Source organism: Akebia trifoliata, chromosome 8 (assembly GCF_017979445.1).
Source record: "Akebia trifoliata isolate Shusen 1 chromosome 8, ASM1797944v1, whole genome shotgun sequence".
Taxonomy (NCBI): Eukaryota; Viridiplantae; Streptophyta; class Magnoliopsida; order Ranunculales; family Lardizabalaceae; genus Akebia; species Akebia trifoliata.
The window spans coordinates 38,821,960-38,894,048 of record NC_141382.1 but is presented as its reverse complement, the minus strand read 5'-3'; the positions used below and the strand labels follow the sequence as shown (position 1 = coordinate 38,894,048).

Here is a 72,089-nt window from a genome sequence, read left to right as displayed (position 1 = left end):
AAAGACAGTTATATAGGAAAGTTAAAATAGTCAGGTCAAATAGAGGAGGTGAATACTATGGTAGATTTAATGAAGTGGGTTAGAATCTTGGTCCTTTTGCCAAACTCTTAAAAAAATTAGGTATTTGTGCATAATATATAATGATTAGGATGCTTCAACAGAATGGTGTAGTTGAAAGACTTAATCATACACTTATAAAAAATGGTTAAGAGTATGCTGAGTCACTTAATTGTTCTAGAATTTTTATGGGGAGAACCATTAAAGACTGTAATATATATCTTAAATAGGGTTCCTAGGAAATCAATTCCTAAGACTCCTTTCGAGTTATGGACTAGTAGAAAATCTAATTTAAGATACTTACACGTTTGAGACTGCCTAGTGGAAGCAAAGATTTACAACCCACATAAAAGGAAATTGCATCCCAAGACCATCTCTGTATACTTCATTGATTATCTAGAAAAGTCTAAAGGATACAAATTTTATTATCCTAACCATAATATGAGAATAATTGAAATTGAAAATGCCAAATTCTTGGAAAATGATAAGATTAGTAGGAATGTAGAATCATGTAAAAGTAAGAGCGAATACCTACCATTTCTTAATCTTCAAGAAACTGTTATTCTCAAGATGTTCAACAACTTGAAAAGAATGGACAAAAGTTAGAGTAAGTTGGTTCACCACTCAATCAGGACTCAACCATTGTAATTGAAGATTCACCACCAATAGTTCTAGGAAGATCTCTTAGAATAAGAAAATTTGTCATTTTAGATGATTATGTGGTATAGCTACAAAAATCTGATTTAGATATTGGGATAAATAAATATCCGATTACGTTTTCACAAATAATTGAAAGTAATGATTCTGCCAAATAGATGGATGTCATGAAAGAAGAGTTAAAATCTATGGACCTAAATTATATTTCAGATCTCGTCAAATTGACTCCTAAAAGTAAGAAAATCAATTATAAATGGGTTTTTAAGACCAAATGCAATGCAAAAGACAATATCAAACGATTTAAGATCAGACTTGTGGCCAAAAGTTTTACTTGGAAGAAATGTATCGATTATACTGAGACTTTCTTTCCAATTTCAAAGAAAGACTTACTAAGAATTATTATGGCATGGTGGCTCGTTATGATTTGGAGTTACACCAGATAGATGTGAAAATAACTTTCTTAAATAGGAGTTTGGATGAATAAATTTACATGAAGTAACCTAAAGGGTTTAAAGAAAAAGTTAGCTTTCAGACTTAAGAAATTCATTTACAGACTCAAACAAACTTTACAACAATGGTATAAAAAGTTTAATAATACAATTACTTCCTTTAAATTTAAGAAAAATATTGTTGATCAATGTATATATCTGAAAATCAGTGGAAGCAAATTTATTATGTTTGTCATATATGTGGATGATATTCTGTTAGTTAGTAGTGATCTTGGTCTACTACACAAAATCAAGAATTGTTTCACCAAGAACTTTAAGATGATTGATATGGGTGAGACAACATGTGTCATTGGCATAGAAATTATTAGGAATCAATCTCAAAGATAATTAGAGTTGTCTTAGAAATGTTATATCAATAGAGTTTTAGAGAGATATAATATACATCTTTATCATATTGATGACGCACCTATCGAGAGAGGAGACAAGTTCAACTTGATGCAATATCCGTAGAATAATTTACCAGATTGAATATCAATTTTGTAATTAGAATGTTAGATAGATATTAGAGTAACCTAAGAATAGATCATTGGAAAATTGCAAAGAATGTTATGAGGTATTTATAAGGGACGAATGACTATATACTCACTTACAAGAAATCAGATCATCTAGAGATGATCGGGCACTTGGATTCAGATTTTATCGGATGCTCTAATAGTAGAAAGTCTACATTAGGTATTGTATTTCTACTAGTAGAAAGAGCTATCTCATAGAGGAACGTGAAATAAAATATTACTGCTTCATCCATTATAAAGGTTGAATTCATGATATGCTTTGAGACCGAGAGTTATGCTTTATAGTTGTGAAATTTTATCTCAGGATTTGAGGTTGTCGACTCTACAACTAAGACATTGAAGATATATTGCCGCAACTGTATTATTCTCAAAAAATGGAAATGACTCGAACGATATGAAACACATAGAGGTTAAGTATTTGATGGTTAGAGAAACAGTTAAGAAATAATTAGTGTTAGTAGAGAACGTTAATACCACTTAATTAATAGTTGATCCATTGGCGAAGTGTAACAAAAGGCTTACAAATAAAATGTTATCAAGATGATTTTTTGGAAAAATCTTTTATGTATTTGGAATAGATTATTCTGAAATGATTATGTAATTGACATTAACATTAGTACTAAATAAAGTTTGTTTATTTTTATTTCTTATTTCCATTTATATTATACATATTTTGTTTAGATTTAAGTAATACAGTAAATGTCTTGACAAGATAAATGACAATGGTATAATTAAAAGCTACATTAGAAAGGGTATTGATAGTGTGGTACATAGAAGGAAGTGTGTCATAGATGACATACAACCACCATGACTCATATTAATATCTAATCAAAATATGATATTATAGAATCTAATTGAATGTGGGAATATTGACAAGTTTTTTTTTTTAAATTCATGATCACGTATAAAATATTTTTAGTTATAGAATCCAAAATTAAGTCTATTCAAAATATTTTGAAAATTAACTTTAGCAATCGGTTTAATAGGCCAAATGAGATAATGTTATAATTCAATAAATCATTTGCCCATTGACCTCATAGTTTGGTGTTTTAATTGCACAAAGATTCTATAATAATAATATATGTCAATATTGAAAAGGATTCCCAATATCGTTGGAATTAGTAAGTACTCTTTTAAGATTAGTAGGAAACTTTAATGGATATGAATCTTACTAAAAGGGAAACTCTAGGCCCTCAATCTCTATTTATAAGATAAGATCGACAACCCCTTAATAGTGAGAATGAAAAATACACATAAGAAATAGAGTTCTGAAATAGTGATATCCACCAATCACTAGAACCCTAGCCAATCCATATAGAGAGGAGGGAGAAAGTGAGTCTAGAACTAAAGGAATTAAATGACTAGGGTTCAAGCATTTCGTCAAACACGTGGATGGCAAAGGCATACCTTCAATGTTTGTTGAATCAACGTTTGACTATGACACAAGGTAAGTACTCTAACATAATTCTTAATTATATGAATAGTATTATTGAGATATGTGATTGATTTTAGATCCTATTGAGAATTATCATAGAAAGATTATGTTAAAGATTTGTATGCTTGAAATCTTACATATCGTATAATTGAATTTCATGATTTTAATGAGAAATTAAGGTATTTCATTTTATCTTATTCTCTATGTCATGCATGGTTAATGTTTAGTGCTAACACTTGTTTTTCACACACTCTTAATGCACAAAATAACTATAAGTTAAGTTTTAATGTTTAGAAATATCTTATGTGGAAAATCCTAACTTTAATTGTTTATTGAGTTCCATTTTTATATTTTTGGTAGAGAGAAATTATTAGTTGATTCTCTTCTTTTTTGTAATTTGCACCCTTAAGGAGCCAATAAGAAGGGATGGGTTCAATCTTAAATCCCCAACCTTCCATCTTTTGTTATCTCATTTTCATTTTTTGTATACCTTATATTTTCTCTAGCGCATTTATATTTTATAACACTTGTATCTCACATCATCTTTCTTTCTTCCTTTCTAATCGTCTATGTGTGGTAATCTAGATTTTTGGCATTAAACTCAATCATTGTATTCGACATTGGGGTTCACCCAAGTTTTATAACTTGCTACATCACTAGCCCTAATACACACGTCTCATTTTGTTACTTTGAATTTCAATGGTTAATTGCATCATATATATATATATATGTCTTGAAGAGCACATTCATGTGCTTCTTTGAATATTAAAATATGCATATTAAAATCGGAAACACCAATTTCCAAGAGTCAATGATGCACAAGCCTTAGTCGGAGGGAAGCATTGTCAACGGATTCAAAAGGAACACAATTGATCCTAGAGAGAGAAAGAGAAAGATAATCACACTAAAAAATTACAAAAATTAAAATTAAAATATAGAAAATATAAAAGAAGAGGTTCTGATCCATCCATTAATGGCGGACGCATATCGTTTGGATTGGAAGATAACCACAGGATTGGTTTTCGATCTCTCGACAGAGAACATCATTTGTTCCAAGTGTGGACTCATCTTAGATGCTCACTCTAGATGATACATCCGAGTGGAGAACTTTCACTAACGAATAGAGTGATAAAAATCTTGTTCGAGTCGGTGGTCCTTCAAATCCTCTCCTTACTGATGGAAGTTTCTTTATTGTGATTCCAAAACTAACAATGCTTTTAGAGATTTTCTCTCATCTTTTTCTCGATCGAATGCATAATTGTGGTTCTAATCTTGATCGATCTCTCATTCTCACTTTCAAAACCATCACCGCACCATGTTTGATAAGTTCAAAATTCTTTCTTTCTGTCTCTTCAAGTTTTATGTCTCGGATCTTTTATGTATTTGATATAGTTTTAGGAATTTGTGATAAGAGGAAAGGAGAGATATAGAAAGGTAGAGATAACCTTTTTTTAAAGAGTTGTCAACGATGAAAATGATTGTCAACTTTCACCCCCTAACGGTAAAAGTTGAAAATTCATTTTTTTAAGGAGTTGGTGGGTTGGCAACTCTTATGATTAATTATGCATTACAAACATAAAATCTCACCCAAAATAGCGTAAGTTACCAACTTTCACATTCAACCTCCGGTTTTCAAACGCACCCATAATAATTCCTAGAAAACTAATACTAATATCTAAGTAAATCTAAAACTTTTTCCTAAATAAATTAGGGTAAAATGGTTGGCATTAAATTATGTGGGTATCATGTTAAAGACATGGAGGGAGTAGGCATGCACAATTTGAGTTATGAGACTTGGTTGTAATGCTTTAAATAAATTCATCCACACAAATTGTTCTAAATTCTAGAAATACAATTATAACTCTCTTGTACTTTCATCAATCACACACTGAGAATGGTAAGGTTGTTAGTGAATGGGATCAAACTAGAAATTTGATCTATTCTGATTTGAACATATAGTCTAGAGAGATTGAGGAGTTGGATTTTGATAAAAATCGAATTTGATAAGGAGCTAATTTGATAACTCGTCGGATTAGTTTTGAATCAACCATATCCCATCTCAATAGAGACCCAACCTACTAGTATGTGAGAAAATATATAAACCATATACTTAGAGAACATATATATTTTGATATATAGCTTTTATTATGTCTTATGGTTATTACAATAATATCATATCAAATTGAATTAAGTCTGATTCAAAACTATTGATTTTTCGAATGAAGTTAAATTAGATTTGGAACGCCCAATATCTCTTCCTTCTGATGATGGTGAAGGCCCAACAATAGAAAATGTATTCCTTTTAATTCACCTAGAAAGCATCATATTAGATTTAGACAATGGGAACTTTGCCACATCCCAAGTAGGACTGTCACCTTGGCGGTTTGGCTCGGTCTCAACCCGATTGATGGGCGAGTATGGGCCTATATACTAATATACAAATATTTTTATAATAATTATATATTTTCTTTTTAACTTTTTTATTCCATCTTATTATTATGGCTTGTGGACAATTGGATATTATTAATGTAGGCTTTCATGAAGTATGGTTTGTCTAAGTATTTTCTCAGTGGTGGATTTGGAGGTTGTATGTGATTATATTTACTAGTGGTTTATTTTTTTATGTTATATTTTTAAAATATAAAATTTCTTTATTGATTGAAATCAAGGACATTCAACAAGCTAACCCGTCCAACCTTTCCAAAATTACCTAACTCGGGATAACCCAAACTTAACCCGATTTTAGAAGATCAAGCTTGGGTTGAGCCCGGGTTAGTAAGCTCAGGTCTGATGGTCAGATTGAGGGCTCTACCACTTGGGTAGAGCCTGAGTTTACCCTCCAATCCGCCCAGTTTGCAGTCTAGTCCCAAGTGCTCATGCAATTGTCCTTTTGGTGTTGCAATGAAACAAAAACAAGTAGCTATCCTCATTTTTTATCGGTGTTAATATCTCAATCAACTAAAAACCCTAATTTTCTGGTCCATCCCCAACTTTAAGAATCCTAAGTTTAAGTTTATAAGCATGCAATAGTAAAAAAAGCTATGTTTTCCCTCATTTTGTGGTCCATCCCCAAAATGCATGCAATAGTAAAAAAAAACTCTATTTTCCCTCATTTTGTGGTTCATCCCCAACTTTAAGAATCCTAAATTTAAGTTTATAAGCATGCAATAGTAAAAAAAAAAGCTCTATTTTGCAAGTTAAATAAAATAAAAGAGAGAAAGACAACAATCAAGAAATAAAAACCCTTTTCATTTCTTAATAATATTTTTACTATTGTCAACGACTCAACCATCATCAAAGGTTCACATTGGTTGCAAGAAAATAAATGGATTAGGGAGTTGAGGATGGTAAGAATCAACCAATATTGAGTCCGAACAAGGTTAAAACCAGTTGATCATACGTACCCAAAGTGTAGGATTGAAACCCTCCTCCCACACCTCAACACATGCCACGCACGTAAGCCACAATCCAAGGAAATTTTGAAAAACAGAGATTTTCGACATTAGTTCCTTGAATTGTAGGTTACGTGGCAAGTGTTGAGGTGGGGGGAGTGTGTTTCAATCATCCACCTTTGGTACATATGATCTGGACTCCTCTTCATGTATAATAGTAAAGTGCACGTGTGATGCACTTGGATTAATGTTTATTTTACATAAAATTATAAAATATTTAAAAAAAGTATGTTGAACTTCTAAAATTTTAAGAAAGAAGAAGCGCATATTTTGAGTCCAAGTCTTTCAAATTGGATAAAATAAGGAGCAAAACTAACCGAGTCTTGCAAAATGCTGTTGTGAACCCTTGTGACAAGATCCGTTGTTGTATGACACATTGGCACCAACGCATTATACAAACGTCACATCATTCTTCCCATCATCGTGAGGGAACTTGATTGCGAGTTGCCATTGAAATATGTTTCTGTATAACATTGAATCACAATCAGCTAGTTTCTAAATAAAGATATTGATTTCATGAATAAGTTTTAACTTTACAACAGAGGAAAGAAAATAAGATGTAGAAACAAATTCAAAATTTATTATAAATAGAAAAAAATGAATGTTTATAGACATACTTAGTAGTCAAATTATATTTTGTTATTTTCCAGCCAAGTACCCATATTCTCAAGTATAAAAATAGAAAAACCTCGTGCAAGGTACATGTGAAGATTTTCTAAGATCCATGAAAGAGTCGAGAAGAAAAACATTGCAAAAAAAGAATATGATTGGACCACCAACCAACTTTACCCTAGAAATCAAGTAATGATAAAAGAGATTTCTAACACTAAGGGTCTGTTCTTTACAGAAGCTAGCTTCAACTCCAGAAGCTGGTTTCTAGAAGAAGCAGAAGCCCAGAGTCTGAAAAGCCATATCCAGCAGAAGCTTGTTCGTTACATAAACACAGAAGCCAAAAAAGCATGTTCGTTTGATAGCTTTTTATTATTGGATTATGATAAAATGACCAAAATACCCTTAATGTTGATAATGCACCCAGAATGCATAAAAAATTATCAGAATACTTTAATACATATATAATTACACTAAATACATATATAAATATAATAATTTATATTAAAAAATTATAAAAATAATTATTTTTAATTAAAATAAATTTATAAAATTTATAATTCTATCGAAATTTCGGCAGCATCTCCTCTTAAAAATGGACATATGAAATTTTCCTAATAAAAAAAATACATGTATAATGCACTGCATAATACATAGTATATCATCCACGCAATATCTAATACACATGAACATTAAAAAAATACATAATACGTACATCAATATGTTTTAAGTCATTATAGTTCATTATTGTTTTAAGAGAAATGTTACTACATTAACATTATAATAAAAAATGACCAGAATGTCTTTATATATATATATATATATATTTTACTTTAACAAAATTTATAATTTTTATAATTCTATCGAAATTTTGGCAGCATCTCCTCTTAAAAATGGACATATGAGATTTTCCTGAAAAAAGAAAATACCTGCATAATACATAATCCAATATCCACATAACATCCCATACACAATCCAACTTCCACATAACATCTCATACACAATCCAACTTCTACATACCATCTCATACACAATCCAACCTCCACATAACATCATATACACATTCCAATATCCACATAACATCCCATACACAAATCACATTTTATCAAATAAAAAGTACTACAATATCATAGAAAAAGAGAAATGTAATTTTCATTAAGAACAAATCTAAAATAAATCAAAGTTCTTAAGTTCTATTATAAACAGCATATAATGCATTAGTTATTCCAGTCCTTGTCCTCTCCATGGTAACACGAGATCGACGATCTACAGGCTCACCATTATTATTATGTTCAGGTGTACCCCCTTCATCTTCCACAATTTGTTCTTCTTCGAAACATAAGAATTCTTCATCTGCAATTGCATGCTTCCTTATGAAGTTATGGAGTGTCATGTAAGCCAATGTAATATCTCGTTGTGTTTCGAATTTGTAACGTGGCATTTGCTTCAAAATTGGTCATTTTGCCTTTAAAACTCCAAAACATCGTTCTATGACATTCCTAAGTGAAGAATGCATATAATTAAAGAATTCTTTATCTGTTCTTGACCTCGACTCTCTTCTAAAATCTTGTAAATGATATGTTCACACCCCCGATAAGGTGCAAGGTAACCTTCCATCAATGGATATCCAGAGTCGACCAAATAATATTTGCCTTGAAAAAAGAAAATAACATATTAAGAACGAAGATGTGAAAATTGCATTTTAATATTGTATTTTATCTTAACTTTAAAATAACTAACCTGAAGGAGGATGTGGAAATTGTAATGATGACTTCGTAATAGTGTCGAGGAACACGCGAGAATCATTAGCTGATCCCTCCCATCCAGTTACGACATGTGTAAATGTCATATCAAAAGCACAAGTAGCCATAACATTTTGTGTTATGCCTTTGTGTCCTCGAAATCTATTCTGATGCACGAACGGGATATGTGCACTAATGTGTGTCCCATCAATCGCCCCAACACAGTCCTTATATTTACATATTTCAAATATAAATAACGATATTTGACGTTATTAAAAATAATGGTAAATAAAAGAAAATTATTAAAAAAATACCTTGAAATATGGCCAATATCTTTCATTGGTTCGTATATGCATCGAGACTTCGTTGAGATTAGGAGGAACGATCAAAAGATTTGAAATTTCAATTAAGCCTCGTAGAACTATGTGAAAATATTTGTTAATTGTATCTAATGAATGTCTAAAACTGGCCCTCAGTACCCTATGCCTTTCATTGTGACTCACGGTATAAACAAACATTGCAACTTGTTCTTTGACTGAGATCTTCTTTTCGTCTTTTAACAGACCCCTTCCTTCTAATATATCACACAAATTTAGGAAAACATGTCGTTCCATCCTAAATAAATCATTGCATATGTTACTCTCTTCATCAATGATATGACGCACATAATCTGCTCCAGTATAAACAGAACTCCTATGTGGTTCTCTATAGATAAAGGTGTCAGCGTATTGTTGTATTGCAACAATAGTACCTGTTACCAAAATATCTAACGATAGATCATCATCTATGGTATTCACATCATGAATTTCATCATTACTGGACATATCATCGTGCGTGGAAGTATCATCGTCGGAATCCATAAGTCTGTATAAATACATAATTACAAATTATATAAATTCAAGCCATAACACTCAAATAACATAGATAACACAATAAAACATGTTTAACATTCACTACATAATAGGCATACCACCCAATCCACATAAAACATAAAAAAATAAACAGACATTGTCAATAGCATACCATCATAGGGGTGGGATATAGTCATAACCATCAATGAAATGGCAATAAACATACATATCAAAAAGTATACAAATACTACTTCGAACGATTAATTCGAGCATCCTCCATCTCACCATCCAACCACCCAATACGGAGTTCATCGGTTCGTAAAATGCACCAAATTTGCATATACTCCTTCTTCATACTAAATAATTTTAGTGCAAACCGATAACGATCACTATTAGGGATGATTTCTGTTGTTGCATCTAACAGATCAATACACTCCTTAATGCTACCAGGTTGTGTAGGTGGTGGTGGAGGTGGTGCACTACTCCCGCTCGTCCTCGACGAAACTGCTTCAATCAAACGATCAATCTGTTGTCCCAACATAGTTGCATTCGTCATTTTTTGTCGTTTGGAATGGGATTGAAAATCTCCAGATTTCTTGTGTGATGGTGCAATAAATGTAGGGATATCATCACCATCAACATCAATATTAGGAGAACTATCAACAGGTGGTTGAGGACCTAATGGTTGAGACTCTGGTGGTTGCGTTTCTTGAACAGATGCAAGATCATCATCATCACCATCATTGTCATCATTATCATCTTGAAGCTCATACTCTCCAACTCTAGATGACCCAGCAGATGGACGTACACCAGGATTAGAAGAGCTTACGACATACTCTCCAGTAGCATAGGTCCCTCCAAATAGTATGTCCAACTCTTCAACATGTTCTAGTCCCTCATAACGCCATTGTGCATCAATTTTATTTTTCTACAAAATAAATAAATTTCTTTAATAGGTTTGAATAGGTAAACGTGACATTTCTATTTGGTAATTTAATCGGAAATTACCTCCAACCAAGAGTTCCACCAATCATCGCTTGCTAAGACCTTATTGTTAGCAACATCGTAGCCCACACCACTACATGCTTTTAGCTTAATCCATCTAGCCCACATAGCTTTACTTTTATCCTAGTGATTCTTATGTTGCTTCTTAGTGTAATTGAGCCCCGTCGTTGTCTGGAATTGTTTCATTAGAGATGAATATCCCGATGCATTCAATGAAGTACCGGGTCTTTTGTTGGAAAAATCTGCATTTCTATCCAGATTTTTGTGATCAAGTAGGGATATTTGAGCTACGATTCAAGTGGGTCCCATTACTTTTTTGTAGTTGGACCACTTGGAAACTTATTCATCTCATTGAAGAGAATAGTTTCATGTTTTAAGTTGTCAAAAATTCATCATTATGGGTGAATGACAAATCAGCTCCAAAGAACCCCTATTAGCCATGGTTTGTTGTATGTGGTTTATTAGATTATTGAGTTTATAAGAGAAACTCTTTAGTCCCACATCGGATAGGAATAAGAAAATTGTCTAGTTCTTATATAGAACTTCTATATCACTTAAGTGTATATGAGAGAGAGACTTGATAAGCCCACGCACGCGCACAAGGGGCCCATGGGCTCAAGAAGGATTTGATCCATTGGTCCAAAATATCCTTAATGCGTATGCGGGCACACGATGCGCGCGCAGGGGGGGTGCAAATCCCGTCAATTTGGCTTCACGTGGGTGCGCGCGACGGGCCCTTTTGCTAAATTTCGTATTGGGCTTGGGCTGGGCTCAAAATCCGTTTTCTTTTGAAGGGGCACACACACCCCTCACCGTCCATTTAATTTTAAGGGGCACACCCCTCACCGTCCATTAGAACACCATGGGTGCCTGCCTGTTCGGCCAGTAAGGACACCTCCTTTGATTCTTTGGGTATCTCTTAAGAGACACACATGCACCTGTCCTTTTCTAAGAGACACTTGCACATTCCTTTTCCTAAGAGACACCTTGTCTCTTAAATTTCTATAAATAGGTCATCTCGACCTCAGTTTTATTCACTCAAAAATTTTCTCTTCTTTGCTGTTTAAACGTGCAAGCATTCTGTTTTCCTTCTGCATTCTTTGAGAGTATAATCAGTAGCGTTCGGTTCGCTAGACGTGTAGATTGTAGTGCTGCCTCTACACGTGTGATCGTTGTATCCTGGGAGACAATTGTTCATTGATCCGTGTGCACCAAGTTGCGGGAACAAAATTGTCTTAAGGACATTGTGTTCAACACAAGCCTCGGTCAAACTTTCTTTTTGTTCATTCTCGGGTATCTACCGCTTCAAATATTCAACATCTTTTTCCCTTCTTAACTAATTCCACGCAGATATCAACCCAAATCTTATGAAGATAGGGTGTCCATCTTGCAGAATCAATTTTTGACTCTGTTTCTTTTGGTTCTGTTACTTTTTGTCTCGGCATCTGACAATTTAAATATTCATTTAAAAAAATAATAGATAAGGAATAATCAATAAATCGGAACAAGTCAAAAATTTATCTTTAAAAATGTCAAGAAATCTAATCCATCAATTCATAAAGCAAATAACTATATAAATTTGCATTTATCTATATAAATTCCGCATTTGAGGTGAGTTTAAACAAAAAATTGCATTATTCATAAATAAGCTTTTTAACCAAATGGTCTAAAAAATGAACAATTCTACATTTTTCATACAAAAACTGTTGTTTTCCTTTCTTCTACCTTTTTATCATTCTTACCCTTCACATTTATCAATACCCAACTCTTTTATATAATAAAGATAGGAGGTGTACAAATGTAATTTGAATATAAGTTAAAAGAAGGGTTATTAGTACTTTCAATATAAAGTTAAAAAACTGGTATTTTGAGTTCAAAAATTGTAAAAAGTGAGTATTGTTTACATAAAGGACTGTTTAAATAAAATAAAAATAAATCTGAACATATGGTTGGGTGAGTATTGTTTACATAAAGGAAAATACAATTTAAGCGTGGTTAAAATTGCTAAACTTACCCTGAAATCACAAAAATCAACAAAAAGAGAGAATCTAAAAAGAAATGTAGAATCAACATTAAAATTACACTATAGGAAGGCTTTTAGTTGTACCTTAGCTAAGATTGTAAGCTTGCATCCTCATAATAAAAAGAAAGAGATGAATCCCCAAAGTGGTAGATCCATAAAATTAATCACATTATCCTACACCTTACTTCAAATTTGATGGAAAGGAAACAGTTGTACAATTTCTACCTTGAGCGTAACCCAAGCATGGTTTTAAATCTCTTCCGAGATTGAGACAACTAGACAACTTGAGCATAACCCAAGCATGGTTTTAAATTTCTTCCGAGATCGAGACAACTAGACAACTTGAGCATAACGCAAGCATGGTTTTAAATGTTTTCCAACAAGGGTGAGTTTAAATCCAATTAAAATCAAACCCAACTTCAAAAATAAAATAAAAATGGTAAGAAGGGTCGAGACCTAGTGTTAGGAGACAATGACAGTTTTTACTTTAAAAAGTGATATTGTCATGTGAGGAATTCTATCTAAATATATGTAATTTAGCTAATAAAGTTATTAGCAAGTGTTAGGAGCTTATTTAGCCGAACCCAATTCTATATAAGTATTGAACAACCCATGTGCACAGATTTAACTTGTTTTGCTTTGTTGGACCTTAGGTTAAAACTCTTAAGGAGTTTGTTCATAAGCTTTGCACATACCACTACGAATTTTCTTTTCAATACATTTGGTTCACCTACTAGGGGTGCACATGGTTCGGATTGGGGTAATAAAAAAATTAAAAAAATTCTATATTTCATTTAAGAAATTTGATGTAGATGAGGTTCAATAAGTAGAAAATAGTATATTTTATAGAAGATGAGATAGAGGATGAGTTCAATAAGTTGAAAATGAAAAAAATTCTCAAAGAAAAAAAAGGGGTTTTGGCTTGAGGTTTAAAATAATGGCATTTAAGCTATTTTATGTTATTCTCCTAAACAAATAAGAAATATATTAAAGATCCATTCTATTATATCCTAATCCGGAACCGAACCAAATTAATCGGATTTTTTTTTCTTCAATCCGTACCCAAACCGTGGGTGTGTTTAATCCGAACCAATCCAATCCAAAGGCTTCGGATTGGTTCGGATCTCGAATTTATCCAATCCAATGTGCACCCCTATCACCTACCTCCCCATAAGTTCCAGATTGTCCAAAGATATACTTGGAGAAGAATAGCAAAAATCATAACTTAAAACCAACTTCAAATCTCAACGAGGAACTCAACAACCCAAAAATAGTAGAACAACCTATCTTTTTTATCAATCCCACACCAATCCAATCCAAGTTTTCAACTAAATCATTGAAGAAAATAACAAATTCAATCAGAAAATTAGCAAAAGCTTCAAACATCATGAAGAAACTCAACCACAAATCCTGAACATATAACAATCATCAATTTCCAGTTTTTTTTACCCATTCCACACCTATCCAATTATAATTTTAAATAAACACAAAAACAACTAGAAATCCCATAGAAATCAGAAAACTTGTCATCCAAAGCTGCAAACAATATAAATAAATTCACCCACAACGAAAATCCAATAGAATCAAAAGAGATTTCCATGCTTTTAGATTCAATCGCAATAACAAACCAATTCAAGTTTTCGACAGAAAACATTAAATAAAATAAAATTCGTGAAAATGTAAGGATACAAGTTGCAAGTTGTTCATTTTTTCTATCAAACCCAACCCCAACAAGACCCATAAATTAGTTGCAGGAGATCCCATAGTTTTTTGTTCAGATTTGGAGTGGAGAGGGTGAGAGAAGGGTATACACTGCGGCAACAAAATCGAGAGCAGAGAGTAGAGATTTTACCTTCGTGAGTGATGAGGAAACCCAAGATTCGCGATCTGTAGAGAGTGTTGAGCGATCGATTTGTGTGAGCCGAGAGAGATCGATTTGTGTGAGCCGAGACTGAACTAAGAAGAAGGAAGCCGAGAATGAGAGTAGAGAGTGACGACGAGGGGTTTACCCTTGAGAGATCGATTTGTGTGAGCCAAGATTGAGAGTGGAGAGTGACGAGGAGGTGTTTACAGTCGTTCAACGTTGACGAGGAGGTGTGAGCCGAGAGAGATCTTAGAAGAACGAAGCCGAGAGTGAGAGTAGAGAGTGACGAGGAGGGTTTACAGTCGTTCGGCGTTGATGAGGAGGTGTGAGCCGAGAGAAATCTAAGAAGAACGAAGTCGAAAGTGAGAGTAGAGAGTGACGAGAGGGTTTACAGTCGTTCGAAGCCTATAACGAAACAGGCGGTTTTTTCGTTGGAAATAGAGAAAAAGATGAAGGGCTTTTTGGTCATTATTCAATAGCCCGTTTTCGGTGTTCGGCTTTGTACAGAAGCAAATGAAAGAAGCCTCTCCGTAACGTCTCTGAATAAAAGCTGATTTATAACTTTTATTGATTTTCATTGGAGCTAAAAGAGCTCAAACGAACATTGTTTACGAAGCTTTTTTGGCTTAAAAGCTAAAAAAGTAAATTGAGCTGGCTTTTCTATTCCAAACGAACAGCCCCTAAGAATCTCAAAAAGAGTACTTTTATAAGCATATAGGTTAGTGGTTAGTAATTAGTAGTTAGGAGGTGAAGGCAAGTTTTAGCGTATAATCAAAATTAGATTTTATCAAGAAAACATTTCTTTTGCCTTCTTTGATTGTCTTTCCTTTGTCGTAAATCACGTAAGAAATCAACTAAGTATTGAAATTTGATGCTCTTAGTCAATTTCAAAGATTGTAATAGTTGGAAAGGCCTTGCCCCGGATGATTCCACGAGATTGTTGGGTAGTTGCAAGTGACATGAAATTTGACAAATAATCAAGAGTGCACCTAATAAACTAGTGCTTCTTTGAATTCTTCTAAATAAGGATAAACCTCACCAAGGGATAATCAACACATTTTCACCATACCAAAGTCTTTGTTATGCAAATCCTTGTAACATTTTTGCTCTAGGTACTTAGTAATATATCTATAGAGAAGTAACAAAACTAAGTAACATAAAAAGAAAAATTATAAGCATTTAATGCTCAATGTAGAATAAGCACACTAGAGAAGCATGGGCTCCCTAATCAATCAACATGTACCTTAAATGTTATACCATAATCAATTCAATTTTCAATAATAAAATGAATTAACTTTGTCAATATGACTCTCAAGACCAAAAGATTTCAATAATTGTTAATCAACTTGGAGCTTAGAAACTTTTCTTTTCATAATATATATATGGGTCAGGACAAAGCTTTTTATCCCGAGCAAAGATGTAAATCAAATTGTTTAGAAAGATGACAGGAACAATAATTCATCCAAGTGGCAAGGCAAAGATGGTCTGTTTCCTCTTTTGAATTAGGAAAAAAATAAAAATAAACAGCAAAGTGTAGTAGTCTAGCATGTGGTAGGAACTAAGTAAGAAAATAGCCTTCTTTCAACTTAGATGGAACATTCCTCTCAAACATCATTTAGTGCAGATGAGTGTGAAGCTGACATGATATCATATTAATTTCTTAGTGTAAAACAACTACACTTTAGCTACTATATTATCTTTTTTCCATCATTGGTTATTCTGGACATGAGCCATTTCTTTAAGTTTTGTTGACCATTACTGACCTTACAATCCCACCTATGTATTAAGTGAACCATGTGAAAATAGGTAGAACACATGTGGGAACAATGGTACTGCATATGACAAGAGTGATGTCCATACAGTCCCAATTTTTACAGAAAAATGAAAAAGAAAATTATGAATAATAAAATTATGTGGTTTTCCTTTCTCCTTTTATTTTATTTGATATATTAGATTGTAATTAATGAAATAATGATCAAATAGGACAATAATGGAACAACATTGGCTAACAACCTCACTTGCTGGCTATGGATATGGACAAAAGAAGAAAGTAAAAAAAAAAAAGAATTAAAGTTTACAAAGATGGGCACGGACCAATGCTTCAAGGATGTGGCTAATGTAGTAACACACCCACTTTTAATTACTATAAGACTTGTTGGCCTATTTAGACTATCGTGATAACGAAGTAATACTTCTATCCTCCAGAATTTATGGCCTAGATTAGATTTTTTATTTCAAACTTGTACAAAGGTTATTGAAAAATGGACGGTCACAAAACTCCTAAATTTAAAATTTAAATTAGTCCAATGGTAAAAGATTACCTTATGCTTTATATTTGGTTCAAGTTCTTAAAATTTATTACTTTACTTGCATGTGGAATCCGATCATGTTTTTGAATGCTACATAGAGGTGAGGTCGTGAAACTTTCTTGTCTAACTATGAAGCCTCGTGGAGTGTATAGTATTACGAGACTATTAATCAATCACTATGCTATTCCATCTCCCAAATAATTAGAGCTCAAAATACTCAAAGTGATTTTCGAAAGCAATCAAAAACATATATTAATTTCCCCTTACTTCCCAAACACAGCCAGCAAATGAAAAACTCTAACAAAGGAAAAGAATAATGACAAGAAGGCTTACAAATTGGATTTCGGTTTCCTAGAGATGCAAGCAAAATCTGTTAAATCAAATTAGAGAAAATCAATTAAAGTAAATATATATATATATATATTGAAGATCAACTTACCAAATACAAGTTAGGGAAAAAACTAAAATTCAGGTTTGACAATCCAAAAATAAAGATTGGGAAAAAAAAATCAGAGTTGACAATCCAAATTGCAAAGAATCAATTGTAGAAACACATTTGGCAGGAACCAAGTTTAAAGAAGCTTTAATCAAATTTTGTCTTTTAATTTGGACTGTTTTGTCACGTTGAAAAAATTAAAGAAACCCAATTAAAAACCAAGTTTAAAGCATAAATGAAAGTAGTTCATCTTCAAACCCACATTGCAAAAATTAGAAAAAAAAAACCCAATTAACAATAGCCAAGTTGGGAGCATAAATGAGGCACTCCAAAATATGAAATACGTTGATAGAAATTGCACAAAATAATAACTTGCTCTCTAAGACGATGGATAGAGAGAAGAATTAATGAACGCCCACACCTTGATAGAAATCGAAAGCAATGGAGAATGTCTTCAAGTTTAGTATTATGTATATATATCTATTCTAATCTAAGTAACAAAAGAGATAAGAATTTGGATTTGAGATTAATAGAGAATAGAATGAGCGGAGGAATGGACTTTTTAGTGTGTAGATGAAAGGATTTCATAGTATGATGATATAAGTAGGGTTTTATGAGCCACCATATTCAACAAATTGTAGAGGATCTCCAAGACTATCAAGATGTGAGAAATTAACAAGATTAAGTGGGTTGGTAGGTTAGTAGAGACGTTGAGGAGAAATGGAGCTCTTAAAGAAAAGGTATAAATCAGAGATGATTTGGTGATGAGAAATTTTTTTTTTTTATCTTAGTAAAGAATTGAACCTTATTAAGGGTCGTTTGCTTAAATGGATTATAACCTCAGCAATCCAACACCACAGCCCTCATAAGTTGCTTTGAAAAGACTCAAACCCTTCCAAAAAAATTAAATTCAAAAAACAATCTATTTACTCGATCCAAGGTTTTGAAAATGGACTGCTATCGAATTTTCACATAACTCCCAAACTTAAAATTGAAATTTAACTATGAAAAAATAATTCATTTTTGAGATTTTTTTTTTCAAAGTTAATAGAATTTTATCATCTACATCCTTGAAGCATTGGATCATATTTTTGGATGCAACAAGTTAAGTCAAAGGACCATCAGTGAGGGTGAAATGTATACTATCTTTAGTAAGTCTAGTCTAAGATTGCTGAGGTGGCATCACTAAAAGACAAAAATAAGATGAAAACTGGTCATGGTTTCACTTTGGAAAATGTTGGAATGACACAAACAGAGACACAAAGGTGACAAAAATGATGTGGTGGAGTGCACATAACCATAAATGCTTTTTACTCGTATCTCGTGGAAAAGCATTTACAATAATGTGCACGACACCACATCATTTTGTCACCTTTGTGTCACCCCATCACTACTTTTACTTTTTATATGGTATAAGATATATATTAGTGGCGTTGGACAGCCAATGTTAGGGATCCACTTTTGTCTCATATGGCTTAAAAGTTTCGAATTGAGCTGATTTTTTGCTAGGATGATTTCTAGGTTGAGGAGATCATCCTCACAAAAAAACAACACAATCTAAAACTTTTAAATCCATCAAAATTGGTTTACAAATTATCTGTAAAAAATCAACGGTACAATTCTAATCTCTTTTGATGGGATAAGAAGGCTCAAATTGGACTGATTTTTTTTATGAGGATGATCTCCTCATCATAGATATCATCCTGAAATTTTTAATTCATATAGGATAAAGCGTTGGCTCCCTGACATTGATTGTTAAACCTATATATATATATATATATAGGGAAATGTTCAGTAACAAACATTTTTCAAAACATAGGTTAGAGGTTTTGGAATGGGCTGATTTTTGGTGAGGAGATCATCATCACCAAAAATCAGCCCATTCCAAAACTTCTAACCCCATCAAAAATGTTTTACAAAAGGTGGACGGTCCACGATTTTTCAACTTGTAAACTGGGGCTAGAAGTTTTGGAATGGGCTGATTTTTGGTGGGGATGATCTCCTCACCATAGAGATCATTCTCACCAAAAATCAACCCATTCCAAAACCTCTAACCCATGTTTTGCCAAAATGTTTGTCAAAATGTTTGTTGCTGAACATGACCCATATATATACAAACCGTAGGTTTCTCCCAAACCCTAGCTTTTTTCTTCTCAAAATGTAATTTCTTTATACATAAAAATAAAAAAGAAAAGTTATTGGTGTCGGATGGGACAAGTTTTGGATTGAGCAAAATCTCAATTCAATCGAATTCAGTTCATAAGGTAAAGATTTTGGATAAGTAATGGTATGATACTAATCTGGTATCAAACTGATCCATTGCCAACCCTATGTCCACATAAGCATCATAATTTCAAGTACCTTTGACCACAAGGCTGGTATTGTGGTACATATATGTAGCCTAACACAAGGTATTTCTGATCCCAAGTTCGTCCATCTATAATTTTTCTTAAGAATACATAAAAGTTTAAAATTTCTGAAGGTTTGAAATTATCAATAAAAAATCCAACAAAGGACATGAAAACAATCATAAAACTTGTTTGACAAAACCCTCGTGAACAAAAATGAAAATTCACACAATATTTTTATTTTTGTTCTATTGAACCAACAACGGATTGATCATTTTTTTATCTCGGTACATGTCTTTACTCTAATTTCTTTTTGAGAAAGAGGAATGAAGAGATAAAGAACTTCTTGAAGTTAAGATGGCAAAAGTGGTTGAAAGAAATAAAATACTCAATTGATGTATATAAAAAGTTAAACTATAGAATCTCGTTTAACAATGAATTTGGGAGATCTTCAAAGTGGTCATTCCCTTCTTTTTCTTTGATATCGACTTTTTACATGTTACTTTGTTTTAATATGATTGGTCATACTAAATTTACTATTTTACCAGTTGTAGGTAATTAATGTACATGAATACATCATCCATGCATAATGATTTATAAACAACTATGATATACTCAGCTCCAATATTCATAATCTAAGCACCATCATCCTTCAGCTTCACCTCTTAAATTCTAATAATGAGTCAATGTACACACTCAATACATGTACTAAAGAAATATATCTTGATCAATTCTATGAAACAAAGTAGTTGAATGAAGGAAAAATAAAAAAAGGATTTACAGTGACCATCAACAACATTCAATTTATGACAAAAAAAACTTATGTTTTATTTTTGAGCCGTGATTTTCTGACACCCCATCTAACATACGCCATACTATGTTCTCTGACGTAGGATGGGCTAGAACCACAGATCTTTTTTCCTTCGGAAACACAAGTGCACATCCTATAAATTTAGTAGCAGTGTATCCCGATGAAAAAGATCTATGTTTCTAACACATGCCACATCAATGGGTGTATGTCAGAGGTGGTCATCAAAAAATCATTATTCTTTATATTTTTGAACCTTTATGATTTAAAAAAAAAAATCTTTTATATTTTTATATTTATATTTTTTTATTTTATTCACATGTTTCAATAACAAGCTAGTTGTCACAAAACCATCAACAACATAAATGGAATCCAAAGATAAAATAATATTAAGTAATGCGAAAATTAAAGTTTCTAAAAATATTAAATTGTACTTGTCCAAATACATGAACGAAGGAAAAAAAAAAAAATGAAAATGAAACTCCAAAATGTTGAACCCATACATAATCTACAAAGATGATGATGATAATAATAATAACAATAAATATAATTAGTCAAGTTCAGAAACATTAAGATAATAAGGAGTATAGAAATAAGTAAAGTCATGGCTATCAGTGTAATAAAATTCATAAATACTAGTCATTGCCTATAGTAGAACTCATGCTCCAAAATTCACTAATCATAAATGAAAAATTGGACAAAGTCTCTTTAATTTTTCTAACTACCAAAAATATACAAAACTTGTTTTTTTTTTTTTTTGATAACGAAGGGTATCCGGGCCAGTTTGCACGTACCAGACTAATCCCTACGCCCCGCACTCAGGCTATACCCCACTACATAGAACAGTGCGTGGCCACCAAGATTTTTTATGGGTAGTGGGATTTGAACTTGTTATAAACCATCTTTCCATAAAATACAATTTAATATAACCAAAATACATAAAAATAACTCCTGTGTCAATGTTTGTTGAAAATCCAAATTTCTAATTTTATCATTTTTGTATAATTTGCAAGTAAGATGTTCTTTTTCATTCCAGTTGATTCCTATGAGTTTCTTTAGGCATGAGTTATGTGCTTGTACTTGTTTGAGCCTAATTGGACTACTACACAAGAATTCATCCATAGAGAAGGCACATGTGAGCCTGAAAAATACTTAACTAATAGTCAAATTTTAACGAAATAGACTATGATATTTATTTAAATCTTGCGTGATCAAACAATTTCATCTACAATGAGTCGATAGTGACTACTCATCAATCCGCTCCGACACATTGGAGGGTCTTAATCGAAAAATCCTCCCAGATGTGAGACTTTTTGAAGGAGAAGGACGAAGATCGTCTTCGAGATAAGGATCAAGGGGTGAGGTAATTTTTTTCTATTTTTACCTAGGAAGTTTAAACTCAAGGTTTAATCTGTTGCACATAACATTCCATTCCATTTATATAATCACCCTTTACTTAATTAGAGAATATATCTAATTAAAATATATAAACCCTAGTATTCTCATTCTCCAAATTCCTCATTAAAGGGTTTTATAACTTATATAATATTATAAATTAATTGCACCAAATATTATTTTATTATATTTATTAATTTTACACCTACCAACATAGAGAAGAAGATACCCTCAACGCCTTGCTCATATCTGCATCTCAGAAGTTAGACAAAGAGTAGGCCATCAAAAAGAAAGAAAAATATAACCCACAGTACACAAAACCCTTTTCAGATACCCACAATCACAAAACCCTCCATCAACAAACAATCTTAACAATCTTTACCAACCCAAAAAAAAAAACCTCCACAAACCAGCTATGATTTGAGCAAAACCATCCTCAGATGGGTTTATCCAACAAACCCTTTTCTCTAATTTCATTAACTCTGGTGTTCCTAAGCTGTGTTGGGTTCCTCCCATCTTCTAAAACTGCTTCAGATACCAATTTAGTCTACAAAGGATGTGCAAACCAAACATTCTCAGACCCAACTGGGGTTTACTCACAAACCCTAGCATCTCTTTTTGATTCTCTAATTGCCCAATCTTCCAAATCCAAGTTCTTCAAAACCACTTCAGGTGGAGGCCAAACTTCCATTTCTGGACTCTACCAATGCAGGGGAGATCTCAGCGACACAGATTGCAGCAATTGTGTTAGAAAAATATCTGAAATGAGGAATCGTTTGTGTGGGAACACAATTGCTGGAAGAATTCAGCTTAATGGGTGTTTTAGTGTGTATGAGGTAGCTGGGTTTCCTCAGGTTTCTGGGTTTCAGATGCTTTACAAGACATGTAGTGGATCACAGGCAGCAGGGAATGGGTTTGAGGAGAGGAGAGACACTGCATTTACTCAGATGGAGAATGGGTTGGGTAATGGAAATGGGTTCTCTGCAACGAGTTATGAATCGGTTTATGTGTTGGGGCAATGTGAGGGGGATTTGAGTTCAGGGGATTGTGGAGATTGTGTGAAGGCAGCAGTGCAGAAAGCTCAGGTTGAGTGTGGAAGTTCAATCTCTGGACAGGTTTATTTGCAGAAGTGTTATATGAGTTTCTCTTATTATCCTAATGGGGTTTCCAAGAAATCTTCTTCAGGTAATCTCTGTGTGTGGTGTGTGTGAGAGAGAGAGAGAAGGATTCTTCTTTGATTTACTATTATTATTATTATTATTTGTTGTTGTTGTTGGGTCTTTCCTTCAATATTTGTTTTATCCAATTTAGATTTGTGTGTTCTTCTTTGATTTGGATTTATTATTATTATTATTGTTGTTGTTGTTGGTCATCTCCTTCAACTTCAATATTTGTTTTATCCAATATAGATGAGAGAGAAAGAGAGTTTCTTCTTTGATTTGGAATTGTTTTATTTTTATTTTACTTGGTGTTTGTTTCCCTTCTCTCTGAACATGTCTATCAGTGGATCTCTTTCTCAATAATGGTTTTTTCCAATTGATGTGTGTGTGAAAGAGAGACCTCAATATTGGTTTTATCCAACTAGTGTGTGTGTGTGAAAGGGAGACTTCAATATTGATTTCGTCCAACTTAGATGTGTGTGAAAGAGAGAGACTGCTGATCTTTCTTATTAGATTTTATATTTTATATTTTGTTTTGTTGTTTGTTTCCCTTCTATCATGTTTATTAGTGGGTCTGTCTCTATCAGAATATTGTTTTAATTTAGATCAATGCGTCTTTCAACTTTCTTTTTTGTTTCAATGTCAATCATTCTATGTGTCTATTATTGAAATTATCCTTATCTGTGAGTGTAATGTGTTTGATTGATTGTTAGGATCAGGGACAAATGCAGGGAAAACTGTTGCTATAGTTGTGGGAGGTGTTGCAGCTGTAGCTTTTGTACTTATTTGTTTGATGTTTCTAAGATCTGTGATGAAGAAGCATGATGGTAAGTACCTGAGAATTCAATTATCATGAAATGGGTCTCTCTCTGTCTCTCTCAAGATTTTTGATGTTGTGGTTGGAAATTTTGTGTTTTTGTGCAGATTATTGAAGGTGTAAGGTTTGATGCGTTTTGAAGGGAAAGCTCTTTCTTGGGAGGTGTTTTCTTTTTTGCCTATTTTTTTTTTTTCTTTTTAAATGAATGAAAAGGGGGAGATAAAGAAGGGGAAAGAGGCATTTTTTTTTTTTTTTTTTAATATTTCTTATTGTACTGGAGGGAGAAATTTTGTAGGGGGATTGAAGTATTAGGAGCCTTTTTTTTCATCTCTCCCTCTCTTCTTTTAGCTGTTGTGCAGTACTCTCTCTCTCTTTTTCTTTATTTCAAATCTTTCTTTATTAACATTTATTTGATCAAAATGCCATAATTTGTCCCTTGCTCATATTCACAAAAAATCAGATTAACTAGCAAATTGATATCTAGAATTAGAGAGAGATGTATGTATTTGCTTTATGATTTAAAAGTGAGGCTATTTTAGACTTTTACATACCATTAAGTATAATAAGTAGATTGGTACCATTGAAGTCCAAGAACAATCACTTTTTTAGTTTACTTTTTCTTTTCTTTCAACATTTATTTATTGGGATCTGGTAAAGTCCAAGACTTTATAGGGATGTTAGCATCAAGAGCGGATCCACTCCTTCTATAGTCCGTTGTTCTTTTGGAGCGGATCCGCTTCTCTGTAGTCTGTTGTTCTTGCAATTCCTTGTAGTAATATTTCAATAGTGGAGAGATCATGTTGAAAAATATAAATTAACACATCAATCATGTAATGATCATGATTAGGTCAGATTTTACACACACACAAAAAATTGTTAAAAAAATTCTCTTTCTCAAGCTTGATCTATGACTTTGAAAATGATCAATCTTTGAACTCCCAACATTTGAATGAAGGGATTTTACGCTCCCATTAGCATAATTCAGGGTTTTGTTTCTACATGAATACCCTTGGGATAAGTACTCATTATTTTGTCTGTTGGTGTTGAAAAAATTAAGATACTTATTTTTATTTATCTTACATACTTTTATAAATATTATATAATGTTAACAAATTATTTAAATATATATATATCATTGAACAATGACGATTTTAATATTGTAGGTGTTATTAGCTTAGTTGGTAAAGTCTTTGGGTGATGTTACCAAAGACATGGGTTCAAATCTTGCCGACACCAAGTTATTGAACTCATTAAAAACATGTTTACTAATTATAAATAATGGCAATAGTGATATTCTTACACTTTTAAACTTTTGTAAAAATGTTAATTATTTACAAAAAAGTCATTCCAAGGTGATAATGATATTTTTACATTTTAGACCATAAGAGAAAATTCATGTTGAAAAACTCAAGATAACTCAGACGAAATATGTTCTCTAACGTTGGGAGGATGAACCAGGCACACACTCATTGTTAAGAATCTCATAAACGAATAATCATGGCCTCGTAAAATCATAGGTCATGGACGTTTCCTAAATGGAAGAAACTATCAAGTCGGGATTAATTAAGGTTTGACTTATAAATAGATGATAGGTTTTAAATTTGGGGGAGCCGATTCTATTGATTTCACTGAAATATCTAATTCAAGCATTGAAGGTTGTTTAGTAGATACCACATTGGTACCTAATGGTGAATAAGATGATTAAGATCCAATGCAAAGCATTGGAGATTTCAAGGTGTCATTGCTAAAAGAAAAATCCTCCACATTTATAATGTCAACATTGGCAAACTTTTGTATTTCTATCTCTGTCGAGTGTATATTTTCCTCTACTCTCAGGTGTGCTATACTCCAGTTACGTCCCGTGACTCTCTTATATTCGTAATTCTCTCTTTTTCTAATAGATTGGTCTTTTGGAGTAATTGGTTGGTTAACATGATATCAGAGATCTAGGTTTGTATAGGTCATAAGTTCAAATCTTTCCACCCTTATGGGTGAGGAGTGTTTAGTGTATATTTCCTCCATTCTCGGGTGTGTTATATCCCAGTTAATCGATCGGTATAGTTGGTTGTTTAACAACCTCCATAGTGTTTCTTAAATTTATAGTTTAGCAAGTCACTTCTCTAATTCAATGTTATTTTGTAGTGTTTGAAAGTATTTTAGTGAAGGCTATTTAGATGTGTTTGTTTCAATTTGCTCTCTAAAAAGTATTAAAAAATTCATCAACTAATTTTCAAGATCAATTCTCACATTCTAAATTTCTTATATATATGGGTAACCTAAGAAGCTAGGCAATCGGTTTCTTTCTTTTATCTTTCCTTTCTCTATAAAGGGAATTTGATTCCTTACGTATTCTATAAGTCTCTTCTCTCGTCATTATTTCACTTCGTTGTCCAACCCAAAAGAATCCAATAGCAAAATTGTCAGAGACAATTGGTTAACGGTCATATCTCTTGTCTGACTCAAAGGTGAGCAATAGATGCATTAGGAGATAGATATCACCATTGGGCCTTTTCTTTCATTTAATCTCACAAAAATAAGTTATCTGAATTCTCTCTAAATAACAAAAAGGCTTATGATTCGTTTGTCCCATTCCAAATATTTGGGATTAGGGTTTGTTGTTGTATTTTTCTTTTAAAAAAAAAAAAGACATATTACATACACAAGATATGGATAATACTTACCTTCTCGAGCATTTCTTCTTTAACTTAATTAAATTCCATCTTGATCAAAATTCATGGTTAAGAATCACCAATCAAGCTAATTTTTTATATAGGCCACAAATTCATGGGTCAAATGTGGCAAGTTTTTGGGATGTGGCATGATTTCGTTACAACCCTGCTTCCCCGTTCTCTTGTTGCATATATGGAGCTCAAATCGTGTTAGCGTGATACTATAATGGACTCAGGTTCCGATTTTTCCTATTCTCATAAATTATCTTAATTATATAAATTAAATTAAATTAGTAATTTAAAATTTTCAACTTCAAGTCAACTTGTGATGGTCAATGTGCAAGTACAAAGTGTTAGAGAATAAGATGCATGAGATATACTTTGTCATTATTAGTGTATCTCATTACAAGTGGAAGGTTGTCACAGAGGATATTCTAGAATATATATTGATATTTAGAATGTATCAATCAGGACATTCTAGAATATTTATATTTATTAACTTTCATATATTTTATTGATATAATGTCTATAAATACCCTATTGAGAATTCTTAGATGAATATTACAAAAGAATAATGATTTTCTAACTAGAAAGTCTTCACTTGGAATATCATAGATCTGTTTCCTCTGGATATACAACTACAGATCTTTTATGAGTATTTGCAATTGTGTATCCCGAGATAATAGGTATAGGGTCTCGTGTCCGTGCTAGGCCATTCGAGTATCGACCGAGTGAAAACTTTTTACTTAGAATATCAGCACTCATTATAAAAGTCCCAATAGGGTATTTATAGTCATTACATCAACCAAAATATATGAAAACTACCTAACATAAATATTCTAGAATAGCCTCAATCACAACCTTCCATTTGTGATAAGATACACTAACAAAAAAATAGTGTATCTCATTCATCTTATTCTCTAGCACAAAGGGTCATACTCATCTAACATGATATTTACAATGGTGCATGTCATGGTTCTGTAGGTTTGACAACTAAGGGACCGTGCAACGGACTACTCACAAATTGACTCGTGCAAGCCTTAAGGGCTACACTTGTTATCTATCTAATAGGTACTCTGATGCTTTTGGTGACACACACAAATGCAAGCTATCTTGATCGCCCTCTACACCCATAAAGTGTCCTTGGACCATAGCCCTACTGTATCGAGGCAACACATGGTTACATGATGATGTGCCACACTAGGTCCGTTGCTAATGTTCCAGTGCACAGCGAACGCCACACGATGAGGAACTACCATTCCTAGAAGCACCAAACAGCTCATAATCAGGCAAATACATCGCATGAAGTCCATATGATAGCCAAATCATCCTAAGAAAAGCAATTACGTTGGCAGCATAACCCACATATGGGAACCCACGATAATCCCTTCCAGGACCACCTGTGCCCTAAAGTTGAACTCTTAGTGTTTAAACCAGTGAATGCCCATGTAAAGGCCTTGGTGCTGACCCATCCCTAAATAGGGTACTATATATGAATTATGGACTCTTTAGTACTTAACACCGACAAAAACATGCATGAAAAATCATTCCCATGTAGGTAAAAAGAAAGGACAATGACGTGAAAAGACCCATTTTTTGAAAATATGTACCAAAAAATCCTTTCTAAAAAATTATGAACTCTTTAGTACCCAATTTATCAAATATTAGTTTAAAAAAGATTTTTGAAGCGAAAATACCATAATTACATTTTCAATGATTTTTTAAGTTTAAAAAAAACAACATGTTTATTTGAAAATATTTGAGTTACTCCTACGTTTTATAATTAATGACATGCCCCTTAACTATGGTCATCTCTTATAAATCAATTAAAAAATTAAAAATCGTGTTTCTCTTACCAAAACTAATAATCTTTAAATCACATAGATTTATTAATAACTAAATAAATTGATCTATGTATATTAGATTTATTAAAATATATAAATAATTTTTAATTTTTAATAATTAAAATATAATTTTAAAATTCAACTTGAATGTTCATCGAATTGATTCAACACAAAATTAGCAAATCGACACAAATGAGTCAAATAAAATTATATTAAATTTATGAATAATTTTTAATAAATAAAATATTTATTTTTTATTTTTCACAGAAATATTAATAAGTAAATAAAATGGTCAAGTTTTTTATTTTACTCCCTATATTTTTATATCAAACACTTTTGTAAAGTTGTTAAAAGAGTATTTCAAATATTTTTCTTAAATAAATTAATATTTTATTAAATAGGACTTAAATGATCCATATTCTTCAAAGGGACTATTTGGTATATATTATCAATAAAGAGTCCTTCACAGTAATTCTCCCTAAAAGGAATAAAGAGCATCTATAGAATTATATAATCATTGACTATGATACATTGTACCATACATGCACCGACCTTTGCTGTCAAGCTTCCATGATTCAATTTTAAGAATCGTTGAGTTCATGAACCACTTCAAATATGCCGAAAATGGTGGGATCTAAATGGTGTGATTGATAATTGATTAAAATTAAAAATTAAAAAGAACAGAAGAGGTTTGTATAATTGTATCGGTAGCCCATTAATGTCTTTAGTCTGTACACCAGATATTTGCCTGATTGATGATGATTTCTAATTGTTCGATTCAATTGTGTCGATGATTCATTGCACATAGTCTAATCGCCACTAATTCACAACAAACAAACAAACAAAAAAAGATAATTGAATGAAATTCTATTTGGGAGAAGGGACGATTTGATTATCTTTGGGGATGATTTGAAATATATATATATATATATATATATATAAAATGAGGTGGGAGCAATTTGAAAATGGGAAATTTTATTGACATGCCTACAATCTCCAAGGGCGGGGGGACAAATAATAATAAAAAAAAAGAGAGCTTCTATCAGGACACCCAACTTTTACTTACTCTCAACATTCATTCATTTTCTTTACTTTTAATTGGGGTGTAATAAGTAAAAATTGGGGTGCCAATAGCAGCTCTCTTCTTTACCATTGACTAGCAATGCTACACAAGCCAGTTTTAGGTCTTCAAGCCTATGGTGGTAAGTAGAAAACAGAGCCCATGGTTTCTTCTATACCTGTTCACATTCTTCCCTTTAAAGAACAAATCAAAATCATTTTAACCAGCAAATGCTACGTTTTCAAATATGAACAAATTACTTCACTCGAAAGCAAAGAAAATAGCTCTCTAAAAGGTACTTTCTCCACATTTTACAATGCAGAAAGACCAAAACAAATTATCCAAGTATCACAATAGGAACTAAATAGTCTCAAAGTCCACACACCCTTTGTTCCAATAAATTCTCACATTATGAAGCTGAGAGGGAAGAAAAGCTTACTATGATGTTGTGGGACAAAGATTCCATCAGATCCTAAAAAGGTTACCTGTCAAAGAAGATTGAAAAAGTAGGATTACATGGAAGAGATGTTGAATTAAAGTACTGAAACCCTCTCTTCTGCTTAAAATACAGAAGATTGACAAAAATGAGAGAATGAATATGTGTAGTTCATCAAAGACCAAAACTGCAGAGGAACTCCACAGATTTGTTGATATGTAATCACCATGCACATAAGTTTTAACATACAAACTAAATGAATCTCTCTCTATCAATCCGGATCATTCCAAAAGGAAGCCTATATTTGCCGGACCAACATTTTAACAACACACCAATTATTTTGCCACACCAACTTTTTCTAATGCCACTTCAAGATGTGTGCTAATTCTTTGATGATTTACATATGAATTGGGGTGGTGTTAGCAAAAGTTGGTGTGGCAATAGAATCTCTCTTAACGAAAATATATAATATATAATATATAGAATAAACCAGATAATGATTAATATAAATAAATAAATAAAAGAGATAAAAGGAAGAAGCTGCAACGGAAATTATTAAAATAGAATGGTTATCCACACCCGAAACACCTTATTTAATTCCATTGCGGCGTGTTACAAAAAAGTCGGTGTCGCAATGTAAGCTAACAAATAGTAATAAAAGGCCAGGAATTATTGAAGCATGCGATTGGAAAGAAAGGTAGGCAAAGTGAAAGATAATAGTTTGATCACCATCAAAGCGGTTTCTAAGAGGAAAACCTTCTCTGGGATGATTTTCTAAGCAATCCAAAGAATATGGAATTTTTTTTTCTTTTGATAATTAATGATCTATCGTTAATAAAACCACTTCAATAAAACTTAAGAGGTTGAGCTAAAAAAGTTTAAAGATAAATTTTATTCAACAATCAGAGACCTTTTACAATATCTATTTGGAATAACATAGGACCCCAGATGGTCTCTCAATGAGCTTCAAGACATACTGAAACAAACATAGGAACTATATACAATGTTTTCAAAGTTCATATTTAATGGCTAATTTAGTATATTAATATTGCATTTGATATGTTTTGGTATGTTTCATGAAACATTTGGATTTCAGTAAAACACTTTTTTTGTACGTACCAATATATTCTGATATGCTCATGAACATTTCAAAACATTGTGTTACATTCTAAATTTCGTACTGTTTCACTCTGATATATTTGTTTTTTTGATAAGTGTAAAATTTTATTAAATGAAAGAAAATGAGGCTGAGGAGGCCCCTTTAGAAGGAAAAGAGAAGAAAGAAGAAACAAACAATACAATAAGCGGAACAACCCCCCCAAAAATATTAAGTATCAAACAGGGCATTCCATCTGAAAACGAAGTCCTGGAAGGAAACTCCTACAAAGTCCTTGCTCAACTTCGACCAAAAATGTAGAAGGCCCAAAATCTCCATAATCACTGATTGGGACGTATTTTCCTTGCTCTTGAACACCCAATTGTTTCTCTCTCTCCAAAGACCCCAAGCAATGGCTGAAGGAATGATAACCTATAGATTTCTCTTTCTAAGAGAAAAGATATTAAAACTTCACTCTTCCAAGAGCGAAAATAAAGAATGAGGGAAGACCCACTCAACCTTAAAACGAGTCAGAAAGAACCACCAAATTTCCCAAGCAAAAGTACAATGAATTAAAATGAGGATAGCAAATTCCCTATTCCTCAATGACACCATGGACGGACCAAAGACAAACCAAATGATGGAAGCTGAGAAAGCGACTTCAAAAGATGAGAGCAAGCATTTATAAAAAGAACGAACTGAAAATCTTTTATCCTTCGCCTTGAACCATTCACACCTATCATGCTCATTCTCCGAGAATTGGATTGAATTTAAGAGATCAAGAAGAGATGTTACCTCAGTTATTTCACAATCATTAAAATTTCTCCTAAATTCCAAATTTCAAGAGTAGTGTTATTGTTTCGAATCAGACAATGCTTAACTGAGCAATTCTTATACAGTGAACAAGCATACACAGAAGGATATTGAGTTGATAGAGACGAAATACAACACCATCTATCCTCCCAAAATATGACCTTATCCCCTATCCCTACTCTAAAAGATATCCCCCTATCAAACTGATCAACCCCCTTCATAATCCCCTTCCACACACTACAACCATAAAAGCATTTTGCCTCGCCACTATACCAACCATAACTCTTCTCCTCATATTTCACACTGAGTCAGAAACAAGCATAATGGCAGACTTATTATCACAAAATAAAGTGGAAGAATCAGAGATAGGAAATCCCAGCTCAGTTAGTAAAGATCTAAGCCAAATAAGCTCACAAGTGTCAAAGGTCATAGCCCGATACTCAGCTTTAGCAGAAGAACAGGAAACTACACTATGTTTATTACTTTTCCATGAGATCAAGTTACTACCATGGAAAGTACAAAAACCAAAGGTAGATCTCCTATTTGTAAAAGAACCAACATAATCAGCATTAGTGAAATAAAACAACTGTGACTGAGCAGTAGATGAGTAGAAAAATCCAAGACCAGGACAAAACTTCAAATAGCGAAGAATACGATAAACGGCATCAAGATGAAAGGAGCATGGAGCATGCATGAACTGATTGACTATACTAACCGCAAAGGTCAAATCCGATCTAATGTTAATCAGATAAATCAGACAGCCTACAAGTCTCTAATAAGAAGAAAGATCAGATAAAATATCACCAGATTTGGTATGAAAACGATAATTCTAATCCATAGGGGAGGAAGCAGGATGACAACCAAGCATCCCAGTGTCCTGAAGAAGATTAAATATGTATTTGCGTTGAGATAGTGAAATATTACAGCGAGAGCGGGACACTTCTATCCCCAATAAGTACTTGAGGGGACCCAAGTCCTTAACCTTAAAAACACGACCCAATAACATTTTTACTCTGTCAATCCATTGTGTATCTTCTCCAATCACGATAATATCATCCACATAAATCGAAACAATGGTGCAATGACCATCCACTCCTTGACGAACAAAGCAAGTATGATCTGAATGGCATCTGGAAAACTCTATAGATAAAATAACCTCAGAAAAACACTGAAACCAGGCTCGCGGGGACTACTTCAAATCATATAGAAATTTGAAAATGCTATAGACCTTCCCCGAATACTTCCTCTGAAAATGAAACCCAAGAGGGGGGTCCATGTAAATAACCTCCGTCAGTTCACCATTCAAAAAGGCATTCTTCACATAGAGTTGGTGAAGGGGCCACGAGTGACATGCAACTAAAGAGATAAGGAAGCGAACAGTGGATAATTTGACTACAGGAACAAATGTAGCACCAAAATCGTTTTCTGGAGTCTGCGTAAAATACTTAGCAACGAGGCATGCCTTGTACCGATCAATAGTGTCATCCACGAGATATTTAACAGTGAAAACCCATTTAAAACCAACAGTCTGCTCACCAGAAGAAAGGGGAACAAGTTCTCAGGTGCGATTTTTCTGCAAAGCATCCATCTCACCAATCATGGTTCCAATATACTTAGGATCTAGCAATGCCTTTGATACAGACCGAGGACCTCGAATAGAATCAGTGACAACAAGGTAGGCCTGATAGAGAAAGAGTTCTTGATAGGAAACAAATTGGGCAATAGTTTGATTAATGACACACACCCGCTTACCTTTACGAAACGCAATAGAATCAGTGACAGCAAGGTAGGCTTGATAGAGAGACTCCCTGATAGAAAACAAATTAAGCAATAGGATGATTAGTAATACACACCTGCTTACCTTTACGAAGCACAATAGGCAAGTGAGAGTCAGAAATAGAAGGAATGGGAGGAAGAGTAAAAGAGGGTATACCTGAGTTTAAGGAAAAGGTTGGTAAGGTTGGAGAGGGGCGAGAGCGACAAGAATGAACCTTAAGCGTCGACGAAGATGAAAATGGAGCGAAAATCGAAGATGGAAGCAATATAGGAGAGGGATCTTACAAAGGAAAAAAGTCGTGCAAAGAAGATAGTGCCTAAAAGTAAGGAATATTTTCAAAAAATGTGACATTCAATGAATGAATTACACGATGAGAAATGAAATCATAATAACAATACTCCTTTAACATAGACGAGTAACCTAAGAAAACACATTGAATGGTTTTGTCATCTAATTTCATGCGATGAGGGGTCTTATCCTGAACAAAATAAATGCACCCAAAGACTCTAAGAGTAATGAGGAAGGGGCTGCTATCAGATCGAAGAACATGAAGAGGCACCTATCCCCCTAAGGTGTGACTTAGAATGCAGTTAAGGAGAAAAACCGTTGTGAGGAGTGTCATATTCCAATATAACTTGAAAACATGCATCCCTCGAAGAAGACAACGAATTATGTTCATGAGGTAGCAATTATTGCGTTCTGCCATCCCGTTTTGTTCAAGAGTGTTAGGCCAAGTCAACTGATGAAGCATACCATACTCATGAAGGTGGAATCGAATCCCATCATAAATATATTCTCCTCATTATTAGACTTAAGAAATTTAATAATAATGTTGTATTGAGTGTGAATCATTTTAAGAAAATTAACAAAAATAAGAAGCACCTTAGAACGTGAATGCATCAAATAAACCCAAATACAACGAGAATAATCATCAATAAATATAACATAATATCTATGACCATTAAAAGCAATAACAGGGGAAGGCCCCCACACATCAAAACGAATTAAATCAAATATTGCATTAAACTGGTGCATATTGTAAAATTCATAGTTTTATTTTCATATAATATCTCATTCATTTATTGTTGAGAATAAGTTTTGAACTCAAGACCTTTTGAGTGTTTTATTGTAAAAAGTAGTACTTTCCTTTTTTGGTGAAACATAAAAGAACTCTTTACTTTTTCCTTTTTTGTTTTACTTTACTTTATTGGTTTTGAAAGTTGTAAAAACACCACTACTTTCTTTAGTCCTACATCGGGTAAATACAAGGAAAATTCTCAACTTATTTATGATCCCTCTCTCTTTAATGCTTGAGTGTGAGAGAGTTAGATACTGGGCCTCGCGCGCACATGGGGGCCCAAGGCACTGTGGGACTGCAGCCCATTGAGTTTGGGGCCAACCCGTCGAAAAACCTTAGTGCGCGTGTGCGCATACGATGCGCACGCAGGGGAGGTGCAGATTTCGAGATTTAAGCCTCACGTGGGTGCGCGTGATAGGCCCGTTTTTGCTAAACTTTTATTTAATCTCAATCGTTGGTTTGTGTTTTTATCTCAACCGTTGATTTGTTTTTTACCGTTTTGGACTACATTTGTGAACAGTTGGGTCTGTTGTGAACCAATGGCTTGCTGTTTATAAAATTAGTTTTTCCCTTTTATTTATATATAGAAAACGAAATACTTTCTGATCTCTCTTCTTCTCCGATTTCTCAAATTTCATGTTCTCTCCGAATACAAATCTTGCTGCTTGTGAAAAGTTCGATCTAATCGAGTTCGCCGTAGATCTGTTATTTCCGAGTGCACGGTTAGCAGACAGTGACTGTTGAATCTTGGAAACCAAACGCCAGAACCGACTGCACTAAGGATTCAATCCCAAGGAAGCGAAATTGGTTTTAAGGACAGCGGCTTCTCCGTGCCTCAGTCACCAATAAGTTCTTCCAATTTCATCGAATTATTTACATTATAATATTGCTTATTATTTATTATTTCAATAAATCAGATTCACAATTTTTTCCAACAGTACATACGAGGAATATAAGTACGTGTGTTTAGGAAGCTCACACATAGTTGACTGAAACTTGTGGTCATTACAAGAAGTTTTCAAAGCAGGAAATAAAAAACATAAGTGATGAAAATTAACATGTCCTAAGAAAGCATGCCATAAATCTAAAGTCTGAGAAAAAAAAGTATGGCTCCCAGGGAGTGGAAGCACAGAAGCCGGAACAGCAGTAAGTTGCGATCCAAACAGGTACAACTCATCCCTCTCATACCCTTGCCCAAAATCATCTTCGAAGTCAAGTCCTGAAAAATACAGTGAGTAGGAAAAAAAGTTACGAAACAATTTAGAGATTTGGTAATACTACTCACAGACAAAAGGTTAAAAGACAGATTAGGAATATGAAGAACATATTCAAGAGAAAAATCAGAGGATAAGGGGATGGTACCATTACTGTGGATAAGAGTAAGGGACCCATCAGCAAGACAAACCTCCTTATGAGTAGCGGGAAAAAAAAAGAAGTAAAAAGGCTAAACTCACTGGTAATGTGAGTAAAGGCACCAGAATCAATTATCCAAGTCAAAGGAGCAGAGCCAGATTGAATGACAAGAAATATAGAAGATGTACCTAAGGGTGTGGTAACTGAAACCACAGTCGAAGATGAGTGAGTATAAGCATGGATCCAATCCCATACAATAACGACAATCTGAATCTAAAGTTATTGCAAATCAATAGTGCCAAGGGAAGCAAGAATATCAGTAGGAATTGATGATGACCCCACAGTAGCAGCACGGGAAGCAAACTATCCCAAAGAAGGTGGCAGAAGATTGCAACAGATGGGGATAAAACTGAAAGCAATAGGTCTTCTCATGGCCAATCTTCCACAATGATTGCAAGTAAAACCACTCCCTTTACCACAACCACAACCTCCACTACCTCGACTCCCAGATCCCTGAGTGCGAGAGTCAAACAGACTGAGACCAGGATTGAAAATTTCAACCATCTAATAGGGTATTAATGATGCGTTGGACTAAGGAATTTGCTCCAAGAATGGTGTTGGAGTCCTTGGTTTCTTGATGCGATGCGATTGCTTACCACAAACAAAAAGGAAGAAACTTTGATTTCAAGGGAGATCTCTTATAATCTCGATCAAAGAAGGAATAAACCACGAGGTACCAGACACAACCAAAAAACAGCAGCACAAGTAACCACCAAAAAACTTATTCTAGGCCACAAACACATGGCCAAACAAGAGTGTTTTGTCGTCGCAGGCCTCCAAACCTAACCTGTTGTTGTCGTAGGTCCCCAAAAAAGACAGTGGTGCTGTCGCAGGCCCCCAAACAAAACTAGACTTGAGTTGCAGACCACCAAACCTGGTTGTGGAGCTGTCGCAGGCCCCCAAACCTAACCTACTGCTGTTGTAGGTCCCCAAAGAAGGCAGTGGAGCTGTCACAAGCCCCAAACAGAACCAGACTTGAGTCGCAAACCACCAAACCTAGTTGTGGTGCAATCGCAGGCCCCCAAACCAAGCCTATTGCTATTGTAGGTCTCCAAAGAAGGTGGTGGAGCTGTCACAGGCCCCAAACATAGCCAAACTTGAGTCGCAGACCACCAAACCTGGTTGTGGTGCCATCGCAGGTTTCCCAAGCAGGGCTGTGGTGATGTCGCAGGCCTCCAAACCTAGCTTGTTGTTGTCGTAGGTCCTCTAGGGAGGCTGTGTTGCTATCTCAAGCTGCCAAGCAGTCCCTATTACTGTTGCAGAACACAAAAACAACAACCTTGCTATCGCAAATTGCAGAAAGAATACCCTAGTTGCTATCGCAGGCCACTAGATCCCTCTTGCTGCTGTCACAGATCCCAAAAGCAATCCCTTTCCAAATTTGCAAGCATCAAAGAGCACTCTTATGCAGACACAGGCAGAAAACCTCCACCCCTTGTTGCTATTGCAAATTTCCAAGCAGTCCAGCAAGGGTTAAAAAATCCTATCTAAGGGTAAAGTCACAGTGCGAAAATTTTATTGCAGAATGTGATCATAGTCACTATCCTTATCACAACACACAATTAAGGGATCATGAATCAAACAAAAAATAAATAAAAAATAAAAACCCCGAAGGGGAGACTTCCTAATGAAGCTCTTGCTAAGTTATGAGGTTTTCGAGATCTAGTGGGTTGATGAGAGAAAAAGGGGAAGGGGGAGAAAAGAAGAAAAAATTCAAGGTTCCAAGAATCGAGGAGAAAAAGGAGTTGGGGACAATGGTTCCTCTAGGACTCTTATACCAAGAAGAATTATAGAAAAATGATTGTCAAGTCTCATAATGAGAGCTTGGCAGATATATATATAATAGAAGATAAAAACAGAAAAACATTAAACATAAACATTATTTCCAATACACTTGAGGAGTATTACAAATCACCACAGAGCCGATGTACGTGTGGTAGAACCAACCCACTTCCTATTCAATGAAATTTACTTTTCGGGGGGGAGATTTTCTTTATCTATGAGCATCCCTTGTATAAAAGCCCCTAGAGGAATACATAAGAGAATTTAGAGAAGTCATCATGGGCCAACACAAGCAAGTGGCCGAATCTTGTCCTGTAAAAATGTTCATAATGAAGACGATGCCAAAATAACAAGTCTAGTTGGAGAAAAGCTTCATCGATCTCCATAATGCAACACAAAAATAGTCACTTTGGTTCTCGCAAAACATTATGCCATTACCTTCTTATATCACCTAAATCAGGCTTAACACCACAAAGTAATTCCACTTAAATGATAGCAATAGCGCACTAGGACAAACAAATTCCCACCTTCCTAAAGGTGCTCGATCCAACACACAAACATGAGTACTATCAGACTTGCAAAAGTGACGACATCGTCCCAAAGTCCCATGGTGCTTTCTATGGTGTGCGTCTAACACCTCTCTGACAGACTGGCACCCTTCATAGAAGACATTGATGCAAAGGTACGACCAACCATGATTTTGCAAAGATACTATTGGCAAGATCCGCCCCATCACCCATAACATGGGGATTAGCTTCATTGAAGCTTTCGTCCCTGTTCACTCAGCATATCAAATGCTCACCCTTTCGGATTCAATTCTATGGACCATTGAGGATATCTCTAGGCCCGAAAGGTTTTGAAAGCCTAGACTACAATCAAGCTGCACCAAGGATATACAACATTTAAGGACTTTATTGGCTTACCTACTAGAATTATAGATTCCAATGTCCTAGATTTCGGAGCTTTGGTAGAGTTCTTGAAGGTTTTGCCATATATTTTATTGGACTCATAGAAAGTAATACGGTTCCTCAAATATCATTGCCAAGGTGAGGTTTCGTGTTCATAGGAATGTCATTGAACATTCCTATCGCATAAAGTAGTGATCACTAGCTACCTTCTTCCCTATCTTGAATTGAATTACTAAATCTTTACCGCAGTTGTTGTGTTAGTAGATGTTTAACAATTTAAATACAAAACTTAATATTTTTTAACAATCTGTCATATGTTTGTTTCAGCAGAATCTTCCACAGAGACGAAAAAATTAAACAGTTTTTTATCGAAAAAAATTATACTGTTGTAACTGTTTCAAACAACAAATCAATGAGAAAATCTCATTCTTGATCACTTCAGATTTAAATAATTCACCACATCTATAAACAACACCAATCTTCTATTATACTTCGAATCCAATTAAACCAATGGTTTAAAATCTTGTCCGAGATGACTTGCTCAATATTGTTCAGCAACTAGACGGAATTACATGGCATCTTCACACCATCTCGCCAGACAAACGAGATGACTCAGGACAATAAATTTTGGCCACAACCAGGGTTTTGTACATTTTGATTAAAATAATTATTTTTTTAGAATTAAAATATTTATTATATAAATAAAACATGATTTATGACTAAACATATCCTAGCCTACCTCATTTTATAAGAAAATTTATAATTATTTTCGTACAAATATTATATATAAATAAATAAGCAGCATTAAATGTTTTATCTCCTCCAAGAGGAATTGACTCGTCCGAGACAACTCGGTCTCGTCCATCCGAGTTTTGAAACCATGATTAAACCTAAACCCAAAATCCGTCCAACACAGAGATAACCAAATTAAACCCTAGATTTACAACTCTAATAAAAGAACACCACAATAAATCGATATAGAGAGAGCGAAAGAGAAATCACTTGGAGGGAGCGATTGGTGGGGTGCCGAGCAAGCTGGATTGTTGGATCTCGAGCTCGTTCATCTGCTGCTCTCGATCCATCTCGATAATGAGGGGAACTACGAGGATCAGAAACGTTGTTCCTGCAATCCATGCTGCTTTTCCAGTGCTCTTGAGGAGTTTTTTGGTTACGTATGCTGCATTACAAGCTGCTCGTCTCCCTTGATAAAGGATCGGTGATTCAGATATAGTGTTAGAAACCCTAGCTACAACTCCTGCGTTACTGCTGCTCGTACTAGGAGACGCCATTGTTGGTTTCTGTGTGTGCGTGCGAGAGAGAGAGAGAGAGAGGGGTACTGTAATTAGTGTCAAATTTTAGTTTGGGTTCTTTTGTGGAAAAATTACTTAAAAGGACCCTGACAGAGGGACTTTTTTCTAAATATTCTTTAAGTTTTGGGTGATCTCTTAATAATCCATTTAGTAAAGTTTTCCTTTCTTAATATTCTCTCGATATCATCCCCATACTTCTCGCGATTGAATGTCTCTTCATTTTCATCCAAAGAAAAACATTTGAATTTTTGTGATCTTAATCAAATTTCGGAGACTCCATCCCATAAAAAAAGATTTAAGAAGGAAGAAAGAAGTTATTTTTAAGAAATTTTTTCTTAAAAAACCCTTGCAAAGAGACTTCTTTTTAAATAATCTCTAAATTTTTTACGATAACTATGGAGGGCATTTAGTAAACTATTCTTTTGTAATGGTCAACTCACCGTTTTTTTATTTATCGTCGAGTTCATCACTTTTATTTATTGTCGAATTCGACGTTTTTTATTTATTGTCAAGTTGACAATTTTTATTGTTGAGTTTAGCACTTATTACTTAATGTCAAACTCGACGCTTTTTGTTTATTGTTGAGTTCACCACTTTTTAAATAAAAATTGGTGAACTCGACACTAGTAAAATCCACCTATTTTCAATTTTTGAGTTTTTTTTTACTAAAATACATGGAAAGATCAATTGAAAATTTGAGATAACAACTTGTTTAAATGATTTCAACCCAAAAGAATCATTCTTGTTTGATTTTCATCAAATATATATATATTTTTTTCATCAAAAAGATTAAGGGAAAAAAAAGTTGAAAAAATCTTAGTTTTTTACATACATCTTCAAAATATTTGAAAAAATCATTTAAAATGACTTCTTCTTTCGTAAATCCTTTCTGACAGGATGGAGTCTTCAAAACTTGATTGAGATTTCAAAAATCTAATTTTTAAGGATGAAAGCGATGACTTCAAACTGTTAAGGCATTCAATCATGAGAACTGTAGGAGATGAGGTCCAAGGAATGTTAAGAAAAGAAAAATTTACTAAATAAACTATTAAGAAATCGCCCAAAACTTTGGGACTATTTAGAAAAAAAGTCCCTTCACAAGGGTCCTTTAAATATTCTTTTTTTTCCTTCCTTCAAACATTTAGAAGATGTATATAGAAAATAAAAAATAGTATTTTTAACTTTTTTTCTTAATTTTTTTATGAAAATCAATCAAAAATGGCTCTTTTGGATCGAAATCATTTAAACTAGTCATTATATCAAATTTTTTAGTCAATCTTTCTATGTATTTTAGTCGAAGAAACTCAAAAATTGAAAATTGGTGGGTTTTACCAATGTCGAGTTCACCACTTTTTACTTAAGGTGAACTCGACAACAAATAGTGGTGAGTTCAATAGTAAAATTATGAACTCAACACTAAACAAAAAAGTGTAGAGTTCGACAATAAATAAAAAGTGGTGAACTCGACAGTAAATAAAAAAGCAATGAGTTCGCTAATAATGGTGAACCATTAAGAAAGAAAAAGTTTACTAAATGTCCTATCAAGCTACCATGCAAAACTTATGGACTATTTAGAAATAAATCCCTCCGTCAAGGTCCTTTAAGTAATTTTCCCTATTTTGTTTCTTAAAATACCTTGGAGTGGATCCTAACAACATCAATTTGTGGTATCCAAAAACATGATCTAAGACACATGGTTATTTTTTGATAAAATTCTAACCATTTTGAAAAAAAAAATTGAAAAATAATTAATTTTCATTGTTTAATTTTAATTTTAAATTTGTGAGTTGAATCATGATTTTCTAACTCGAAAATTTTCACTCGATTATATATGTGGCTATCGTGGTAAGGGCACATAACCATAAATCCTTTTCTTCAAAGTACACAAAGAAAAGATCAACGGTTTTGTGCCCTGGCAACACCAGTCGAATACTGAGTGAAAATTTTTTAATCAGAAAATCATTAGTGTTTGTGAGTTTGGTAGTCATCCATTTTCAACACCTTTGATCAACTAAAAAATGATTAATATTTTCCCTTCTAAATGTGAGTTTTTCCATGAAACCTAAAAGGTTGTGGTGTTGGATTGCCAATTTGATAATCCATGTGGGCCCAAGAACTAGAGAGAGAGAGAGAGAGAGGAAGGTTTTCCTTCTTTGTCATCAACAAAGATAATCTTTTGACAAAAATCAAAAAATACAAAGAGCAAGAGAAAACCTCTTCATCTATCAGAGAGAGAGGGGTGCAACTAGTAAGAATTTAAAAATAAGTAGAAAATTTGGTATAGAAGGAAAAGATGGTATTCCATCAAGACCCTACACGCGTCTTGATGAAGACATAAGTCGAAGGGCAGAGAAGCGATGGTGAAAAGTAAGTGGTATTAGAAACAGGTCAATGATCCAATCCTACCCAGTAAAAGGGTAAGACAAAGATAGAAGTTTGCCTTGCTAGCAGGGTAGAGCAGACCAATATATTTGTACAATCTCATGCCACACACATCAAGCTCTGAGATCCGAGGGAGAAATCCCAAGGATCCAGGGACACGAGGAGGAAGATTCCAACTCGATTTAGGATCCCTTTGATCATGGGATCTCCTATGATCAAATCCTGAATGAGGGGGGAAACCCTGATTTCGGGGGGATCCTATATATTTGAGGATCTTTTCGGTTCCCTTTTGGCTTGAGCTAATATCTGTAAATCCTTTTTGCAACTCTAACTTGATCATCAGAGGATTATTGGCAAGTACCACACCGATGCCATCACAAAGGAGCGAGAAGCACTTTTTCAAAGTTGCAAAGCAGAGTAACTTGAGGTGAGACATGAATTTGCCTCTAAATTTGGTAATTTTTTAAGATTTGGATAAAGCTTCCTTACAACTTGTTTTTTCACTCCCAAATTTTGGGAAAACTAAAGTAAATGAATTAGGATTTTTCGAAATTTATGGTCATGTATGCACCATTGATTTTTGAACAATCGATGTTAACACCTTTAGACATCCATTTTTAGATTGATAAATAAATAAATAGAGATAACAAAAAATATTAACAAAGAAAAAACATGATTTTTTTTAAAAATGTATCACAATTTCACGATCTAAGATTAAAATATAAATCACAATTTGATGCTTATTCATATGCATAGTTTCATATTTTTCTGTTTTATAAGCTTTATTTACTCAGGCAAATGACATTCTAACTAAAAGAAGGCATAACTCCCCTCCCCACATCTAAAACTAGAAAGAGATGCGGGGTCATAGGTTAGAGAGCTAAAATAGAAATAGGGAAGAGAAGAGTTAGAGATTGCATGTAAGTTGAATATTATAACATAGATATTTTTGTAGTTATAAAGACTATTATATAATGATACTACAATAACTCATATAAAAATATATATGGGTCCCGTTCGGCACCCTAAGTTTTACCACACACTTTAACAAACGTGTTTTGTCCTACATGGGTTAGAAGTTTCGGAATGAGCTGATTTTTGGTGAAGATGATCTCTATGGTGAGGAGATCATCCTCATCAAAAATCAGCTCATTCCAAAACTTCTAACCCCATCAAAAATGATTTACAAAAAATGGACGGTCCACGATTTTTCAACTTGTAAACATGGGGCTAAACATTTCGGAATGGGCTGATTTTTGGGGAGGATGATCTTCTAATCATAGAGATCATCCTCACCAAAAATCAGTCCATTCCAAAACTTTTTACCCATGTAAGACAAAATACGTTTGTTAAAGTGTAGGGTAAAACTTAGGGTGCTGAATATTTCCTAATATATATATATATATATATATATATATATATATATATATATATATATATATATACAACATTCCTCCGTAATGGTGAACAACTTGGTCAAAAGAAGCCAAAGAGTTGTAAACTTGCCCCGAGGCTTCTTCAATGCGTCTATTAATAACAGTAAGCCTTTAAGAGAATGAGCATTTCCTTAAACCTCAAGGCATGTTATGGGAGTCTTGCCCTATGGAGAACTTCAAGGAGTAAACCTCAAATGCCTTCAAAACATTGCATACAGTCAAGGGGGGTGTCAATCTCATGAGCACTACTCTTATTGATAAATAGCATGATTGCACAAGGGCCAAAATGATTCAAAATGTTTTGTTGAAATTTTGATAATTCATATCTATTTTTCCCTTTTTATCACTAATAGTAATGCATTATTTTCTTTTGTTAATACTTGTATGTTTGACAATTTTCCAATTTCCTAACCACCTTTTGTGGTTGATTGTTGCTTGGAATGATGCTAGAATGAAATAAAAACTAATCTTCCTATGAATCCTCACAAGCGATAAAATGAAAACTAATTAAAGCAGCTTGTTTCCATCTGTAAACACCCCATTTTTGCATTCGTCTAATTTGACGATCTGTCACCTGATTGTGGTGGATTCCTAATAATGAATGTAAAAAATTCAAAAGCATGAGAGTCCATTTCCCAATTTTTTTCATTTCTAGTCATTTCACTTCTTCTACGAGATGTAGAAAATTACACACGCTTAGGATCGTTACACTTTTCACCCAACTTAGTAAGCACATACGCTTAAATTTGATACATATTTCGATAATTTAGAGACCTCACAACGCTAGGAAAATGCGATCTTAAAACTTAAAAATAATCACATTGAAATTAAAAGAAACTTCATGTCAAAAATTCATAAAATTCGTAAAATTTGACAAAATGACGAAAATACCCCTTATAGGCCCTATGCCTTTGAAATATCTCGAAAATATCTTCATTGACCTTGAAATGTGATTTCGAATCTGATGAGACTAAAATCGATGAAAATGGAAAATTTCATAAAGAATTACAAAAATAACCAATATGCCTTCAGATGTTCGACTTAGAAACCTCGATTCTTAGGAAAACATGATTGAAAATAAATTTTTGACGACGCTCACATTCATCGAGAAAATCTAGAAATCCTACGTTTAGGAGAATCAAAATATTTCGCAAAAAAATAAAATTACGAATCCACCATGTGGAAGGACACCATTCGATCACATGAAATGAAGAAAAATAAATCTAACTTTAATGAGACAATCGAAACCAAATCCAATTAACCAATCAAATTGAATTTAAAATTCAATCGAGTAATCAAAATTAAAATTCAATTGACCAATCAAATTGAATTTACAACCCAATCAACCAATCAATTTAAAATTAAAGCTTAGTTCAAATTAAAATACAATTGAAATAAAGTTTTAGCTTAATCAACCAATCAAAATCGAAAATTGACATCAATTAACCCATCAAATTAACATTTTAACTTAATCAACTAGCCCAAATTGAAAATTAAAAATTAATTTAACCAAGTCATTTGAAATCTTAATTAAATGAATCAATCAAAATCGAAAATTGAAAATTAATCATCAATCCAACTATTTAAAACCAATCGATAATAAAGGGGGTTTGAATTAATCATCAATCACCCACCAATGTGCCATGGGATCATATTCCCTTTCTCTTTTTTCATTTAACTCAAATAGAAAGAGAATTATTTCTTTGGTTCGGTAAAAGAAAGAAAAAAAAAAAGAGAAACAAAAAGAATCAATGAAAAAGAAAGAAAAGTAAGAAAAGAAAAGTAATGAGGCTATAAAAAGAGAGGTTCTCTCTAAAACGAATGGGGGGGGGGCATCTATCATTTTCTTTTGGGGATAGCAGCAACAAAGAAAAAAAAAAAGGGAAAAAACACTAAAAAAAGAAAGAAGAGCAAGAAGAGAGAGGCCACTTACCTCATTTCTTTAGCCGCCATATTCGTCCCCTTCATCGGCATCACCACCCAATTGCCCCCATCATCTTTGTCTTTCATCATCACCATTGTCACCTCAGCACAACCACAATCCACAAACCTCATATACCGTCATCTTTCTCACAAATAACATCCTCATTACCCACGTTTTGCACCCTCCATTCACCTTTGTCTCAAGACCTCCCATATATCTTTATCTTCATCTTCATCTTCTTCACGAATAGTAGTCCCATTGCCCACGTTTTGCAACCCTAAGGTCCTTGCTCCCACTCATTTTGGGCTTCCTAAAACAATCCCCTTAACCTTCGATCTCAACCTCGATTAGACCCCCATCATCCCATCCACATCGGCTCACCTCTTTACTTTTCAGACCTCTATTATCATTATTGTCCTTTCCCTTACAACACTACCATCGTCACATCATCATCTGTCTCTTTCACAGTACTATCATTGTTAATGCCCATAGCACTCTCTGTTGATTAAGCCAGAACTTGAATACAATAAACACTAGTTTTGGGAGCTATCAAGCTTGTTTTATTTAGTACTCAAATGTGGCTTTTATACAGCCTTTACAAAACAGAAATGATCTCCACGATTTACATGACTTATATCGTGGCTAAGATTAAGGAAGAACAATTCAAAAACTAATCTGTACCCTACAAACCAGGGATTATTCAACAAGAAGTAACAAACTCAAAAACTAAACTAAAAATACCTAACAAATCCTCCCTTAAACTGAACTGCAAAACTTACAGTCAGTTTACCTTTTGATCAATGCACACTCCAAGTTGTTCTCTCATCTTCAAGAACATGTCTAACTTCAATGGTTTTGTCATAATGTCAGCTAACTGGTCTTTAGAGCCACAATGCACCAAATCAACTACACCATCTCTGGTTAAGTCTCGAAGAAAATGGAATCGAATATCGATATGCTTACTCCTACCATGCATAACAGGATTCTTCGAAAGCTTAATCGCTGAATTATTATCACAGAAAATGGTGCACTTACTTTGATTGAGACCAAGTTTCCCGAGAACCCTCTGCATCCAAACACTTTGACAGGCGCACGAAGCAGCTGCTATAAACTCTGCCTCTGTTGTAGAAAGTGTTACAACCGGTTGTTTCTTGGAACTCCATGCCACAACTCCGGAACTCAGCTTAAATACGTAGCCTGATGTGCTCTTGCGATCCTCAAGATCTCCTGCATAATCACTGTTGGAGAAAGCAACCAAATTCTCCTCACCTCCTTTCTTGTAGAGTATCCCCATCTCTGTTGTTCCTCTCAAGTACCGAAAGATCCTTTTCACTGCCTGTTGATGTAATTCAGTAGGTGCCTCCATAAAACGACTTATCAAGCTCACCACATACATAAGATCAGGTCTGGTGGCAGTTAAATACATGAGACTGCCCACCATTTGCTTGTAATTGGTGGAATCAATCTTTGTACCTCCTTCATCTTTCACAAGTCTGCAGCCAGGCACAATGGGATTTTTCACAGGGTTACAATGCTCCATTCCAAACCTTTCAAGTACCTCACTGGCATACTTCCTTTGGCTTATGAAAATTCCGGCTGAGCTCTGCACTACCTCCACTCCGAGGAAATACTTCATTCTTCCAAGATCAGACATCTCAAACTCTTGTTTCATTGATCTCTTGAACTCCTCAAACATCTTCATATCATTCCCAGTAAAAATGAGATCATCTACATACAAGCTGACTATAAGAATCCTTCCATTGTCACCGTTCTTTATGAAAAGAGTATGCTCACTTAAACACCTTTCGAAACCTTCTTTGATGAAATAGGATTCAATTTTGCTGAACCATGCTCGTGGGGCTTGTTTGAGCCCATACAATGCCTTCTTCAACCGATAAACTTTGTTCTCAGCACCTTTCACTTCATAACCTCGTGGCTGCTCGATGAAGACCTTTTCAGTAATCTCACCGTGGAAAAAGGCACTTTTAACATCAAGTTGGTACACCTTCCAATCTCTGCTTGCTGCAAGTGCAAATATCAATCTAATAGTGTCCCAACGAGCAACAGGGGCAAATACCTCAGTATAGTCAATGCCAGCTTGTTGTGTGTACCCTTTTGCCACGAGCCGAGCCTTGCATTTGTCCACTTTTCCTTCCTCATTCAGCTTAGTCTTGAAGATCCACTTTACGCTTATCTTCTTAGCTCCTCTCGGCAACTCAGTTAATTCCCATGTATCATTTTTTTCGATAGCTTGAATTTCCAGGTCCATAGCATCTCTCCATGTAGAACTTTTGACAGCCTCTTCGAAACTTACTGGATCACTATAAGATGTGAACATAGCTAGCTGTTGAATTTCATCTTCCTCGGACAAACCCTCACCGCTCACATAGTCCTCCATCCACAATGGTTCTCTTCTGATCCTCCCTTGAACCGGATTAGTTCCATCAACTTCATCTTGCTAGATCTGCACTTCTTCTTCATTTTCACCTTCTTCAACAATTTCCTCACCTTCTTCTTCATCTCCCCACTCAAAAGTATCACAACAAGCTTCTTCAATTGTTTTCCCCCAGCTCCACTTTTCTTCTTCTTCAAACTTCACATCACGGCTTATAACAATTTTTTTTTACTCTGGATCATACATTCGATAGGCTTTGGATTCTTCACTCACGCCCAAAAACCCACACTTGAAGCTCATGTTGTCAAGTTTTTTTCTTTTGATATCTGGAATGTGGACATTTTCGATGCAACCAAACACTTTGAAATACTCCACAGAGGGCTTGAATCCACTCCACGCTTCTTCAGGTGTTTTATCTTTCACTGCTGAGGTAGGACATCTGTTGAGAACATGCACCGCCCAATTTACAGCCTCCGGCCAGAATTCCTTGAGAACTTCTTTGTCAGTCAACATGCACCGCACCATGTTCATTAGGGTTCGGTTCTTTCGCTCTGCAACCCCGTTTTGTTGTGGGGAGAAGGCTGTAGTGAGTTGTCTTCTGATCCCATTTAAACTGCAATATTTGTTAAATTCCGATGAGGTGAACTCCCCACCTCGGTCAGTGCGTAAGCAACAAATGTAATTCATTGTTTCTTTCTATACCATGCTTTTGAAATTCTTAAACATAGTAAATGCTTCTGACTTAGCATGCAGGAAATAAGTCCACATCTTACGACTATAATCATCTATGAAAGTGAGTATGTACCTCTTGTGACTATTTGATTCAGGAGTAATCGGACCACAAATGTCAGATTGCACAAGCTGCAATGGTTGAGAGGCTCTCCACAAGCTTTTCTTGGGAAATGGGTTACGGTGCTGCTTGCCAATGACACAATCAGTGCATAACTTGGGAGAAGCTTTGAGATTCGGCAAACCCTTCACCAGCTTTCTATATGCCAAAGTTCTCAGTCCTTTCATGTTCAAGTGTCCAAACCTCCGATGCCATAGGTGTGTTGTTGTGTCCTCAGATGCCATTTGAAAACAAACTTGTCCTGGAGTATGAGTAGGTACAGAAGCAAGCAACACAAACATCCTATTTGCTGACATATTTGATTGCATAATTAATCCTCTCATTGGGTGATAAATCTTGCAAATACCATATTGAATCAAAATAGCCAAATCCTTTTCTAGAAGCTGTCCAATACTAATCAAATTATTTTTGAGTTCAGGAATGTAAAATACCTCAGTGATCACCTGAGTTGTTCCATGAACTTGTATCTTGATGTTTCCCTTTCCCATGACAGCCATTTTTGAGTTGTTGCCGAGCTTTACCGTTTGCCTGAAGGACTCATCGAGATCAATAAATCACTTCTTGTCTCCACTCATGTGATTGCTACAGCCGGAGTCCAAGAACCACTTCTCATCTCTCTTGGAATTATGCATCTTGACATAGGACATAAGCAGCATTTCCTCATCTTCATCCAACTCAGTGTAGTTGACATTCTTGTCCCAGTTAGGACATTCATACTGAAAATGCCCTAACTTGTGGCACTTAAAGCATTCAACGGTGGCTTTGTTGAAAGATTGTCTTCCTCGGCCTCTTCCTCTGCCTTTGAGACTTCCACGACCTCTACCTGTCTTCCTCCCTTGCTCCAAGTGTTTCACCACTTGTGACCTTCAAAGCTTGTTCCTCACCACTATTTTTCCGAAACTTCTGCTCATGAACAAGTAACGAGCTCTGCAACTCATCCACAGAAAGGCGATCAATATCTTTCGACTCCTCTATGGAACAAACAATGTAATTGAACTTTTCAGTGAGGGTGCGCAAGATTTTCTCGACAATTTTTACGTCCTGCATATCTTCTCCAACATTTCGCATGTCATTGGCCACCAACATCACCCTTGAGAAGTAATCAGTGACTGACTCACCCATCTTCATCTCCAGGATCTCAAATTCTCTACGAAGTGTTTGGAGTTGAGCACGCTGAACTCTGACATTCCCTTGATATTTTCTCTTCATTGAATCCCATAATTGTTTGGACGTGTCCTTCTGAATGATGGTCTTTAGGATTGATTTGTCGATTGACTGAAAGAGGTAGTTCTTTGCCTTCAGGTCTTTCAGCTTCAGTTCCTCCAAGGTTTTCTTTTGTGCGGGCGTCAATGTCTCTTCAACAGTAGGCTCGGTATAACCAGTTTCGATGATACTCCAGTATTCTTTCGATCTCATAAGGTTCTCCATTAGCATACTCCAATAATCATAGTCTCCATCAAACTTGGGAATGCTAGGCTGATCAAAGTTGCTCGCTTCGGCTGCCATTTTACACTTACCCTCTTTTTTTTTGTATTTCACTCACACACCTCTCTCAATCAGATCCCTTTGTGAGGCTCTGATACCACTGTTGATTAAGCCAGAACTTGAATACAATAAACACTAGTTTTGGGAGCTATCAAGCTTGTTTTATTTAGTACTCAAATGTGGCTTTTATACAGCCTTTACAAAATAGAAATGATCTCCACGATTTACATGACTTATATCGTGGCTAAGATTAAGGAAGAACAATTCAAAAACTAATCTGTACCCTACAAACCAGGGATTATTCAACAAGAAGTAACAAACTCAAAAACTAAACTAAAAATACCTAACACTCTCGACCTTAAGCCATTACGGTACTCTCGGTTTCAAGCCATTAACATACATAGCATTTACTTCTCACTTACATTAACGCCCTTGTCACTCTCGACCACCCTCTCTTGCTCATTTCTTCACCTTTTTCATTCATTAGAACCACATTCACAACCCCTAGGTCCATTCAATTTAACCTGACAATTGAAAGGACCCCGACAATTGACATCAAAGCTTTATTTCACAATGTCTTCCTCTCGGTTGTACACTCTGTTTTGCAAACAACAAAACCTTTGAAGGGATCGTACCGCAACAATCATATTGTCATAAAGGTAATTCTAGTTTCATTATTCAATCTTTTTATTTTATTTTTTATTTTTTATTTTTTATTATTTTTTATCTTTAACTCATTTTTTCCCACTCCCCATGTTTTTTTTATATTATTTATCATCATTGGTCCATTGTTAGTGTTTTTCATTGTTCTTGAACCGCAATTATCATGTAACTTAAGATAGAAGAAATCTTATTATTTTTTATTTTTTGTTCATAATTTTATAATATAGAAACTCATAATTTTTTAATTTGAAATTTTCATATATTTTTTTGTAATTTGGAAATTTTGCAATTTTTTCGATTTGGGTATTTATCATGTGTTTATAATTTTCTAATTTGGGAAATGCACATTTATTCATGATTCTTTAATTTGAAAATTTTGGGTTTATTCGTGACTTTCTAAATTGGGAATTTCGTATTCATTTTATAATTTTATAATTTTCTAATTTGCGAAAATTTTGTATCTATATTTTATCGATTCAGTAATTTTTATGTGATATTAATTTTTGCCACATGTTCATATTTGTTTGAGTGTTCATAATTGTTTGATTTTGAAATATGTGCACGAATTCCCTATTCATGGATTTGTTTAAATCATAATTTGTCAATTTGGAAGATTCACACAAATTCAGATTTTGTTATTAAATTTAGTAACTTCGCTAAAATCATATTTTGCCTATTTGAAATATTCACATAAATTCAGATTTTTATCGATTTGATAGCTTTACTAAAATCACAAATTTTCAATTTGGGAGGTTCACATAAATTCAGATTTTTTTTATTAATTCTCTTTCTAATTTGAAAGGTTCATACAAATTTAGATTCTTTAATGATTTAGTAATTTTGCTAAAATCATAAATTTCCAGTTTAGAAGATTCCTATATATATTCATATCTTTCTAATTTGACAAATTTATGTGATATCAATTTTTCCTATTTAGAAGGTTCATGTATATTCATGTATTCTTAACTTGGCAATTCTTTTTATTCGGAATGCGTATATATCTTATCAATTTGACAATCTTTTTTTTTATTGATTTGTATTTTAGTCATAAGATTTCTTTAGTAAATCCAATATGAATTAATAATAATTGGATCTTAGTTTGACTTTAGTCTTTACTCGTTGACCGCAAGATAGTTTTGGATCATAGTAAAGACCGGTTATCTCGATCGGACGTGTTCGGTGCTTAATATATTCCAAAACTCGCAATCTAACCCCTTACCCATTTCTCTTCCTCATGGACCAACCCGATCTATTTTGGAGTTATCTATGATTCTTAGATTTAAATTAGGTGGCGACTCCCTATTCCTTAAAAATCATCTTTTACTAATCGGACCCCTTTTGCTATTTAGCAAAAAATGGTCGAACCGATTTCATTATCTCCTCTCCTCAATAAAAAGGCATAGATTTACATTAATGTTAACTAATGTAACAACTAGTAAGTGGTAAGATGTGTAAAGGGTTATTCTCACATCCTAGTTTCAAAATCCCTTAGACCCAACTTCATTTGCTAACCCTATATATATGGGGTGGTGTTTAGAAACCCTGAAAAAAGTCAAATATTATGTCAAACATTTTTTCAATGTATGGGTAAGAAGTTTCATAATGGGCTGATTTTTTGTGAGGATGATCTCCTCATCAACTTGTAAACTAGGGTTACAAGTTTTGGAATGATCTAATTTTTGGTGAAGATGATCTCTTCACCATAGAGATCATCCTCAAAAATAATCAACCCATTACAAAACTTCTAACCCCTATTTTGAAAAATGTTTGGTACAATGTTTGGCTCGTTTTAGAACCTCTGAACACTTCCCATATATATAGAAACACGACCATTGCAATCTTCATTCCTCTTTGGCAACAAGTTTTGACCCATCAAACTTCTACTTTAATTGTTATTTTGACCTACAAAGATTTCTCATCCATGAGAGTATATAAAGCATTACAACCATAATTCAAAATTGAGCACAACTCATTTGGAAGATCCAATAAATTATTCCATTGCACCACTGAATCTGCATTTAACCCCATCTTAGTAAGGTAATCAACAGCCTGATTGGTCTCCCTCCAACAATATTGAAGCAAAACGGAATTGAAATTTTGTATTAATCTATGTATGCTTTTACAAATTTCCAAGTATATCCATGGGAACTCCTCCAATTTCTTTAAAGAATTAATCCCTGTTGAGCGTATATTTTCCTCCACTCTCAGATTTGTCATACCCCTTGTTAACAGTTTGGAGTACAGCAAAATTTTGACTCGTGAAAAATTCAAGTTCTATTCGATTTTTTTTTTGTAAAAATTTGGCCAAAAATTCGATGAATGGAAAATATACGGCATATGCTTTATATGTATATTATCTATCTCATTTAAAATTTTTGTTGTTAATAGTGATGGTGATGATGAAATTGGTGATGTTGACGGTGATAAGGAAGATAATAATATATTAGTGATGGTAATAATGCTGGTGGTGATAATGAGTTCATTGAGGTTATCGTTTCATTGGGTTATAAAAGAATATCAAAGTCAAGGGGCAAATCATCAATTTGGAAAATTAAGATGTAATCTCAAATAAATACAGAGGGTCATGTCATTATTTTTTTAAAGATTAAATGGATATTTGTGTTAAAGATAAAAAGGTGGATTCCTCCAAAATTTTGAAGCATAACCGTTTCAAAGTCTACTTGTGTTACATGTCACAAGTTACAAGTTTACACTTTGCAACATAGAACAAGTTACAATAGCATTTTTTCTCAATGAGTTTTATAAAAATTTGTAAAAACCATGTTTTATTCTTTTTAAACTTAAAATGTGTGAATTATGAATTATTCAGAATAGTTCAATAATCTGAAGAATAATGTTTTAATTGAAAAAAATGAAAAATTCATAAATTTTTCAAGAATTAAACAGGAGATTGCTAACAAGGGTCATACTCTAATGAAGTCTTCTGACCTAGTTCTCCCTTACTCCAATAGATCGATCTTTTGGAGTAGCTGGTTATTTATCATGGTATCAGAGTTCTAGTTCAAAGAAGTCATGGGTTCAAATCTTTCCACCCTTATGGGTGAGGGGGAGTGTTGAGTGTTAGTTTTCCTCCACTCTCAAATAGTCTCATACCCCACTTATCCTTCATGACTCTCTTATAATAATAGAAGTTGCCTTTCATAACACCAATTGATTTTAAGGTTAATGATAAGTTATCAATTCTCACGAGAGAGTCAAAAGAAATGTTAACATTATTTGCTTCAATATTATATAGATCCATTAAAACATGCTAAATTACAGACAACTCTACCAAATGAACATCACCAAAAGTACAAGCACCATAAGAACAACTAGCAAATCTGTCCCAATATTTGTCTCTTACCATCCACTCAAAAGTTGATCTTCCATTCACTATTGCCCCGTCTACATTAATCTCGACATGGTCAAAGAAGAGTAGACAATCACAAATTACTTTTGAAGCCAAGTTTTGGGGGCATTTTGTTGACTGGTGTTCTTCAACTCACCAATCAATTTGGTTTGACTTTTATCGTGATTTTGTCCATCAATTCAACGATACAAACATTTTGAAAACAATGTTATAGAACCAAACTAACAATCCGACCAAAATTTTTTCAAATGGTTAGACCACTATTGGACATTAGCTCAATTTTGTCAATTTACAATCATGTTGAAGAACCTTACAACATTCTCTCGCATGTTTGTCAAATAGTATCCACCATTACGACTACCATTTGTGATCATCATTGTTGTGTTCCATTTTGGGGGTCACAATTGCCTTACTCAATTATGCCTACTTACTCTATAGATCCATCCACAAACCATGTTGGATATGTTGCCAAGCCTAAACTCTCTCTCTCTCTCTCTCTCAAACTCCTCTATTTATTCACCATTTTAACCCACCCTTTAAAATTGCCCATAAGAAACGGATTTACACGGTTCAATATAGAATCACAAATTCCTTAAAATCCCATGATGTATCAGTTTTTTCTCTTTTTATTGAGCTTGTCTTTATTATAAATTTGGGTGTTATATATAATTTAAGATATTGGTGTGTAATAAGTAAAAGTGGGGTGCCAATAATAACCTCTTTCCAAACAACTGATTTGAAAGCCATCACCGCTGCAAGGGGTCTGAGCAGCTTTTTGCTGATGAAATTCTTATCGAAACCACACGTGGTATTGGGATGTTCGTACTCCTTACGCACTACGATTGTTGGTAAAAGAATCCAGATCGTGTGCGCCTAGGGTGGAGGAATAAAACCCTCCTCCCACACCTCAAACATGCCACGTAGGTCATTCGTTGGTAAAAAAGCGCATCCCCTGCGTATTTCACTCCCTACCGTTCTTTTTTCTGCTATTCTGCGCAGTGGAATCCAATGCGCTTATCTAATTGGCAAACTCAAAATCTAACTGACGAAAGATCTTGTTGGCATGCTCAGACGGTGCAGTTTAGTCTCTCAGGTAAAGCCATGCTAATCTGCGCTCTAAAAGTGCTAAAGTTCAAGGAAAATCCAGTGAGACTTTAACATCGTGAGGTTCCTGCTCAGCTTTTATCAACCGTACACTTTACATCATGTTCAATCTGGACTGAACATTTGTACTTAGATGTCAAATTATTTCTGAATAATAAATTAATAGAGCTGTTATTGTCATGCCAACTTTTACTAATGCCACACCAAGTCCTATGTAGATTTGCAAACAGATGGTGTGGCGTTAGTAAAGTTTGGTGTGGCACTAGTAACTCTCTAAATGAATCATGGAGAGAGAAAAATAAAAAAAATGGTACCAGATTACATCAATCAGATTCTTAAGTTATAAGTTGATTAAACTAAATAACATGCAAGTGGTGCGCAATGTTGCTACATTCTTTAATAATCAATTAACAATTTATTAAAATAATTTTTTTTAGGAAAAATTACTTAAAGGACCTTGGCGGAGGGACTTTTTTCTAAATAGTCCCTAACTTTTGGGCGGATCGTAATAGTCCATTTAATAAACTGTTCTTTTCTTAATAGTCCATGGACCTCATCTCCCACATTTCTCAGTATTGAATATTGTAACTGCTAAAACTCATCATTTTCATAAATAAAAAAAATTAGATTTTTGGCATCTCAGTCAACTTTCGGAGACTATAATCCGTAAAAAATGATTTAAGAAGGAAGAAGAAGTAATTTTTAAGTATTTTTTTAAATATTTTGAAGATGCATGTAAAAAAATTAGGATTTTTTCATTTATTTTCATAGTTTTTTTTTATGAAAATCAATCAATAATAATTCAAGTATTTTTTTAAATGTTTTGAAGATGTATGTAAAAAAATTAGGATTTTTTCATTTATTTTCTTAGTTTTTTGGATGAAAATTCCTTTTGGGTTGAAATCATATAAATAAGTCGTTATCTCAAATTTTTAGTCAATCTTTCCATGTATTTTAGTAAAAAAAACTCAAAAAATGAAAATGGGTGGGTTTTACTAATATCGAGTTCACTTATTATTTAAAAAGTGGTGAACTCGACAATAAATAAAAAATAGTGAACTCGATAGTAAATCAGTGAGTTCGACAGTAAAAATTATGAACTCAACACTAAATAAAAAAGCATTGAGTTCTATAATAAATAAAAAGTGGAGAACTTGACAGTAAATAAAAAAGTGGTGAGTTCGCCAATAATAAGGGACCATCAAAAAATAAAAAAGTTTACTAAATGTCCTATCAAGCTACTGTGCAAAATTGAAGGACTATTTAGAAAGAAATCCATATGCTAGGGTCCTTTAAGTAATTTCCCCTAATAAGCAAGAGAGTGAAGACCATGATTTTGTAACCCAATATTTCATCCAAGATCTTTATTTTATATACTACTAGAAGGTGGCATGTGCAAACACTCATGTATTTGAAAGGCTTATTTGTTATTTGTAATTCAAAATACTAATTAAATCGTGATTTTGAATGTTACATAGTAAAAAAAGGATATCATTATAATTTTAAAAATTAACCAACGTGATTTTAGGGACATACGATTGTAATTTTCTTCAACATGACAATGATTGCCTCCTCTCATTACAATAGTACAGATATGTAACAAATGTTTAATTTTTAAACCATTAAAAATTAATTATTTTGTGGATAGGAGTTTTGTTCATGTCCTTGGGATTGATGTTGTCAGTATTATTAAATGAGTCTGGGTCATAAATTCCATGTTTACCCTTCCCATGACCGTAACATATGTCCTTAGATTTGGTAGGATTTGTATACTGAGACGTAAGAAATATTGAACCAAGTCAGACCAATGACAATAACCCTCACCTGAGTAGACGTTACTCCTATCTTGACCAACCCATTCAGTAGGAGCCGTGCGCATATGTAGATGAGGGGCTCCACACGCTTTGGTTTTTACTCGATTTGTCTATTCAAATTCGATGTAATAAAGCATGGTATTAGGGGAGGCTCAGTTTTGAGCTTGAATCTTCAACCAACTTAGTTTTGATCGAATCTGTCATTATAAAACGAGATACTATGTTCGATTTCAACTTGGATCTTCAACCAACTTGGTTTAATCAAAACCAATACAAGGAGATCCGAGCTCTCTTCTCCACATAATCCATGCATTTTAAAGATATTCTCTGACTAACCTGCCCTTAAACAATGAGATCCCACCAACTCTGTATTAAATGGTCTGAGACCTTTACTAATCAGAGTTCAAGTGCGAGTGTGCAACATTGATGAGGCTTAAGTGCAATCTCTAAGAAATGCAAGATAGGATCCCCACCCTTAAGCTGTCCAACGGTAGCAAACATAACTCATCCTACCTGGACCAACCATGTGGTGACACACTCCCCTGGAAAAACAAGTATAAAACCCTATCTCAAAGGTGGATAGAGGGTTCAAAACCTGAATATTCATCTCAATCCCTGATAATCTCCCTGAAATTCTATTGTTCATATTCATCCCTTTCTTTACAACTAACTTGATTGTTGGAGTACTTTTAGCATGCACCACACCAATGCCTCCACCTTCACTCATTCTTCACTTCAACCATAGCAGAGGCCACCTTCAAAATCATTTGAAGAACCTAGCCCAAATCATAAATGGATTAGCTGTCAGATAAAGTTGAAGATGGTTCTAGCTACACCATCAAGATCTCGAGAAGTGGAAAGCTAAAAAAGCCTTCATATTTTCATATAAAAAATATAAACTCCGATTGATTCAAATGTGTTTTGTAAACTTGTATGATATTTTCAAAATACTAGATGAGTCAATGTGATGGATGGTTCACACTGATTAACTCACTTTATCATTTTCAAGATCGGGATGACTAGTCTAAGACATCTCAAACCAATTGCAAGCAGGTATCCCCAAAACTCGATAAGCATACTATTTTTCTTTTCCTTCTTACTAATTTTGAATATTGTTTTCTATTCTCGAGACAAATAAACTATTATCTTAGAAAAAAGGACAAATGGTATTATCAACTAGCTCTTGATCGAGTTTTTTAATCTTATCAAATTTGTGCTAGATTCCAAAAATTGATGATGAATATATAATCATTACTACAAAACTCTAAATTGATCGGGATGTGACTCATTGATAGACCTAGCCTCATGTCTATCCAAATAATAAAATACAACAATGGAGCCCAGTTGTGGAGGTTAAAAGTCCCCTTAGTTATAATGACCCCACTATATTGCTATCCTCCACTCCCTTCAATTTTATTGTATTTACTCTTTTTGTCCCGCCACCCTTGCCTTTTTCAATAATACCCTTTTAACTTTACTATCTTCCTCTTTTACTTCTTCAGCCTCAATTTTTTTTTAATAATACCTCTCTGATTTTATTAATTTTCCTTTTTTACCTCCGTAACCCCGAAAGATGATGCTTGTGCCATAGGCAAGACGAACTCTAATAGTATTATAAGCTATAGGCTCTACCAACTTACCAAGAAGGTATCAAAAAAATAAAAATAAAAGTGAAACAAAACATCAACTTAGTAAATGACTGCTTTTTAATAGCAATACAAGTGAAAGTTGAGTATTGTCATTGGCAATCAACCAATTTATTAATCTTATCTGATTTGGTACCTAATTCCATCATTAGTACAAGATTACACAACTGGCTCTTAGATTAGCTCCAAAGTGACTGATTTGATTTGAATATGGTTCCTTTGCTGTCCCAACCCCAACTCTCTAGTATCACTAGTTATAAACTCTACCAACTTGCCAAGTAGGCACCTTCAAATAATTGGAACTAAACATCAAATTGATAAACGTATGAGTTTTTAATAGCTAACCAAACGAAGGTCAAGTATTATTGTTAATTGGTACAAAAATGAATTTATGGATCTTATAAGTTTTGATGCCTAATTCTTGTCAAATGAGGGATTTATCTAATTATTAGTGCAAGATTCCACTATTGACTAAATCATTCAATTGTCAATCTTAATCTATGTCTTTAATTTTATCAAATATATATACTTCTCAAACTTACCAAGTTGCCACCTTAAAAAAAGTGGAATGCAACGTATAATTGGTAAATGTTTCTATCATCACCATCATTATTTTCAGACTAGGTGAAGGCAGAGTTGCAGAGAGTACCATTATTAGGGGTGTCAATGGATAATTGAAAATTCGAATTCAAAAAATCGGATAGTTTTATATATTCGAATCCTTATCGGATACAGATTCGGATATTAATATTTTGAATCCGATAATATCCGATTCAAAATAATATATAATATATATATTTTATTTGATTTATTTTTTATATAAATAATATATTGATTTATTTATTATATATATAGTAGGTTTTTTTTCAATAATGAAAAATCAATTGAATAAGGAAAAATTGTATTTTTTTAATATACAAATTATTCGAATTCTAATTGGATATTATCCAATATTCGATAGTATAATCGGATTCGAATTCAAATAGAATTTTAGAACATTCGTTGTATTCAAATTTGGATATTAGATAAAAATTTTGGATTAGGATTCAGATATTATTGTATCCGAACTGATAAGCATCCATTGACAACCCTAACCATTATCATTTGGATCCATATCAAAATTTTAGATCTTATCACAATGGCATGAAATCCATATCAACATGGTTAAAATCTATCAATTAATATAAAAATTTGACGATTAGTACGAGATCCACCATTGACTCTTACCCTGATCTAGTCAGGGTCCAACCTTATACCCTACCGATATAACAACATCATAAATACAAGGGAAAATTACTTAAAGGACCTTAGTGGAGGGATTTATTTTTAAATAGTCCCTAAGGTTTGCACGGTAGCCTGATAGGATATTTAGTAAACTTTTTATTTCTTAATGGTCCCTCATTATTGGTGAACTCACCGCCTTTTTATATATAGTCGAGTTCACCACTTTTTATTTATTGGAGAACTCGATGTTTTTTTATTTAGTGTTGAGTTCACAATTTTTACTATCAAACTCGCCATTATTTATTGTTGAGTTCACAACTTTTTATTTATTGTCGAACTCAATGCTTTTTATTTATTGTCAAGTTCACCATTTTTTAAATAAAAAGTGGTGAACTTGAGATTGGTAAAACCCACCCATTTTTAATTTTTGAGTTTTGTCGACTAAAATACATTGAAAAATCAACTAAAAACTTGAGATAACGACTTGTTCAAATAATTGCAATCCAAAAAATCCATTCTTGATTAATTTTCATAAAAAAAAAGAAAAAAAAATGAAAAAATCATAATATTTTTACATACATCTTCAAAATATTTGAAAAAACCTTTGAAAATAATTTTTTCTTCCTTCTTAAATCCTTTCTGATGGAATGGAGTCTCCAAAACTCGACTGAGATGCCAAGAAAATCAAGTTTTTTGGATGACAACGATGAGTTCGAACGGTAAGAGCATTCAATTGTGAAAAATGTGGGAGAGGAGGTCTAGGGACTGTTAAGAAATTTTTTTTTACTAAATGTCCTATTAAGTTATAGTAAAAAACTTAGGGACTATTTAAAAAAAAGTTTTCTAAATAGAATATTTAGTCCATTTCAAATCTTTGGAATAATGATTTTATGCTGATGATATTGCATAAAAACCTTACCTAATTTACCAAGTTGGCTCATTTAAAAGGGTGTTTCAAATTTCAATAGCCCTATTTTTTCTTAATGGCTGGAGCTGGTTTTTTAACTTTTGTACGTGGTGCTAGGTGTACACAAATTTCCTAAAACGTCCCGGAATCGAATCCCTAGAAAATCTGTATTTTTTGTTCCCATCCTAACCGTTTGTTGCTCACAAGACCCTAGGAAGGTCGTCGCTGTGGGACCCACGAGAAATCTTCCATTCTTGGCCATCAAATGAAAAGTAGGTGAGCGGGTCTTAACCTGCACTATACGCGCACGTTAGCAATCATCACTGCACCTCATCGCAAGTATATAACGCAGTTAAAAAATATAAAAAGGGTTGTTTTGTTATTAAAGTGGGCGAGTTACAGAGACAACGGTGGCGCAGAGAAGATAAAACCAGTGGAGACGAGTAGGATCACCTCTCTCTCTCTCTCTCTCTCAATCTCTACTTCTCTCTCTCTGTAAATCTCTCTTTCTTTCTCTCAATCTCTATATCTCTCTAAATTTTTCTCTTTCTCTCGAATCTCTGATCTTATTTTTTATCAAGAGCTTTGTTGATAAGAGATAAAAATCTGTTTTTTAATGGTTAAGCTTAATTTATAGACTCTAATCATCTCTAGAGTTTTGATCTTTCAGATCTTACAGAGAATTTCAGATTTGGAATTTTTTTGACTGAGTTTGGGAGAGACTAGGGCTTCGAGATCAGTTTCTCTCTGCATGTTCTTGTAGAGCCCGATAATGGCGACTGCGTTTTCTGCTCCAGTCAGTGCTTCTCAGGTGATTCAATCGGTTAAAAAAATCATATTTTTATCAGTTTCGATCTCAATATTTCTCTCGATTTCAATTATGTTTTTATTTTTATTTTTTTTTAAAATCTCTTTCTCTATATATCGATCCGTTGTTTCTAGGTTGGTTCGTACTTTGTTAGCCAATATTACCAGGTTCTTCAAGAACAGCCGGATTTGGTTCATCAGTTCTATACTGATGCTAGCTCTATGCTTCGTATTGATGGGGACGCGACTGAGTCTGCATCGGCAATGCTGGTAATTATTTGGAATCGTTTTGGATTTCTTATTCTTATTTTTCAAGTTTCGATTTTTCAGGGAAATATGTGAATCCGTATAGATGGTTAAATATTTCAACATCAGATTTATTCTGTAATTTTCTGCGATGTTGATGTGAATCTGTTTAATGCGTTATAGCCACTGTGCTGCTTGCATGCAGTCAGTCTATGATTGTCAATCTTTAGTTTAGTTTGATTACATGTAATTCATTGATTTTAGACGTGTTTTTTTTTTGGGCAAAGTTTGTGATCTAATTTTAATATCATTATGGGAATATTTAAAAATCTGTTGTTCTCTACACATTCAAATCCTGCTGGTATCGCCTGTCTAGTTTCGTAATCTTTAAATTAAAATAGATTTGGTGAAGAAAACTTATTTTGAGATGGATTTGTGGTTATATTGACTTATTTTTTTTGTATGAGTGGGGAGGATCTCAGCATGTTTCTCAGATTATGCCCTATACCCTGTTTAGTTTATAGATCATGTCATATTGGATTACACAGCAATCTTTGTGATGGGTTGTTCAGCCTTTTTTTTTTTCCTTTTCTTTTCTTGCTGTTCGTGCGAGTTTAATTGCTTTTCAAAAAGATGAAGATATCTTTTATACTTCCATTATAACCAGAAAATGAGTTCATTTTATTTAATTACATTAATAACGGACATATTGGTGGAAAGATTTGAAACAATTTAGCTTTAACCATGTTAAAGGTCCTCCCACTTATTAGTTGATAGAGAAGCAAAGTTGATTCCTTTGTCCGGACCAAAGAAACAATGTCACGAATGGTTACAATCTTTTCCATCAGTAAGGATCCCACTATATCGCCTTCTACTTTTTATAGGCCATGAATTAGATCAGAGTCATTCTGACTGGTTTGAATAATGAATTGTTAATTGTATTTGTATAATATTATTCCCACTATAGTTGAACCTTAAGAAAATAACAAAGGGTTGGAGAATTTTTGGCTCATTTCACTGAATTAAATCGACCTTCAGTAAAGGATTCTGGATGTTTCTCCCATTTATGTATCATAAATGGATCTACAAGGTATATGTGGATCTCTCTGCTTCTCATTTTCTATTTGGTGTTTTTGGAAGGAATCATTTACTGCAATCTACATTGCTTCGTTCACATGATCTTAGGTTTATGGTGTTCTCATCCTCTGTAACAGCTAACACTGGTTTCTTTTTCTCATTCTGTCTTTTTGAGTTGAATATGCCTCAAGTACTCCATATATTCAAACTCTTGTTGTGTCGTCTGTTCAATGTAGTATTCGATCCCAAATATTTAATACATTTTTCTAAAGCAAGATGCATTCCACACCAGCATCCAAATTCCCAAATTCTAAGAATAAACTTGGAAGCAAACATGGAGGTGATCTAATTAAATAAATAGTGCCGATCATGTTCAAGATGGTTTTGGGATTTTAGTAAGAGTGGCTAGTATTGCGGTTGGTGAAAGAAGTGATCACTTGATTCTTGCGAAAGCTCCGAGGATACTGAAGAATTGTATACGATTATCAACCAATCTCTGTTCGTTATTCTTCAAATTACATTTTTGCTCTTTGGGTAACATTTCACTAACAAATAAGTGCACCTAATTTTTAGGACGGGTTACACTTGTGTTCTTTAGGAAGCCTTGCTCCCCACATTTATTACCATAGATGTAGCAACTACAAAATAAAGGTTCTGTGGCCATAAAGAGTTGGTCTGCAACAACCTAATATCAAAAGATGTTAATAAATAGTTTTTCCCAAATAGATCTAGTTTAAATGGAACTAGAAGATTACTCATTAGCTACATCAAGTTACCATGTAGAAACAATTAAGAGTGGTTATCATGGCTTTAGAAAACCATAAGAGATGAAGCAGATTAAGAATGATGTGTGTATCCTTCTCCTCTTAAACTTCTTGAAGTGAGCCAACAACCATATTTATTGTGCATACAAGGAAGGTTTGACTACAATGAAGATTTGATTTGAAGACTTTCTTCTTTTGAATCAAGGGTGATCGATACATTAATTTAGCATGGTGCATCGTCTCAATTCACCAATGATACCCATATATGGCAAGGATATGGGATCAATATGGTATGCATGTGGCATTTATACACTTAAGATGGTAATAACCAATGGTGATACGACACATATACAACATATTCTTTGGAAGTATATATATATATATATTTTTTTTTTTGATAAGTAGAAAGTATATTTGTTTCATGGCAATATGAAGTATAACACTAGTTGGTCTTTCAATAGAGAGGCTTATGCTAGGTGTTGGACAAAAAAGATCAAAGACGGCATTTATGATAAGGCAACAACATATTTAGTATTTTTTTTTTCCTGTAAGATAATTTCAATAAAAAAAGGGAGGTTGAAATGACCAACCCAGAGGGATACAAACGAAGAAAGCAATCAAACAACACAAACAAACTACCCCTTTCCAAGGTTACACACCCTCTCCCATCTTACAAGAAAATCTTCAAAGAAAGAGTTATACCAAAAAAACAACAAAGACAAAATGATCTCTTAAACTGTGAACTCCTTTCCTTAACAACAAATTTGATATTCTACCATATCATTTATTTTACTATCTATAGTATGTTTTTACATTTGAGTAAATTTATTACTTATACTTGATAAAGTTTCAATTTGACTAAATAGATGAGATAGAGATTATCTTATGTGAGAGAACATTAAATAAGGAAATAATTGTTAGCTTCATAACTATCCTAATTGAATCTAATCCTAATTTAGGATAATGATTTGGTGTATCAAAATATACATTATTATAATACATAATAATATGAGTCTCTAATACCGTCCTGTGGTGGCATGTTCTTTTTAATAAGGAACAAGCTACTATTACAATTGGTATCACCGAAAAATTAGTGTTGCTGGTGGTGATCTCCTGTTTGTGAAGCCCATCACCGTCAAAACCCATTCATTTTGGAGTCTGTCGGAGCTTGTCACGATCTTGCCGGTGCTCCTACCCAAGATAAGGAAAGGGCTGTTGAGACCGAGGGGTCAAAGTTGAGCCGTCCTATGTGTTGGATGGAATGGTAGGAGGAGTTGTGAATTTAGTCCCACATCGACGAGTTAGACGTTCGGAGCCTGGACTATAAGGAAAAGTTTGACCTTATCATATAGGGTGCGTTTTAAAGCTGTGCGGGCTTCGCCCCATAGCGGACACTACAAGTGTGAGCTAGGGGTGCTACAAAGCTGGTGCTCACTAGGTCAGGTCCGTCTTCATCTCTACCAAAAGCATTTGATTGGGTTGTGCAACTCAATTATCTTTATATGGAGTGTGGGTCATGACTTTGGTATCGTGATTAGATTTTAATTAAACTAAATAATTGAGAGAGAGAGGATATACCGTGAGATTACACTAAATAGAAAATAGGTAGTTGCATAAGTATCCTCACTATTCTAATGGATTAAGTGAATCCCAATCTAAGATAATGATTTGGTTTATTACAATAGACCTTTTATAATACATCATAATCTTATACTCTTAACATACTAAGTCACATTTAATGATTTTGAAGTGGTTAAAGAAGTTTTAGAAAATAAAACAAGGAGTCTTAGAAATTTTATAGGTTTAGGAGAGTAGTTTTAGTTAATATGATTGTTATTAGTTGGTATTTTTAAAGGTGTGCGAGGCTTACGTCTTGAGGCACACCTCAGATTGAGGCTCATTAAAAATGCCTCAATGCCTAAGGATGAAAACATAACAAAAATGAAGTGTACACCTCAGACCAAAAGGCACCTTCTCACATTGAGGTACATCCGTCACTTTATTTTTCAAGTGTTTTCCCTATTTTTTAAAAATAATATATTTCTTCCTATATTTCTTTTTCAATGTTGGTGTGTAACACAATTGGACCACTTAGAAATATATGCGAATACGAAGTAGTAGTAATATATGCGTAGAAAATCATTTAATTGATTTGATTCATAAATAATTTTTTTCATATTTATTGTTATGTAGAGGAAGTTATTGAAAGTAATATCTAGTTATATTTTTTTCTTACAAAAAATGTAAAATAATTGTTTACTTTAGAAACTTTCAATTATTCAAATGTAAAATATTTTTTATTTTTGAAATATAAAATACTATTATTTTATATTATTATTAGTGTAGGGGATTAAAACTTGGAATTCAATTAAATGGATTTATAACATAAAATTTGGGAATATGTGGTGGCTAGCCTCATTTTCCTATTTTCAAATATTTTATTTCTGTTTATTATTATTTAAAAATATCATGCATGTGGTGTTTACACTTCGTGCTTTGTGTCTAGCACCTCAAGCACCTTGCCTCACGCTTCAACAGCTAAAAATGTTAGTATTTTTTTAGGAGTTTTAGAAGTTTTCAAATTAGTTTTACTTTAGTAGGAATTCTGTTTGATTGGTTTTAGGATTTATCTTAGCTAGTCTATAAGTAGAGATGGACTAATATTGTGTTATTTGGTTTTGACTATTTGTGAATTGTGTTATTTTGGTGTAGAGAATTGTTTCTTGTGCTTTTTGATCCATTGGTTTGGACCAATAATGTCCAATGAGGCTCAGACTGGAGACACTGAGTTCTATTTCTTATATATATATATATATATACTAGAGTTCGCCCATGCCCAGGGCACATGCATCCTCTTTGGGATTAAGATGGTAAAAGCGGGGAAAAAATGAAGTTAGGGGTATTATTATTTTTTTTTTGAGGTTAAGGGATAAAAGATGAAAAATAAGAAAGTGGGTTAAAGGAGTAAAAGAGGAAAGGCAAAAAAATCTGAGTGTTTTTTAGGATTTCTGGGTATTTTTAGATTGGAAATTAGGGCCTGGGGGTTAGGTTTCGAGTTGGGGCTTCAAATTTAAGATTTTGGAATAGTTCTGGAGCCCTGCAAATATTGTAGTTGGATGGGATGTTTATTCTAGCTGGATGGAAGTTTGTCCCCCACAAAAGTGGGCCCTGCAGTTGAGTTTTATTATATATATATTGTGCGAATTTCACATTATTTACTTTTTTCGCTTTTCTGGTTTATTTCTTGGTTTTATTTTTTGCCTACACGCTTAGAGAAATCTTTCATTGTTTTGTGCATCACCTAGCTTACGATTTGAGTGATGGGTTTGAATTGGTGGCTTTAAGTGGAGGCACTTTATGGCTCGATACATAAACCAAACTGCTGTGAATGGTTTGTTGCGTACATAATCTACAGCGAATTGGAACTGTTGTGAAAGTAACACCTGCAATTAAAATGGACCTGTGGAAGAAGAAGTGTGCCCCAGAGCTCACTGTATGGGGTCCACAGGAATTGAACCATCAAATGGACTAATTGTGGGCTTTTTATGGGCCTACAGTTGGGTTACATATTGATATATGCCTTCTTTTCTCGGTTCCAGCATCAAGACCGTTGTTGAGGTGTCAGATCAAATTCGACATCAAATTATCATCAGTGTCCTATTAATTTTAGAGGATTGTCGCCTTAGCAATCAATGTCAATATCTCACTGACATGAACTTAAATGACTATTACTGCTCACCATGAGTGTTTTTAGCAATTTCATATGATTGTACAACATAATCTAATAGACAATCTATTGAAATGTATTCCATTCAAGTTTCTGTCTGTTTAATTATTCTTCATGCATGCTTGGGTAACCAACTGTAATTTGATATCAACTTATAGTTTGTGCATTGTATTTGTTATTGATGAAGTCGTGGATTCTTTGTTGCAGCAAATTCATTCACTTGTAATGTCACTTAATTTTACCGGAATTGAGATCAAGGCATTACATGCTCTGGATTCTTGGAATAGAGGTGTTCTTGTGATGGTTTCGGGTTCTTTGCAAACCAAGGACAGCAGCGCAAGGAGGAAATTTGCGCAGGCCTTTTTCCTTGCTCCACAGGAGAAAGGCTACTTTGTTCTCAATGATATTTTTCAGTTCCTTGACGAGGAACAGATTCACCAGCATCCGGCGGCCATATTAGCTCATACCCATTTGGATTCTCCATTAAATGCATCCAACCCTCTTTCATCGCCAGGTAATCTGAACTTCATTTAAATTTCCATAATCTGAACTTCATTTATATATATATGGGTCGCCAACGTCTTTGTCCTATATGGGTTAGAAATTTTGGAATGAGCTGATCTTTGTGAGGATGATCTCTATGGTGAGGAGATCATCCTCACATAAAATCAGCCCAATCTGAAACTTCTAACCCCATCAAAAGGGGTTTAGAATTGTGGACTGTCGATTTTTTACCGTTAATTTGTAAACCACTTTTGATGGGGTTAGAAGTTTTGGATTGGGCTGATTTCTTCTGAGGATGATCTCCTCATGATAGGGGCCATCCTCACAAAAAATTAGCCCAATTTGAAACTTTTAAGCCATATAAGACAAATTTTGGCTCCCTAAAGTTGGCTGCCGAATGCTACCCTATATTTATTATTTTTATTTATTTATTATTATTATTAAACGGGGAAAGGGAAAATTGGGTTAGTGGTCGGTAATTAGTGGTGGAAGGTGGGTTTTGAACCTGGGTGGTGGTATCAACATTCACAGGCTTTACCAACTTATCAAGTCGGCACCTACGGAATTTACCGAAGTTGTATAAAACTATAAATAACTATAGGACTACATAAAGAAAAGGAAAGACATTTTTCCTGGTGAAAGATACTTCTCTTTGCTGTCATCATCTTCTTTTTCTGCTTATATTTTTCTTGGAAGTGATATTTCTCTCTAATATGATATCTTTTGTGCTTTATTATTATTATTATTATTATTTTGTTTTGTGGACAAATATAAGATATTTCAATACAAACAACCAAGAAAAGCTTTCTACAAAGAAAAACTCCCAAGAGGCCGAGGTACCAGGGAGGCTAGTACGAACAATACACGAAAAGAAAACCACACCACAATCGCCAAGAAAACTGGTTGCTACACAAACTTAACAAGCCGACAAAGGTAAAACACTTAGCTAACCACATTCATCATTGAGTCCCTTTTGAATACAATGTCCTCAAACAATATTGCCCAGAGCTTAGATCTGAAGAACATATTAGCTGATGTGATGTTTCCTTGATACCCTCAAAGGTCCTTTTGTTTCCTTTTTCACAAAATACTCTAGCAAATTGCAAAAGTTAGCTTCCCCCAATGAATCTCCCCTCTAGTTTAAGCACTTTACTGAACCATGTACCAAACAAAGCCGACATCTGTATATATATGGGGATGCATGGTGAATTCTAATGTCCTATGCTTCATGGAGATGTTAGCATTCTCCACAACTTCCATTTTTTGAAAATACCCTTAAAGGTACTTGTTATTATTTCTTTTAGTGCATAAAGTAAGGTATTTTCATCCTTGTACATTGCTATTTTTGCAAATAGAAAAAACTTTAATGGCATTTTTGTACAAGTGTTTATTGCAATGAAATTTTTGTAAAAACATTTATTGCCCAAGGACCAAGATACCCTTATTTTATGCTCTAAAAGAAAAATCTATAATACCTTTTCGGTTTCCTCAACCTCCGTTAAATGAGATTTTACTTATCAATAATATAAAAAATTAAAAACGCCTTTCAAAGTTATTTTCATGAAATAATTTTATGGAGAATGCTAACATCCCCCTATTACGAGGAAAAAAAAAGAGTGTAGATCTGTCAAGCCACGATACAATAAGGCAGCAAATGTTTGATCTTTCCACCACTTAGTTTGCATATAACGTAGGTTTAATTGTAAATAGATCAAAGTTCAAAATTATGAAGAAAACCCTGTTAGTTGCGATTAATATTCGCTTATAATAGTTGTCAAACTTCTATAGTAGTGGAGATGACATTCATTTTCTGGTTAATGATTATTTATTTATTTATTTGATTGGTGTAAATTTCTTAGAAAAGGAAGAAAGCGGTTGACCCAACCAACCTACCACAATAGAAAACAAAGATGAGAGAAGGAAAACAAGATACAAGAAGAGAAAGGAAAACAAGATTCAGCAACAACAAAAGCCAGCATACCATTTCCCACATAAAAATGAATTCTTCGGAAAAACCCTTTTGAACTCAAAGATTTCGTACCAATAAACAAAAGGAATCCCGTAATGATACCTGCCTGGTTCAAGCAACTAAAAGACTTTAGAAAATACGACGACAAGATTCCTACAAACATGTGGGAGAGGTTGAAGAAATATCATCTTCTGAAGATAATGCTCCCGCCCCTTGAAAACATACGTTCTCCCTTTCCTTCTAGATGCCCCAACAAATGACAATAGGAGCTAAAATCCACAGCATTAGAAAAATTAGGGGTGCCAACTCTCAAACAAAGAGTAGACTGACTTATGGAAGCACCAATTCATATGGAAGAGAAATAAGACTATTCCACACGGGTCACATAATTACTGTAAAATCAATACATTATTTATTGGTAATCAAGACTCCTTCCAAAACTTGTCTATCCATAATAAAGGTCCCTTGATGAGGGCCAATCATAAGTGACATAATTACTTTAAACCTTGAAGATATCAGCTTTGAGATTATTTAGTAGGAAGCATCAAGTAAACTAATCGGTCTCAAATTAGAAATATCTTTGGCTCCAAGCTTCTTAGGAATTGCATCACGAAGGTGCTATTGGAACAATAATCCAAAGTACCCATTATCCTGAAAATTCTTGACCACAAACATCAGACCAGCCTTAATTGTCTCCCAATAGGCTTTGAAGATTGAGAAGCCATTTGGCCTACGGGATTTCTCATTGTTCATTTAATTGTTTGAAACACTTCAGCTTCATCATATAAACTTCCAAGCCAAACCTTTTATTCCCAGAGGTCTCATCAAATTCGAGATTATCTAGAGTTGGGTAGTTCTCATGATTTATTGAATACAACTTCCTTAAAACTCAACCCCTCCTTTACTGATAGTGACTTCGCCATTCAACCAGGTCTTATTGACCTTCAACTTAATACATGAAATTTGATCTTTTGTGACTATTGGCCATTCAATGGAAAACTTGTGTTATTTTCACCCTCTTGAGCCATCCGACTCTAGATTTTCACCTCCAACTGATTTTCTTAATTTTTCTACAACCATTTGTAATTACCTTCAGATTAAACCTTTTCGCCTTTTTCTTCCATCAACAAACTCTCACCTTCCTCTTTCCCATCAAGCCTTCCAATCGCTTCCAGCAAATGCTGTTTGTTTGACTCAGTCTTGCTCAAAGACTTCTTATTCTATATTTTGAGTTTCTCCGTTAAAGCTATATAAACTTCTAAAGGAAAATGAACTTTGGTCTACCTGTAGGCTGTAACAGGTAGCACATTCAACCATCCATGAATGTTCTCTATGAAGTTATGATGCGTGAGCCACATATTCTCAAAGCGAAAGGGGGGATGGGATGACATTTAACCATTCTATCTTTATGAATAATGGGGGAATTTAACAAGGCATTGTAGATTGGACTATCTAACTAAGGTGCTCTGCTCAATATGCAAAAATCATATGTATATATATATATAATCAGCCTATTGAGGGTAGGGACATCCTTATTGTTTGATCATGTGAAGGAATTTCCCAAGGGGGATATCCATCAACAGATTACGACTAACAAACTCCTCAAAATTTCTCGTATTC

General features: G+C 34.0%; 4 protein-coding genes across 6 annotated transcripts in view; 2 read left to right on the top strand and 2 right to left on the bottom strand.

Annotated features, from left to right (window-relative positions):
* The first annotated feature begins 22,200 nt into the window (after positions 1 to 22,200).
* LOC147396750 (plasmodesmata-located protein 2-like) lies at positions 22,201 to 24,431 on the top strand. 2 transcript variants are annotated; one of them, XM_086451854.1, is made up of 3 exons: positions 22,201 to 23,197; positions 23,892 to 23,999; positions 24,097 to 24,431. In XM_086451854.1, the coding sequence occupies exons 1-3, from the start codon at positions 22,453 to 22,455 to the stop codon at positions 24,102 to 24,104; spliced, it is 861 nt and encodes a 286-aa protein (XP_086307980.1). In that variant the 5' UTR covers positions 22,201 to 22,452; the 3' UTR covers positions 24,105 to 24,431. The 2 variants fall into 2 exon arrangements, with proteins under 2 accessions (XP_086307980.1, XP_086307979.1); XM_086451853.1 differs by having other exon boundaries at positions 22,207 to 23,197; positions 23,886 to 23,999.
* A 5,326-nt stretch (positions 24,432 to 29,757) lies between these two features.
* Positions 29,758 to 40,233, bottom strand: LOC147396749 (mitochondrial import receptor subunit TOM9-2-like). 2 transcript variants are annotated; one of them, XM_086451852.1, is made up of 2 exons: positions 39,868 to 40,229; positions 29,758 to 30,047 (listed from the first exon to the last, which is right to left on the bottom strand). In XM_086451852.1, the coding sequence occupies exons 1-2, from the start codon at positions 40,152 to 40,154 to the stop codon at positions 30,044 to 30,046; spliced, it is 291 nt and encodes a 96-aa protein (XP_086307978.1). In that variant the 5' UTR covers positions 40,155 to 40,229; the 3' UTR covers positions 29,758 to 30,043. The 2 variants fall into 2 exon arrangements, with proteins under 2 accessions (XP_086307978.1, XP_086307977.1); XM_086451851.1 differs by lacking the exon at positions 29,758 to 30,047 and adding an exon at positions 35,732 to 35,981 and having other exon boundaries at positions 39,868 to 40,233.
* Positions 40,234 to 49,981: 9,748 nt separating this feature from the next.
* On the bottom strand, positions 49,982 to 50,668 carry LOC147396748 (uncharacterized). Its single transcript, XM_086450163.1, has one exon. The coding sequence runs from the start codon at positions 50,666 to 50,668 to the stop codon at positions 49,982 to 49,984; it is 687 nt and encodes a 228-aa protein (XP_086306289.1).
* Positions 50,669 to 61,678: 11,010 nt separating this feature from the next.
* LOC147396747 (nuclear transport factor 2-like) overlaps positions 61,679 to 72,089 on the top strand; it is a 15,706-nt gene continuing 5,295 nt past the window's right edge. Inside the window, exons 1-4 of the mRNA XM_086451850.1 lie at positions 61,679 to 61,818; positions 62,046 to 62,186; positions 62,318 to 62,452; positions 68,204 to 68,510. Coding sequence (XP_086307976.1) covers positions 62,148 to 62,186; positions 62,318 to 62,452; positions 68,204 to 68,510 — 481 coding nt within the window. The 5' untranslated portion in view covers positions 61,679 to 61,818; positions 62,046 to 62,147. The remainder of the gene's footprint in view (positions 61,819 to 62,045; positions 62,187 to 62,317; positions 62,453 to 68,203; positions 68,511 to 72,089) is intronic.

Excerpts from the sequence above, each read along its gene's own strand:
- LOC147396748 (XM_086450163.1), bottom strand. The coding sequence starts at position 50,668 with ATGGCAGCCGAAGCGAGCAACTTTGATCAGCCTAGCATTCCCAAGTTT.
- LOC147396750 (XM_086451853.1), top strand. The coding sequence starts at position 22,453 with ATGGGTTTATCCAACAAACCCTTTTCTCTAATTTCATTAACTCTGGTG. Across the intron at positions 23,198-23,885 it reads TTCCAAGAAATCTTCTTCAG|GATCAGGGACAAATGCAGGG; the intron begins GTAATCTCTGTG and ends ATTGATTGTTAG.
- LOC147396749 (XM_086451851.1), bottom strand. The coding sequence starts at position 40,154 with ATGGCGTCTCCTAGTACGAGCAGCAGTAACGCAGGAGTTGTAGCTAGG.